Genomic DNA, 72,089 nt, shown 5'->3' on the forward strand with positions numbered 1-72,089 from the left:
TGGCTCTAGGGCCAGAGCTGAGTTGGACAAAAGGCATACACTTTGGCTTCCAGACCCATGGAATCTTCTGGCCCCTTCAGTAATGAGATTCATATCCCCTCCCAGCTGATGAGTGAGTAAAGGCAGGAGGGTGAGTCTTTGTGGCAGATAGGACTTGGGACACTTGGGCCGTGGGGCTCCCATGGATGACCTCACGGCACAGCTCACTCTGACCCCAGAGAGCTGGTGAAGGTCACGGACTCTGCGAGGCCCTGGCTGGCGACGGTGCTTCCTTCTTCCTTCTCTGGGAGACCGTGGGGGCAGTCATGTGGCCCGTCAGCCTGTAGCTTCACTGCTGTGTGATATGGTGCTAGCACATCTCTTCAGCTTCGTGCCTGGGGTTTCTCATCTGTGAGGAGGGGATCATGTGTCCGCTCCACTGATTCCCACAGGGCGCTGTGAAAATCCTTGGGAGATAAGAAACACATGTCGATGAGTGGGAACTGCTTAAATATAAATGAACATAAATGAAGTAGCTGAGGGCTCAGGGGTTATAAATTAGACCCTTCAGTGGTCATTCGGGGGTTCCTATCCAGAGGAAAAGGAAGTTTCATAGAAATATATTAAAAAATTATTATTAGGTTTTTAGTAAACACCAGTAAGACCATGGTGCCGAGTAGTTAAAAACAAATGGCCCGCTCGTGGATCGTATTTGGCCTACAATGTATTCATGTTGCTAGTGTAAAGGGTAAACTCTTGTTTTAGCCTAAGTCAGGTATCATGCCTGGATAAAAGGCAAACTTTTATATGGATTATGTAAAATAAAGAGCTGATGCAGCTCTGGTCCCTGGTGGAGATCCGTATCCATTCTCATTTCCCCATGGATATTAACAACAAGACCTTGGAGTAAATGTACTGTCAACTCAGTCCCTGTGGAGGCATGTGAAGAGAGAATGAATAGACCCTGGGACCACCAGGAGGCTGGACCCTCTATGGGAGCCCCAGGGCCCGAGTGTCCCAAGTCCTGTGGGCAGTGGAGTCCACCCCCCCGGCCCCTGCCAAGATGCCCAGGTGGGGGACATTTTCCTCTTTGGAATCATTAATTTTCTTTTTAATTCAACAACTATTTATTGAGCACTCATTACCTGCTAGACCCTGTTCTTAAAAATAGCTTTACGGGGGGCGCCTGGGTGGCTCAGATGGTTAAGCGTCTGCCTTCGGCTCGGGTTGTGATCTCAGAGTGCTGGGATCGAGCCCCTCATGGGCCTCCCTGCTCGGTGGAGCCTGCTTCTCCCTCTCCCACTCTCCTTGCTTGTGTTCCCCCTCTCGCTGTGTCTCTCTCTGTCAAATAAATAAATAAAAATCTTAAAAAAAAATAGCTTTACGGAAGTATAATGGGCACACCACGGACCACATGTATTCGAGGCATACAACCTGGCAAATTTCAATGTACATATATACCTGTGAAACCCTCACCACAATCAAGTTATGAACATGTCCATAATTCCCCAAAGTTTCTTTGTGGCCCTTTGGAATCCTTTCTTGCTCCTTTCCCACATGAGATCACTGATCTGTTTTATGTCTCCATAGGTTGGTTTGAATTTCCTAGAATTTTCTACAAATGGAAAAATAGGTTTTAGATCACCTTGTCTGTATTCTTTCACCCAGCGTACTTATTTTGGGATTCATCCATGTCCTAGTGCATATCAGCAGTTCATTCCTCATAACTGTGGTGTAGTGGGCCATTGTATAGACATACCACAGTTTATTCATTCTCCTATTGAAGGGCTGTTTCAAGCGTTTGGCTGTTACAAATAAAGCTGCTATGAAAATCCACGTACAGGTCTTTGTGTGAACATATGCTTTTATTTCTCTAGGGTAAATACCCAAGAGTGGGTCATATGGTAGGTGTATATTTAATTTTTTAAGAAATTGCCAAACTGCTTTCCAAAATGCTTGTCCTATTTTAAAATCCTATGGGCAGTTTAGGGAAGTTCCGGTTCCTGTGCATCCTCACCAACACTTGATATGGTCAATCTCTTAAATGTTAGCTATTCTAATAGTTGTTTAGCATGTTAAAAAAATACACCGGGGCATATCGCAAACTTTAAGAGTTTATCTGAGCAAACATTGACTTGAGGTGGGCAGCACCAAGCTGGAAGTGGTTATGAGTGCTCCATGGGCAGGAGCTCAGGGAGAGATCTTATAGAGAAAATGTGGAAGCAAAGTAGGGAAATTATTGATTGGCTATAGCTGAAAGGCTAGTTGGCTGTTGGTGACTGGCTGTCCTTGGGGTTTTGATTTTGTAACCTGGAGGCATTTACACGCCTCCTGTAAGTTTGATTTGCTTACATAGGCACCGGGGTGTTAGAGCTACCTCAGTCCAATGGCCTCCTTGTTTAATTAGCTTCACAAGTGGTGTGTACTTGTGGTTTTAACTTGCACTCCCCTAGTGAGTAATAATGCTGACCTTTTTCATGTGCTTATTTGTTGTCCATCTCTTCTCTAGAGGAAATGTCCGTTGTTCAAATCTTTTGGCTGTTTTATTTATTTTTTGTTTATTTTCTTATTATTGAGTTTTGAGAGTTCTCTGCATAAATCTATATTGAAGTCCTTTTTATCAGATATATGGCTCATAAATATTTAGTGTGTGGCTGAACTTTTCATTTGATTTTGAAGAGCAGATGTTTTTAATTTTGACAAAGACCAGTTTATCAATTTGTTCTTTTATCAACTGTACTTTTGGTATTGTAATTATGAAATCATAAAACTTTTCCTTTGTGTTTTCTTTATAGATGATTTTATAGTTTTACATTTTACATTTAGGTCTCTGATTTGTTTTGAGTTAATTTATTATTTTTATTATTTTTTAAAGATTTTTTTATTTATTTGAGAAGGAGAGAGAAAAAGAGAGAGAGAGAGCAAGCATGAGTTGGGGGAGAGGCAGAGGGAGAGGGAAAGAGAGAATCCACAAGCAGACTCCCTGCTGAGCAGGGAGCCTGATGCAGGGCTCTATCCCAGGACCCCAAGATCATGACCTGAGCCAAAGCAGACATGTAACCGACACAGCCACCCAGGCACCCGAGTTAATTTTTTTTATATATATGCTGCAAGGTACTATTTCTGGCTCTCTTCATTCCTTTGTGAGATTCATTTCCATGTGGTTTCATTTTCCTTCTGCCTGATGGATTTATGTTAACATTTCTTCTTGTGTAAGTCTGCTGGTGATGTATTATTCCAGTTTTTTTTATGCCTGAAAACATCTTTATTTCACCTTTTTAAAAGAAAGATATTCACTAGGTATAGAATTCCAGTTTCTTCTTTCACTCCTTTAAAGATGTGGTCCTACTGCACTTCTCACATGAACTGTTTGGGATGAGACATCTACTCAGATATTGATTCCTTTGTAATCTATCTTTTTGCTCGGACTGCTTTTAAGAGCAACTCTTTATCACTGGTTTTGAGCAATTTAATTATATGGTGTGATTTTTTTCATATTTCTCTTGCCTGGCATTTGTTCATTTGTTGATATATAGTTTTCATTAAATTGGGAGAAATTTTTGTCAGAATTTCTTAAATATTTTTTCTGTCCTCTCTGTCCCACAGTTCAGTGACTCCAATTATACATATATTAGGCTGCTCAAAGTTGTCCCCTAGCTCCCTGATGCTCTGCCCCTCCCCCCAACCTAAAATTATCTTTTCTCTCTCTGTGTCCTTTTGGATAGTTCCTACTGCCTATGCCTTCAAATTTACTAATCTTTCCTTCTGCAATGCTTGATTTCCCATTCATTCTAACTAGTGTATTTTTCATCTCAGACATTTTAGTTTTCATCTTTAGAAGTTTGATTTGGGTCTTTTTAAAGATATCTTGCATATTTTTGCTGAACTTTTTGGGTATGTAGGATACAGCTCTTATAACTGTTTCAATTTCCTTGGCTGTGAATTCTACCATGTGTCAGTTCCAGGTTGGTTTTCACAGACTGGTTGATCTTCTCATTATGGGTACTATTTTCCTGCTTTTTTGAGTGTGTGATGATTTTGGATTGGATACCATCTTAGTTGAATATAGAAGTCACTCCCAATCATTTCTTAACTAGCATCTTTGAACCAGCAGATCACATATTGGCATCTAGTTGCCGGAATGTTGAATACAGTCTGTGTATTTGTTTTGTTTGTGCACAGTGCTTTAAAAATGCTCTCACATGTTTCTCACACTTAAAAATCAAGAGATCTCATGAAAACCATGAATTCCTTTAAAAATTAAAAAAAAATTAGGACATGTTGCTGCATGGCTTCCATTTCCTCTGGAAACAAAGAGCCGGAGAGTGGCCCCTCTTTAGATGGATGGGACGTTTTTACAGCTCCTCATGCTTACACACCTTAACTGAAGACATTTTCGTTGAGTACCTGTTGTCAAAGATCAGTTTTCCAGAAGCAGACCTGAGCTGAGTATTAGTGTATACGTGATTTGTTAATAAAGGACTTCTGGGAGAAGCTTGAGAGGGAGTGGGATGTGCAGGACAGAGGAGGGGAGGGAGTCAGGCAAGCTATTTCAGGCAAAGATGCATGGAGGAGACTTTAGCTTAATCCCACTAAGGGATGAGGGAGTGAGAGTTACATCCCGACTAGAGGTAGGGGACCCAAACTTTCATACTTCCTCGCCAGATGATGGACAGATGGTGTCCCCCATACCTGGCAAGGTGGGCAAAATGGGGAGGGCAATAAGGTTGGCATCAGCATTTCTGGTTCCATGTCCTTCCAGCAGTGCTGAAGAGTCTGTAGGGGCCACCTGGGAGTCTCCAGGGGTCCTGAATGAGATGGGGACCAGAGAGGGTGCTGGGCCCATGGCATCAAAACCATGAAAGAGTCTGCAACTCCTTTCTCCTGATCCTGAAGCTTCTTCATCTCCAAGACTTCACTGAAGGGAAGATCAAATGAGACCCTCATGGGAGGCTCATTTCATAGACAAGGAATCTTGAGTGCACCCAGGGGAGGGGACTGACCCAAGGACTGCTGTCTCCTTTTGTTGGAAAGCCTTGCTGTTGTTGCCTTACGCATCTGCGCTTGGGGGAGAGATCTAGATTTAGCATTATTGTCGTCTCCTGATGTCCCTGGGGAGAGGAAACTAGTAGTCTCTCATTCATTCATTCACTGACCCATAAACATTTATGGAGCCAAGCAGAATGTTCTGAAGAACTGTTTGAATGAGGGCACTTTGAGCCCTTTATAAAACAGAGTCTTCCCCTTCTTCCCCAATCCCCATCTCCCAGGTCTCAGGAGGAAATCAGGTGGTCTGCTGTCATTGCTTCAAATCCTTCAAATCTCTCTTTGAGCTGTGCCTAGGGAGGAGCAGTTTTGTGCTTTAAGTTATGGACCCAGGAGCCCTGTGTTCAGGCACCTGTGGCCCTGCCTCTGTCTTGCTGGGTCTCTCTGTGTCTTCTCCCTGTCTCTGGATCTTCACTTCCCCCCATGTGAGTGAAAGCCAGCGAAGCAGGAATCAAGGGGCTGGGCACGGCTATCTTAGGAGCCTAGGAGGGGGTGAACAGATGGAAATAGGGAATAAGACAGCCCCTTTGCTAGGCCACCCTGACCTCTCCAAAGCCTTGGAACTAAGTATAAAGAACAACTCCCCCCTGGGGACCCAGAGCTCAGAAGGAATGGGCTGGATGAGGACCAGGGGGAGAGACTGGGGGTGGGGGGCAGGCTGGTGGGGGGCTGATTCTCAGGCCACTGTCCAGCTTTAAGTATGCCGGTGTGAGCTAAGGATAGGCAGGGAGGCCAAGAGAGAGGACAGGAATGGAGAAGAGAGAGGGAGGAATTGAGAAAGGGGGTGGGGGAGGGACACAGAGAAGGAAACCAGGAGAAAGAACAAGAGAGAGAAAGAGAAGAGGGAGAGAGAGAGAAAGAGAAAGCGGGAGTCCCAGGGGGCGTGGGAGAGGAGGCAGCCGTGGGGGTGTCCTGGTTTGGAAATTCTAGGGGTGTTGCAGATGGAGAGTGTAGTGAAATTGCCTCAGGGTCCCAAGAAGCTTCCAGTGGACCTGTGCCAGGCCATAATAACAGCCTCTCGGTGGCTCCAAGCCTCTTTGGCCTCTCAGCTCCCAGGGACACTCAATTCACACAGGCGAAAAATGCAGCCTTCTTGAGCTTGCGCTGCCTAGTAGCTACCGTGGTGTTTGCACCGTGCCCGCAAGCATCACGGGCAATTAAGAAAGCCGTCCATTGCAATCGTGGGCTGCCATTTAAGGGCTGGAGCCTGGAGCCCTCTGATGAGACACAAATGAGCAGGGGAGGAGTGTTGTTTCCCGGGAGAGGGACCCCTGCCATTAGCTGGCGGATCCCCAAGGGAGGTGAACAAAGGCTGCTGCGGGCTCACGGGAAGGCAGGAGGAGATGGGGCGGGCAAGGGGCCTCATGTGTGCAAAGGACACGTGCACACACAGGCACACCTCTCAGAGGCTGGCATGTACTGGAGTGTATAGGCACACAGACCCACCTCGAACACAGTCCCGGAGACATATTGGGGTGAAGTATGTGCGGAGCGCACTCACACTTGCACGTGCGCGCACACACACACGCACAACTTCATGCACGTACAGGCCACCCAGGGCACAAAAGCATGGGCTCCCACCAGACATCTGCACTGAGTCTCAGCATTACAGGGATACTTATTTATGTAAACCCACGCTCATTGACAGTGCTCTCACAAGCACAAATGTATGTCCGTATGCACGTGGATAAAAGAGTGGGTAAACTGAGGCACACACACACTCACATATTCTAACCTTTTAATCTAAAATCCATAAGCAAGGCAGCTCCAAGACCTTTAAAAATATGCATACTCTAGACTTCAAACTGTTTTCATGGCCATGAGGAAGAATGGATTTGGGGACTGGTGCATTTGTCTGATGGAAGAGAGAAGAGAGTTGGAAGAGAGCCACCCTTTCTTTGTTCTGCTTTGAGCCACGGTCAGTGTTCTTTAGGTGGTTGAAAAATAATTGCTGGTGGCCGCCATCTTCCCAGGAGCCGGCCACCAGCCACTTGACCCTGTTGTCATCGATGCCACTGATGAGTTTTAGGATCTCAGGGAAGGAGATTTCAAAATATTCTTTTTTTATAAACTTGAAGTGTAATTAATACACGATGTTCTGTTAAGTTCAGGTGTCCAACATAGTGGGCCCACAATTCTAGACATCGCTGCACGCTCACTGTGGTAAGTGTAGTCACCGCACAAGGTTATTACGATAGTATTAACTCTGTTCCCTGTGCGGTACCTCTCTCCGTCCCTGGGATTTATTCATTCCATCTGCCATGAAAGCAGGGCTCACCCGCCTCACTTCCCTGAAGTGTCTCCTTGCCCGTAGCCTGCCTGGAGCAGGGGACTGGATTGAATGAGTAAAGGGTTGTGTACTGTGACTTTCTCATTTTTGAAATAGAATTTAGGAGTTTTTTCATCCTTTGCTGAGGTTTGGGGTTTCTCTCTCTCTCTCTCTTTCTCTGCCTCCCTTACCCCTATTTCCCACACTGTTATTAGGCAAAGAAAATTGGAGACCATGTCCATTTTGAGAACGTCTCCCAGAATAATTGTGCCGTGACACACGGGGAGCGCAAACGGAAAACAGGAAGCCAAGCTGCAAGGGCTCGTTTGGAACTGGCAAACTTTGCCGCGAAGTTTTCAGCCAGAGAATACACAGATGGCCACCGTTTCCCACAACGCCACTTCCCTCTGTGTCTGGTTAAGAATGGGGGCTGCCGTTGGCCGGATCCGTCTCCTGTGGTGAGGATGGTGACCTTCCCCATTAGACCCCAAGACCAAGTTCAGTGCATTTGTTGTTGGCTCCACGTGGCAAATTCTGGAAGCCAGCAGCCTCTGACCACCATCCCACTGTTGTGGCTCCTGGAGCCAGGGCTCCACTGGAAACCTACCAAGGACATTGGTTTGGAGGGTGTTTGGCAGTTTAGATTGGGGTCAGAAGTGGCTTCAAGAAGCCTAATTGACTTAAGTATTTTCATTGAACTTTTAGCACCTTCCTCGTCTCAATCTTTCAATTTCTTTTAACTGATAATAGAATATACCAGAAAGACCAGAATATTTGAGCACTGGGGCTTTTGGGGTTCCTGAGTGGACATGGCACTGCTGACGGATGCAGACACAGACGGCAAAGGAGCTTTTGCTGCAGCTCATGGGGCCGGTGCTGGGTGGGAATGATGCCTGGGCTATGCTTTTCCTCTAAGGCAGGGGCTGGAGCGTGGGACCTCCCCCCAGAGCCATTTTGGTGTGTAGAGTCAATGATAATCAGCTACTTCAATCTTTCAAGGGGTGCTCCTCCCCCACCCCACCCGACAAGGAATCAGAATTATTTGGTATGGCTCCAGAGGGTTATTATGGGGGTACATCAGTTTACATTTTCCGCATAGCAAAACGTCCCAAATTTTAGTGACTTAGAATTCAGCTCATAATTCTGAGGGCATGCAATTTGGGCTGGGCTCAGCAAGGCAGTTCTGCTGATCGGGGCCAGCTGGGCGGACCTCAGCAGGGGCTCACTGGTGCATTTGCGGTCGGCCGGCAGGCCGGCTGTGGCCTGGCTGCTCTCGGGTTGTTCAAGCTGGCATGACTCGGCTCTCGTGCCTGTGTTTGTTCGCCCTCCCCCAGGCTACCCCGCTCTTGTTCTCATGGCAGTGACAGGGTTCCAAGAGAGTGGAAAGATGCAAGACCCTGGAAGCCTAGACTTCAGAATGGCATGATACCACCTCTGCTACATTCTGTCCATCAAAGCAAGTCATAGGATCTGTCCTGCAAAGTCACATGCAAACAATGTGGGAATAAGGAAGAGTGGGGAATGGTGGTCATTTTTCCAGTCTACCATGGGGCAGGGGGGAAGCAGATTTTTTGAGTTGATATTCAAAAACACTTTCTTTCTTTTTTTTTTTTTAAAGAATTTATTTATTTATTTGAGAGAGAGAGAGAGAGACAGCGAGAGAGGGAACACAAGCAGGGGGAGTAGGAGAGGGAGAAGCAGGCTTCCTGCAGAGCAGGGAGCCCGATGTGGGGCTCGATCCCAGGACCCTGGGATCATGACCTGAGCCGAAGGCAGGCACTTAACAACTGAGCCACCCAGGTGCCCCATCAAAAACACGTTCTAATGAGTTGGAGCTGCTTAGAAGTGGGGTGGACCAACTAGCCTGCCATGGGCCCACTCTGGACAAAGCCCTGGTGATCAGAATGGGACCACATGGCCTCCAAAAGCCCTTCCAATTCCAAGTATTTATTTACTAGGAACTTACTTTTAACAACCCAGAATCGAAGATTTTCATAATCTGAGAATCAGAAGGACTGAACTAATTTCCCAAATCCCTGAAAGCCACGATCCACCTGTTGGAGCCCTGTTTGCTTGGAGGCAGGGAGCAGAAGAGAAAAGATAAAGCCTGCCCCCAAAGACAAAAGTTGCTGGGCTCTGAATTTATGTTACGGTCTCTAAAAAAAAGATGTGTGTTGGACAGGATGAAAGAAACAGCACATGCATATTTTTCAAAGAAATGCACACGTGCAGAGAGTGGAAAATAAGAAAGGCCAACAACCCAACCCGACATCAGTTCTAAAGGAGTAGATGTAAACTTGAGCCCCAGAACTGGAGCCAGGACAGGAAGTGGGCTTGGCCTGCACGAGGGCATATGCTGCCTGGGCTCCCTGTCTTCTTAATTCCCTTCAGCCTCTAGCCCCTCCTGACCCTGGGAACAATGCAGCTCTGTCCTGAAGGGTTTCGAGCCCGAACAGCCGAGACTGTGCCTTTTGTGATGGTCTGGAGAGGAAGAATGGGGAAGCTGGTTTGGACGTCTGCGGGTGTGAATCACTCACGTCACATGGCTGGGCCGGCTGCAGCAGCTCCCTGGGTCTGCACGGGGGCACACAGGAGCGTGGCCCGAGCCCACGCCTGGAGGCTGGTCAGCCAGCTGCAGAGGGCCAGGCTCCGAACTACACCAGCAGAGAAAGGACAGCGAATGGGGTGGCGGTGGGGGAAGGTCTGGCCCAGCCAGGACCATTGAGGACACTCTCACAGGGCTACGGGGCAGGCTCTGGGCCCCGGATGTCTCCCTCTAAATTGCAGAGCAGTTGTGGGTTCTGTGCCGGAGGTTCTTTGAGTCACAGAATTTCTGGTTCATTCTCGAAACCTGCAGAGCCCTGGCTTGTCCCTTTATTTAGACAGGTCCCGATTCCCTCAGCTCAGAGGGTTTTCCCCAAGGACTGGAATATGTCCAGAATATGGTAAAACCACCCTATTCTGGGGCAAAGAGGTACAGTGAGCAGAGCAGGAGCCGAGGCTGCTGCTCCATTTCTAGAACCGTCTAAATCCTGACTTCAGAGAGAGAAATGCTAAGGCTGCCTGCAGGCTCTTCAGAAGGCAGGTTGGAGAGTGGTGAGCCTCAGGACAGGAGGAAGATTCGGGCTAGGCAGAACAGACTTGCTGAGGGTGAGGGCGGTCCCCTGACCCTGTTTCAACTTGCGGAGGGCTTGCTCGGCTCTCAGGCAGGGGAATGGATGCGATGACCCTGGGCGTCCTGACTTCAGCCGACCTGGCCCCGCCGAGGTGCCTTCTCCCTGCTGACCTGAAGAGGGCAGTGTGGTACTGCGGGCAGGACTGCGGCCTCATCACATTTTCTTTCCGCTCCACTGGCCTCCTAATCTTTTCAAACCAAAGCTGCTTAGACACACACAACCTGAGCCCTGCTTGAATGACATGGATTGAGCCTTGTGCTCCGGGACCCCTTTTGCTGAGAGAGCCCCTCGCCATGGATCTGCTCAGAGAGCATGCCTCACCCTTCTCTCTGCCTGTTTCCTCGTCCCTAAGCCTGACCCAAATCCTAAAGGTGGCCGTGTAGACAGGCAGAATTCGCTTGTGCACATACAGACCCTTATGGTTTTCAAGACACATTTCTCATCTACTCCTCACAGCAGCTCCGAGAGGTGTAGGGGTCTCCATTTTATAAAAGAGAACTGAGTGCCAAAGAGAGGTGGCTCGACGGGGCAAGGTGGCTTACCTGGTAAGAGGCAGAGACAAGTGGGGGACATGGGTCTTCTAACCCCTGGTCCAGTGCTCATTCTACCCCTCTATGGTGCCCCTGAAATTCAACCCTCCACCCCCCACCTCCCAATGGGCCGTCCCCTTCTTTGTGGGGGTATTTGTCTCCCAAGTGAGAGGTGTGAAATTGCCTTTGTTCCTCTCCTAGAGTCTTGTGTGACTCTGGTCAACTCGACCATCTTAGCAAAGTCACTTCCCATCTCTGGGCTTTGCCTTCTCCACCAGGAAAATGAGGGTGTTGGCTCAGATCATCTCTACAATGGCTTGGAAATTCAGTCTTTTGAGGGCCTAGAGATGAGGGAGCTGAGCCTGTGAGAGGTCAGAGACTTGTTGAAGGCTCCACAGCTTGTTGGTGATTAGCCTGGGATCCGAACCCTGTTCTCCTGACTCTAGATTGTGGAGTCCTGTTGACTCCAACATGGGAAGAGAGTGCTGGCTTGGCCAGTGGGACCAGGAGTGCTGGTTTTCCATCCACAGGGTCTTGGCTCCTGGGAGTCCTGTGAAAATCTGTGTCCAGAGATCCCGTTGTGCCCCTGCTGTGGACAGCCCAGGGGACACAGGCGTAGGATCTCAGTCCCGATGCAGGTTTGCACGGGAGGTTTTGTGGAATTCATCCCGCCCTTCAGGCCTGGTGTGGGGAGGTCTGGGCTTTCTCATCAAAACCACAGCCATGAACTGTATCAGGGCTGGGACTCGAGCGGGAGTGCTGAGCTGGTGCTTCAAACCACGGCTGAGCCCCAAGACATTGCAGCAGCCCGGCTGTCCCGGGGCCACTGAAGACAGGGCGCATCGTGGGAGGGGTTCCTCAGGGGAGGGCCCAGGGGCATTTACTTGGGATTTCATACCACATAGGCTTAGATTCCTGAGAAACGGTTCCACCTGCTCTGCGTGGCATAAGGGAAGTCTTTTCTGGAGGCAGGAGCCTAGACATAATTATTTTTAGAGATTTTTTTTTTCCTACCTGCATTTTTTTCTTCTTCTGCCTACTTTTGCTTTTCCGCTTAAAAACTGCTATGGTCAAATGCTTATAATGTAAGAGTTCCTCTATTTGCCTTGACAACAGGTTACCTTCTTCGCTTATCCCTGCTACTCCCTTCCTCAGGCCTCGATCTTCCTCTTAGGTCTATTTTTCTAACCCCACTGAACAACTGTGTGACCTGGGGGAGGTCCCCTGTATGGCAGACTCTTGTTGTTAGAATGTGGGTTGTACTTTCAATGGATCTGAGTTTGAATGTCAGCAGGCAGGCTCTAGCCAGCCACGTGAACCTGGGCAAATCAGTCCATCTTTCTGAACCCTGGCTCATCCCCCTGTAAAACAGGGATAAAGATATCTAACTCATCTAGTCATTGTGGAGATCTAAGGAGGACCTATAAGTTCTTACAACTAGAAGCTCTCAGCATCTGCTGGAATGATGCAGTTTGGTGAGTGAGGAAGAGAGAATCTACTGAATGCAGGGAAAGCAAGTTTTCTGAGGTTGATTTTAGTCACAAGGTAATTGTGTTCCTGCAATGTGATATGTGAATATGTGGCTTAGCAGATGTGCTTTGGGGCGTTTGGGGTCAACACCTGCCCTGGAATGCAAACCTGAGTGCATGGTAATGATGGCCATTGGTGTGGGTGTGTGGGACAAAAGAAGGTTCCCCAGAGTCAGAGATTTGGTATGATTCAAACACCTTAGGAAATAAGATGCTGGAGGACTCTGCTATGTGGGATGGTCTGAGAAAGGACTGGAAGGCTGGAGAATGGAGTCGTATGGCATTTGTCTTTGGGGCAGTCCAAGGGGGAGCTTTAGGGTCCTTTAAAAGAGATTGAAGAAGGTGGGAGAGGCCAGGAGATGGAGTGCTTTGAAGCTCCATCAGTAGAAAATCTAATTTAGGTCAAAGAAGTTTTGGCTAGTGGCAGAGAATCCAGCAAAGTATGGGGGTTGATAAAAGGGGAGGGATGACAGAATTCTACCAGCTTTTGCTTATGAGAGCTCCCCCACCTCGGAGAACATCTTTAAGTGGCTTATTTGTTTAATTTTTTCATTGCTTTGATGTTCCCAACAGCAACCCTCAAACCAGCCTACCAGACTCAACTCTGTCTTGACAAACACTTAGCACCAGATGGTCTCCCTCTTGCGCCCCCTCTGAGCCCTGGTGCCCAGGCAGATGGGCACTTGGAAGCGCTGGAGAAGCTTCTCTGATGTGAGTCACACGGTGATCGTTGGAGGGAGCCCCATGGTTGTGACAGGATTGGGGGTAGGTTTCTGGCAAAGCTCAGGCACCAGCTTTCATACCCTCAGCAACATCTGGTGGCCATGATCTTCTCATAGCCTCCTGGAGGAAAGCTGCAATGGAGAGGAGGAAGCCAAATGATTGGTGTCTTGCATTCACATCCTGTGTCCCTGCATGATCCCCATAATTTCTAAGCAACTCAGTCTAAGCCACATGGGCCTGGTAGGAGCTTTTCCAGGGAGAAACAGATTGGGTGTCTTTCATTTAGATGTAGCTTGTCTAAAAGGGGTTGATTTCTTAACATCTCTCAGTCCTGGAAGCATTGGAGTCTACTCCTCTGTGAAGAGCGATACCTTGTTCTTGTGCCCAGAACTTGAAAGGGGCTTTAGGTATTGTCACCCCGCTACTGTTTTCTTTCTTATCTGGTGCAACAAACAAGAGGTTTGGCTACTTTTGGGCTCTTGTCTGAGGCTCCCCTCAAACTGAACTGGAAGTGGGGAGCATTCCTGCCAGCCCTGCCAGGCCACGGGAGTGGAAAGGGCCTGAGCTGGAAATTAGAGCACCTGGACTCAAGTTCTGGCTTTGTTGCCATGACTTGTGATTCAACTTGTCCCCTCTCTCCCCACAGAGAGTGGGAAAAACCATGGCATCTACCTCAACTTGAGAGAATTAAAGAGATGATGTGTGTGGAACATAAAAGAAAGGAAGTCATAAGCACAGAGAGGCACTTGGAAAATGTCATCATTTCTCTCACTTGGGTCCCAATCAGTCTTTGGTGTTCTGGGGTTGGGAGTTCTAGTGGTGTTTTTGACAGTGTTGCTAATGAATGGAACAGCTGGCGGGGCCCATACTGGATGAGAATCCAGCCCAGTTCCACCCCTCTGAGAATCCCCCACTTTTTTTCTTGGGCAGACCAAGCAAATGCAACTCTGCTCCAATGTGCACTATTAGCGAGTTGGATGCACACATCATTTGAATCAGAAACATCAACTTAAAAATGGCTGTGATGAAACTAAATGGTGGCACAGGGTCTCCTACCATGTTGAATGGCACCAAGAGAGTTCTCTGTCCCAGGTGCCAACTGGCAAAGGCCCAGGAAATTGTCTGAACCAAGTCATCTTCCACTGCCTCCTTTCTGGGGAGATTTTTGGTCTTTCCATGTTACATCCAGTTCTTTCTCATTTACCTGAATGGACTTTTTCCTTGTCTCCTTCCTACTCTCTTTTTTTATATTAACAGACAATGATGGAGGTTGATCTTATCTCACAAATGCAACCAAAAGAAAAGACAAAATGCTCATGATATGCTAATCAAAGCAAATGAAAGCAATTATCGAGTGAACTTGGACATGGCTGAGAAATAAAGAAAAGAATGACAATACTCATAATAGTGACAGTGTGTGTGGGGGGTGAGCACTCATGACTTGATGGCAATATAATTGGGTCTAACCGTGCTGGAAGACAATTTGGCATATGCATCAAAAATTAACAAAATATTACATGGTAATGTAACATCTAGGAATATATTCTAAATAAATGACCAGGCAAATTCACATAGCTGTATATACAAGATGGGGGGCTTATTATAATGTTTATAATACAAAAAATTGGAAAGACTATAAATATTCAATAATAAGGACTTGTTGAGTAGGTTATGGAATATGAGGATATGATACAGAACCACTTAAAATGGTGACCTGGGGCACCTGTGTGCTCAGTCTGTTAAGTGTCTGCCTTTGGCTCAGGTCATGATCCCAGGGTTCTGGGATCAAGGCCCACATCGGGCTCCCTGCTCAGTGAGGAGTCTGTTTCTCCCTCTGCCTCTCCCTCTGCCTCTCACCCCGGCTTGTGCTCTCTCTCTCACTCACTTTCTCTCTCTCTCAAATAAATAAATTAAAAAAAATAAAATGGTGACCTGGATCAGAGGTTACATATTGATAAAATTGAAAGGATAAAGAATTACAAAATATGTGTGATTCCATTTTTATAAAAACAAAACCTGAAGAAGTGCATAGAAAAAAATCTGGAACTTACATACATCATATGGGAGGGGAAAGAAACGAAGAGGAATTTAAAAAAAGCTTTTCTCGGTAACTGAATTTTGATTTTTTTTGCTCCAACAAACAGAAATTGCTTCTTTAATAAAGAAATCACAATAATTTAAATGGAATTGAGACAATGAACACTGGCACAAACAGTGGCGAGCTAACGTTTCCATCAGAATCTCGAAGTCTCTATCTTTCCTTCTCTTTAGATTAGCTCCCCAGGATTCTAGAGATGCAAAACACAAACAATTAGTTCTTAAGCAATTTTACCCATTAATCTTGTGCTAAAGTACTAATTCGCCCAGGATGTTATTTTCTCCTATTTTTCGTTGACCGCATTTTTAATTCATTTGGGCTGAAGGAGAGCTGAAGAGGGATTCATAGTCCTATTTTCGTTTTTGCACAACTGTCCTTTCCAGCTGCAGTTTTGGAGAGGAAACACACATTGAAACCCCACCAGGGAGGCAGCTGTGTAGGTCCCAATCAGTGTGGCTGGAAGGAACTGCTCTTGGAAACTGACCGAAGGGCAGAAGCTCATTTCCCGTCCTCTGGCGCCTTCCCAACCCTGCCACCCGCCTCCTCTTCTCCTGGCTCTGTCTGAGCCCCCCTCCTGGAGGGCTTTTGGAACTGGGTTTGGGGCACCTGTAGCTTAGTTCTGTCTCCCAAAAGGGGTTTAACTTGTCCACGAGAAATGAGTCAGCACGCAGAGCCTGGAGCTGTGAGATACTTCTGTTCTGAGATCTGGAATTTTCTGGATAGTTTAGAAAGACATATTTTTGGCAGGTGAAGTCTCAAGGCCTAGGATGGGGCATTTTTGGTTTCTGGCTTGGTTAGGCATGTTCTCTGGAGCATGCAGAGCTAGCATGCTGAAAACAGGAGTTTGCACCGGTGTGGGGTTTCCAGGTTGGTGAGAACAGACCTTGCCCCCAAGCAGTCCTGGCCCCACACCATTGTGTAGTGACTGGACATAAAGATGGAGTGGAGGGATAGGGAAGAGAGAGGGGGCTGATTTGGGAGAAGCAGTCCATTTTGCCGAGCTAGCCTGCATGGCTGGGGTGGTATTTGGGGCCAGGATCCGGTCACAATTCTGTCTCCCCCGCAGATTCCTGCAGCAGGAACAAAGTGACCTGGGTCTTGTCTCTCCAAGCTGCCATGCAAGTGGTTTCTGTCAAGTTTTGTAATGTGAGAGCTTCCCTGGGGGCCGAGGCCTTCATGCTTAGCTGTAAACTGCTGAGATGCCGTTTTCAATCTTTTTAGCAAGTGGATTGGCTTCCAGATAGACAGCCTTGGAAACCAGACCCCTCTGTCCCCAAAACAGGTATCACCTGCGAGCTGCTCATGGAGGCAGAACACGCTGTCCAAGGCCAGCTCCGGATTTTCCATGGTTTGGCGTGGGCGTGGGAGGGTGAGGGAGCATTTGGAGAGCCCAGAGAAATGATGTCTAGAACCCCAAATTGATAATGATTATGAGAAGTCAGCCCCCTGCATTAACTCCCCCCTTAAGGAGATGTTTCTAAAGTTAAGTACCTGAAAAGTGACATTTGAACGATTTCAGTTCCAGCTCCTCTGTCACTCTGAAATTTCCCTCCAAGGCTGGGGTTGGTGAAAAACAAAGAACCTGCTTATGCCCCTATTCAGGCCACAGGTAATGGAGACAGGAAAGCCCATGCTCCGGAACCCACTCCTTCCTCTCCTTCCCAGTCATATATCGGAGGATCTGCTGAGAATCAGTGCTAGAATTTCAAAAGGATTGTTTTATCTAATCCTTACAGCAAGAAGAAAGGCACGATAACAAGAGTAGCTATGGTTTACTAAGTGCCTACTATGTGCCATGTGCTGTATATGTGTAATCTCGAATCCCCAAAAGTAATCTTGCAAGAGTAGTATGGTCACCCTCATTTTACAGGCTCAGAGTCTGAACACGGAGTCTAGGAGAAGTTGTCACTTGCCCAAATTTGCATGACTCAGAAATGCTGGGATCCACGTGGTGTACTGTCCCTCTGAGTCAAGGGTTCTCTCCCCTGTGGTGCTCTGCGCAGACTCCCGCTCTCCCGTCCTCCCCCAGATCCAGGACAGGTCAGGACTGGGGAGGAGAGACGGCCACTGCTCACCCAGCTCTTGGTTCCTTCACTGCACAGTTCTTGTCTGGAACCCATTGTCCTGGTTTACTAAATGGCTGGGAGAGGGAAGGAATTAATTTGTCTTCCCAACCTAGGAGAGGTGGGGTGGTCAGGATGAGGGATGACATACACGGGAGGAACCTGGATGGAGACAGGAGGTTGGAAATCAGTTGTGTTGGTCTCAAGAAGTGTTTACAGACATTTCTCAAGGTTAAGGGCATATTCCCTTTGTTATTCCCATGTTCTTGGAGATGAAAATGGCCCGGTCTAGGGAAATCTCTTTAAAAATGAAGTTCACAGGTATTACAAGTTTCTGATTTCTCTGGCAAAAACTGATTGACAGGGCCCAGTCAGATCCACCCACTACTTTGGTTGTAGAAGAAAAGCATTTCAGAACTGCTTGGCCACCCTTCTGCTCAACACCTGTGGTCCTGGGGTCCTCCCAAATAATTTTGGGGTAATTCTGCTCCTGTAGGTCCAATATGGCTGGGAGGAGTCAAAGAGCCTCGGGAGACACAGAAATGTAAAGCCATTAAATACCAGAAAGATGTCTTGAGCCAGGAACTCAGAGACAGTGATAGAAATTGGTTCCAAATCCAGAAACTGGGGGCCAGCTTTCCACAGCTTTCCATTGAGGCAGCTCCTCAATGCTTCCTGATGGGTCACTTCTCCTGAGTCCCTTCGGTCACCACCCATCCAGCCCTTCCTGCATCCCCGTATTCTGCTCTGTGTCTAGTGCTACTTTCCAGCCCCAGGTTTCCCATTGCACTAACTTGAGATGACCTCAGTCCCCTCCAGCAGTGGTGATCAAGAGAGTAGATTCAGTGACAGTAAAAACAAGAATCATGTTCCCCAGAGGGTGACCCTACCACACTGTGCAAGGTGCTTTACCTACATTAACTAATCATCTGCAGAGTATGTCCATTTTACCAAGATTCAGAGAGGTAAGTGACTGGCTCAGGATTACACAGCTAGTCACCGAGTCAGAATCCAGATTCAGGCCTGTCGGACTCCAGAACTCACAGCAAAGAGGACAGAGTAAAAGCAGTCTTTCTAGTCATAAATACCAGCATCATTTCTCAGCCATTCCTATTCTCGGCGTGCTCTACAGAATTCTCAGTGGTGGGTGCGGTCAGCCACAGATGGGGAAGCTAAAGCATACAGAGGCGGAGTGAAATATCTACAGTCTCAAACAGGTCAGCAGATGAACCTGAAACAGAATGTGGGTGGCCCATTAATTTATTACCTCTTTTGCAAAAACTGCCAAGACATCCAATTGATTGCATGAAAGATATCAGCTCAGGGAAACACATCAGTCAAACTGATAAAGATGTCAAACATCAAGATGCATGTTTGTCTGTGAGCCAAGTGGTAAGAAATGTGGGTGGGTGGTGTCTCAGAAGGCTGGCAGGGGCAATGTTCATTTCACGGTCTCATAGAATGCAAAGTAGGGAAGGACCTGGAAGGTGAGTTCATCTAGCCTTCTGCTGCATCCCTGACAAGTGGTTTCCTAGCCCCTGTCAGGATACCCACAGGGTCACGAAAACTCCCTTTTCCAGGAGCTGCAAATTCTGCTCCTTGCACTTCTTCTGGACACGTCTGACTTCCTGGATTTTGAATCAGTAGAAGTAGAATGTCGGTATTCTCAGCCTGAGATCTAATGAGTGCAAACGAAATCCCCTAATAAGAGTCAGAGACAGTGGGGATGCCAAAGGGTCCAGCCACTTTGGAAAACAGTTTGGCCATTTCTTAGGAGGTTAAATATACAGTTATTGTAGGGTCCAGTGATCCCACTCTTGGCTCTTTACCCAATGACAATGTATGTCCACACAGAGCTGGATGCAAGGGCTTCATTCATAATCATCAAAAACTGGAAAAAACCCAAACATCAACAGTAGTCCATCAACTGGCGGATGATAAACAGTGGTGTACCCATACCTGGAGTACTACTAGTAGGAAAACAGGACCCATGGCTGAAATGTGCAACATCGTGGATCATGGATCAATTTCAATGCCTTATCTACAGAAACCAGACTCAAAGGCTGCATAAGGTAACGATTTCTCTTCTATGACATTCTGGAAGAGGCAACAAATAGTATATTTGTGTAGGTCCACTTAAATGAGGATTTTTTTCACTATATACAGTACAGTAGTGTCAATGTATTTTTTCTTATGATTTTCTTTTTCTTTTTTAAAAAAAGATTTTTATTATTTATTTGACAGAGAGAGAACGAGAGAGCACAAGCAGAGGGAGCAGCAGAGGAAAAAGGAGAAGCAGGCTCCCCGGTGAGCAGGGAGCCCAATGTGGGGCTCCATCCCAGGACCCTGAGATCATGACCTGAGCCAAAATCAAGAGTTGGTTGCTTAACTGACTGAGCCACCTAGGCGCCCCCTAATGATTTTCTTAATACCATTTTCTTTTTAAAAAATTACTGTATTGTAAGAATGCAGTGTGTAATACATACAACATACAAAATGTGTGTTAGTCAACAGTTTATGTTATTGGTAAGGCTCCCAGTCAACAGCAGGCTACTAGTAACAAAGTTTTGGGCAAAGTTATACATGGATTTTTGACTGGGGGGGGTCAGTGGCCTTAACCCCCTCAAGGGTCAGTTGTATGTATTAAGAACAAAACAAAACAAAACAAAAGAACAAAACAGGTTGGTGGTTGCTAGAGGCTGGGATATGACTATAAAAAGGTATTGACTACAAGTAGGCATGAGGGCACATTGTGGAGGTGATGCAAATGTTCTGTTTTGATTGTGGGAGCGATTTTACAATGCATGTACTTGTGAAAATGTGTTAAATTGTGCACTTAAAAGAGTAAATTTTACTGTAAGCAAATTATATATATATCTATATATCTCTGACCTTAGAAAAATATAAAAAAAGATGCAAAAAGCCAAGATGTCCATCAACAGATGAATGGATAAAGAAAATGTGGTATATAGATACAATGGAATATTACCCAGCCATCAAATAGAGTGAAATCTTGCCATTTGCAACGATGTGGATGGAGGTAGAATGTATTATGCTAAGCAAAATAAGTCAATCAGAGAAAGACAAATACCATATAATTTCACTCATATATGGAATTTAAGAAACAAAACAGAAGAACATAGGGGAAGGGAAGGAAAAATAAAATAAGATGAAAACAGACAGGGAGGCAAACCATGAGACTCTTAACTCTAGGGAACAGACTGCGGGTTGCTGGAGAGGAGGTGGGTAGGGGGCTGGGTTAAGTGGGTGATGGACATTAAGGAGGGCACGTGATGTAATGAGCACTGGGTGTTATATGCACTGATGAATCACTAAATTCTACCCCTGAAATTAATAATACACTATATGTTAACTAAACTGAATTAAAAAAAAAAAGCGACACCAAATTCGATAGTTGGATGGTCTCCATCTGTGCGAAGTTTTGGTCTTCATGTAATGACAGTCATGGGAGGACCCCTCCTGCCTCTGGAAGTCTCCAAGGGCTGCCTCACGTGGCGTCCGAATCCTTCCAGCTGCCTCAGGGACCTGGGTCATTATTCTCTCTGGGCCAATAATTCTGATGTTCCTGCAGCTCTGTCCCAGCCTCTGTCCCAGTTTCCGTCTCTGAAGCTGCACTTGGTCTGTAGCCTGTGTCAAGGCCTTTCTAGACTTTTCCCCAGGGTACTGATTGCTTCCTTACTGTTCCAAGCTACCTGAGAGTTTTTTCTCTGCCAAGACAGTAATGGTTTCCTTGTCTTGGTGGTCTACTTCTTTGCGGTTCCCTCTGAAAAATTGCTTGGGTCCTTAGATAGCATGGCTCTTTTTATGCTTATAAAAGTCCTTTCCTCTAGATGCACATGTCACCATGGTGCCTGGGACTGGGGACGATTAAAGCAGGGCCGCTGCCTTACTGTTCCCGGAGCCCCCACTCTCAGCCTTGAAGTCCAGACCCCACAATGTCCAGCATGCTGATGTTTTTCTGCCCTCCACCCTGCAGATCCTGCTTTGCTTCTCCCCTTGAAATTTGGCTTCTCTTGTCATGTTCTCCTCACACACCCCAAAATCACCATGTCCATTTCTATGTCTGAACCCCCAGTCTGGCCATGGTTCAAGTTCAAGTTCTTTCTCCAGGACATCCTTACACCCCATGCAAGTCAGTGCTGTAAATAAATTGGGGGTTGGGGAATCTGGGGGAGTACCTAACTTCAGATGTTTGAAATAGCTCAATTCTAGTGTTGGTCTAAAGCCCTCTTTTCCATAATGAAGATGTGTTTGCATTCTAGCAGCTTCTGTCTATCATCCGCATTCCTCTCTGTCACTGAGCTGGGTAAATCTAATGCCTCTTCTATGTGACAGGCCTTCAGCTATTTGAGGACAGTGATCTCGTCTTTCTGAAATCTTCTCTCCAGGCTGCCTTAGCAAGAATGCCAGGTCTGCTGGGAAATTGCTTCTGGAATCCTGATGTGAGATGTGGCCCCTGCACGTAAGAAGGTCCTAGAAAAAAGAGGGAGAGATGACTGAGAGGTGAACAAGCAGAGACTCCTACACCAGGCTGCAGGGAGAATAGGGACTTCCCGGCCCTACCTCATGCTCTGGACTTGCCTTTCCTTCCATCACAGAAATGTCTGGAGAACAACCTGTCATTGCCATGCCATGGGTGAGCAAAATAACTCCTTCCTGTCCAGAAATCTGGAGTGAAATGATACTGCCTGTAAAAGTTCTCTGTAGAGTTATTGGCATGTTTTTGAATAAATTATTCCTATTTTTTGGCTCTAAAAGTGGATTTAGCATCCCTTGGGAGTATTGGCTTGGGCCGAAATATGTGTGGAAGCCCAGAGGGAGGAAAAGTCCTGGTTTTAATGGAAGAAACACCACAGACACATGGGAAAAGGACCCAAAAACAAAACCAGAGAAGCATAATGTACCCAGCCCTCCTCAAAGCACATGGGAGTTGGCACTGTGTGCATTTCTGGTGTTCAAGCAAGGTTGAAACATAACCCAAACATTGGTGAGACCATGGGCCAACTCCCTACATTTCTGGAACGGTCTTCCTGAGAATTAGAAATAACATTTTATCAACCAGAATTCCCTTTAGTCTTTCCCACACAGGCTGCCTCTTCTGCCTTGTATTGGACAAGACCCACCCACCCTATTCTGAGCATGGCTATGTTTTCTGAGTGTAGATGGAGACCCGCCCCCCCTTCCCTCCTTCTCCAGAACTCTTCTTTGAGGAGGGCCTGTATTTAGTTGGAAGAAATATTTTGAGTCACTATGGGTGGAGGGTGACACCCAAGGCTATGCTCAAGTAGCAAAAGATGCCTTTGGAACTGCATGCACAGGGCAAGGAGGGACATTTGTGTTGTTGCTGAGAAGTGAGTGAGGACAGAATAAAGGAGAAAGAGGTAAGGGGACAGCCAGGGGATGGGAGAGACCATGGGAGTGAAAGGAAGGAAGCGATCCTGACTCCCTTTGAAGGCTTATTGTAAGTTATTAACATCGTCAAAATGGCTGGTAGGAATGAACTGGGAGTGGGGGTGGGGGGGAGGTTTGGGTATTGTGCCTACATTTGAGTGAAAGAGGCCAGAGACTGTGAGGGATGCAGGGACGGAAGTCCTGAGCCTGAGTTACATTTGTTGCCTTTCTAGTCTCCTATTTGACTTGAACTCCTTCTTCTGGGGGCTGTATCTTTGTATTTCCAGTGCCTGGCACACAGCGCAAAACACAGAAGTCCCCCAAGAAATGTTGCTTAAAGGAAATAAATAGGGAAAGAGAGGCAGTGGTATCTAATCATTTTGCAAGTAATAAAACCCAAGAGATAATTGAGAATGTACCGGAAAGGTCAAAGTCCCAATATTGATTTTTTTGTAAAGTCTGATCCATTCAAAGGAAAATGGAATCAGTTAAATTTTTCTCTAAACATTGGCTCCCTTATCTTGACACTGTCTCTTCTTTAGGTCTGGCCCAGATGCACCTGCCCCTTGAAACCTTTTCTATTCCCCTAACTAGGCATCATGCTACATGACCTAGAATCATCGAAAATTGGAATTAAGAAGGGATGTCAGAGGTCAGTTACTGATAGTCTGATCCCTAGACCTTTCTAATGTCACTTAATACTTTCTATCTTTATTTGTTTTAGAAAATGTCTTTTACTTTAAAATGAGTTCTCTCTGGGCCTGTCAACATAGATGTGCGCTCTACACATGAATAAACCTAAGTCAAAAGTGTGAAACAGGATTGGCAAAATGTCAGTGCTGGAAAGTGCTTTGCGAATGTTTTATAAGAAATAGATATTACTCTTTCAAACCATAATGGCTTCCTGGTAAATGAAAGACTGTTTTGTTCAGTTGAGCCCCTTGAGTTAGGATATGCAAAATGCACTTGGAGCTCAGTTTTATTTTTTTATTTTATTTTTTAAATTTTATTTATTTATTTATTTATTTGAGAGAGTGAGAACGGAGAGAGAGCAAATGAGAGGGGGGAGGGTCAGAGGGAGAAGCAGACTCCCCGCTGAGCAGGGAGCCCGATGCGGGACTCGATCCCGGGACTCCAGGATCATGACCTGAGCCGAAGGCAGTCGCTTAACCAACTGAGCCACCCAGGCGCCCTGGAGCTCAGTTTTAGAATATGAGTTGGAAGAAGCCAAATTTGTGTTCTAGTAGTAGGGGTCAAGGGCAATCTGGGGGACAGGAAAGGAGGTGAGATGGAAGTAGCTAATACAAAAATGGCCTAGTGGGATGGCGGGTGGAGGTGAGGGGTGACGTTCAGGAAAAGAGTGCTGGCAATGTCTGTGAGTAATGAAGGTGGATGCCCATGTTCTTATGATGTGACCCTGCCTCCACCTCCATTTCCTGCAAACCTGGAGCTGAATTTTTGAACAGTTTCCCCAGAAATTCACAGAAATATTGGGGAGGGCATTGGATCTTCAACAGGATGTAGAATAGACATTTGGGGAATTTTATCTAGAGCTTAAGAGCAGGGAGAGCCCAGTCCATATCTGGGTTATACGAGACTATTTAATATCATGGAAACCTGGGTCAGTACAAACATGCTTTTCTTCCCTACAGCATCACCTTGAAATTCTCCTATCTGAAGACAAGAGATAGAGATGGAAATGAAAGTCATGCATGAACAGTCAGATCTCAGCTATTAAGTACAAACCATCAATTGAATGCCTTTCATGTAGTTTTTGTTATTCTCTAGTGTGAATTTTGATGATGTGATCATTGCACAAGAGATCTGAAGGTATCATCAATGTGGAGTTGGGAGACAGGGGGAAAAGGATGGTTTAGGGATATATTATCCTAACAGCTTCCACAGTAAAGTCTGATGAAAAGTTTTCACACATGATTATACATCCAAAGAAGAATGGCAAGTGGCATATCCACAGACCAGTCCTGTGCCAGGAACACAGTGAAATTCAAGGCTGTGGTACTTTTAAGGCCATAGGAAAGGATTAATGCTATGATAAAGCATAAGGCAATTCCTGCCTTGATGGCTTTATTTCTGGAAAGATCTTGCTAGAAGATGAAATTGCTCTGGATCTTCCTCACAATCAGATATACTATGTGCTGGACCTTAATAATGCCAGTGAGAGCAGCTATGTAGCCTGTCCATTCTAGGTATTTCCTTTGATACCTCTCACATTCTTGTCCATAGCTGTCTTCCCAGTCATTCATGCTGTCCTTTCCCATTGTCCCAGAGTTAATGAGAATACTAGGTCTAAATCTCCCCCTGCATACAGAATGACATGAACAACAAAAGCTCCTGAGGTTTGTATGAGACCAATGTGTGGGCAGCAGTATATGGCAGGTGGCTTGTTCACCAGCCTGCCCATCTTCCTATGGCGAGGCTTCTGGTTCATAATATCATTTTCAGCTTTCTCATAAGATAAAGCGATGAGGGAATTCTGTCTGTGTCCAAATTGATGGACAAGATGGTAATGATGCCAATGGGCAGGGCAAGCTCAACAGTAATGTAAATCAAAAAGGGGCAGATGAAATCAGAGAGGGAGACAAACCATAAGAGACTCTTAACTATAGGAAACAAACTGTGGGTTGCTGGAGGGGAGGTGGGTGGGGGGATGAGGTAACTGGGTGATGGGCATTAAGGAGGGCACTTGATGTAATAAGCACTGGGTGTTATATGCAACTGATGAATCACTGAACTCTACCTTTGAAACTAATGATACACGATAGGTTAATTAACTAAATTTAAATTAAAAAAAAAAAGGGGGCAAAGCTCAGCAGTGTTCTAGGCCAGATCTTTAGGTTATCAAAGATTAGGTGGCCTTCCTCCACTCTGTGACTATAGGTGCAGGGATATCATTGTCATTCAGTAAGACTGTGTGGCCTGCCTTTTTGGCTGCCTTAGAACCTGCTACTTCTATGACAATCCCAATATCTGCCTTCTTTAGACTGGAAAATCATTACTGCCTCCTTGGTCACGGCCAACAGCTGCATCCTCTCTCTCACAGCCTACCACAATGATCAGCATTTAAAAAGATGATCCCTGAGTGACTGGTTAAGAGCTCATACAGGTGCTCATGACTTAAGTCCTTCTGTTCCATACTGGCCAATACAGTGGCTTTAGCAGCCTGTTCAATAACTTGCTCCCCATCAGTGGTGAAGCATTTGTCAGTGTCTTCTACCATTCTACTGTTGACTGAAATGGTATCTACACACTCTCAGCAGTGCTTTGGCTATGAATGACAGTTACCTGTAGTCATAATGACCTTGATCCCAGCACTTTGGCATTCAGTGAGTGCATCAGGCACAGTGGACTGAAGGGGATGGATTTTTTGTTGATAAGAGCTCACAAAGCAGAAGTTGGAGGTGGGAAAGGTCATGGTATCTGTCAACTGAGTAGGTTTCTGAGAACTTGTTTGCTGGCAGGTAGAGGGGGTAGAAGCCAAGAATGTGTCTCCCCTAAGCCATCTAGCTCCATGCACACTGTGAAGGCCTCAGCTGTGCCTTTGTCTGGAGGCTAATCTAGGACATTGATAATGGTGGTGTGTGCTCTCTAAGACCTTAGCAGGGAGAAGGTCTCATCATCATGAGGGGGCATTTATAACTGGAGCCATCCATCTCATCTATGAGGAGCTGAAATTTGTTGGTAGCATCAAAAGAGATTTCAGGCATTTTGCAATTTTATTTCCTACTTCCATCATAGCACCCACGGTGACCTCTGAGAATTTCCAAGGGCAGTTTCTGAGGCATCTCCAAGCACAACTTTCTTGATGAGGGGAACATTTTCCTGTCCTTGTTTGAACCCAACTCGCTTATCCAGTGTTATTATCCTGAATAAGGAGGCCCAGATTCCAGAGCTTCAGGTAGAGAGTTGGTTTGTCAGTTCTTCACGTGTGTCAGCAATGTAGGTCTGATTGTCAAACTGCACGTGGGTCCCGTGGTGAGTCTCAGTGTCAGTTTTGTCAGAGCAAACGATAGAAGTGGAATGAGGGTCTCCACTGCATCAAGGTTCTTCACCAGGAAGTTCTTGGCCATCCATTTTTCTGTCATTAACAAGATGACAGTGAAAATGACCAGAGCCTCTTGGGTTCATGGGCCACAATGATATCAATGAAGAAAATGGTGGAGTCTGGGCCGTAGTTCATGGACATTTCATAATGAAGAGAAGGATGCTGGTCAAGTGGCTTCTCCTGCCACAATACAAGTGAAGTGCTCAATCTCAGTAGCTATGGGTGTCTTCTCATTTCCAATTCCTGAAGCCAGTGAGGCAGTCTATCCAATGACCCTCTTTGGGTGTTTTCTCTTTGTCTTTAGTTCTACTAAGAGGCACAAAGTAAATTTTTGACATTGTCTTGCCCATGATGCTGATGACATGGGTGCTGGTGGAGTGAGGCTGGCCATAGGGTTCTGGGCCATAGGAGGGCATGGTTCCAATGTGTGAGCCATACTAAGGGCCTGGAGCCCAAAGGTCCAGTTGTGGGAGCTTGAGGTGAGGGGAACTGAAGGGTCAGGCTCAGACTGGATCTTAGGCTGGTGCCAGGCAATCCAGTAGGTTCAGGCTTGCTCCTGGTTTTCTATCTTATTTCTCTTCATCTTTTATCTACTTTTCCAGATTGAAAGCCTCCTGAGGGCAGAGCCTGTGTTTGTTTTATCTCTGTATTCTCATCACATGGGAATTTAGAATAGGTGTTCCTTGAATGACTAAATAACCTCACAATTTGGGGCCTGTGGGTTTGTGGCCACCACTTGGAAAAGTACTGTAGCCACTGCCTGGCAGTGAGAAAGCCTGAATGAATGGGCTTCATAATGCAAACAGCTTGAACCAGGTCAGCAGTTCTCAACTGGAGCCCCTGGAAATCCTTTCAGGGAATAAAGTACAAAAGTCAATCTCAGCCTCCATTGCTGCCTCTGCACAGTCAAGTTGAAAATAGGGGAATGATAGCATTTACCTCTTGGAGTTGTTAGGATTCAATGATATAATTCACAGAGAGCACTTAGGACTTTCCTGGGACTAGGTAAGCACTCAAATGTAGTTATTCATATTAATGTTCCAGTTAGTAATCACAATAAAAAAGTAATGTCCTTTTTACTGTAGAGACTGCAGCTTTATTTCATTCTCTTTGTCAACTATTAACTGCTTATGACACATGAGGCCTTGTGGTAGAGAAAAAATATTAGCCTGATTTAGCATGATTCAGCAATCCAAAGGTGGGTGACTGGCAGCAGCATCACTGTCCCTGTAGGTGGGAGTACTCATTATAGTTCACGACTGACATTTTTGGTAGTTTTTGACTTTGTAAGTTTCATGTAGAGGTATTTCAGCTACCTTCTTAAGAGAAATCAATATATTTATCTTTACATAAAAATAAGGTAAATCAATCAATCAATCAATCAATCAATGACCCTTTATGGAGATCTCTGAAGGACGGGAACATGTCTTATTTATCTCATTGACTCACATATCTAGCACAGCTCATGACATGCACTCAGGAACTGCTAAATACAATTTCTGAATGAATGAATGAAACCTGTTCATGGAAGGCATTGACACTGGACATTGCTTCAAAATAATCCAGAATCAGTGGTGATGGATTTGGATTAAGAGCTTTCACAGACACCTTTGCATACCCAGAAGTTCCCATTATGTTATGGTACATCCTGTAACCAAAAACCCTGTCCCTACTGAAACCCACCCCAGATTTGGATCTAGTAGCTGCCTCTACAGTGAGGGGAGAGTTAACTGCCAGACTTGTCCTAATTAAAAATCATTCAATCTGGGCTTTGGAGGGATACAGTCTGATGTAACCCTCATCAACTCCACCAGCAATGCCATGAACAATTTTTTTAAAAAGGGTTTATTTATTTATTTGACAGAGAGAGACACAGTGAGAGAGGGAACACAAGCATGGGGAGTGGGAAAGGGAGAAGGCTTCCGGCAGAGCGGGGAGCCCGATGTGGGGCTTGATCCCAGGACCCCGGGATCATGACCTGAGTTGAAAGCAGACGCCCAGTGACTGAGCCACACAGGTGCCCCACCATGAAAAATTTTAAGAGTTGAGTTGATGTGGCTTATCAGGGGACCTTAGCTGCTATGATACTATGGCCTGGCTTGATGCCCTTGACCAAAGCCAAGTGTTGGGTGGGTAGCTTGGCTCTCTCAACGGCCTGCCTGGCCTACTCTGGTGGTATGTGTCAGGGCAGCAAGAATGTATTGCCTTAGCTAGGAATGTGGACCATCTCTGAGGGCTGAAGGAGCAGACGAATGCAGGGAGGGAGCTCTGATTCTGATGATGGGATAAGAGGACAGATTGTCCAGAAGGACATGTAAATAGTCCTTGGCTCCAGCGTCCTTGCTGTTATCTACAGTTACTCACAGTCGATCATGGGTATTGCTCTGGGGCAGGGAAAGGGTGGAACCAGCCCAGGAGCAGATGACAGGGCACATTCCAGATCTAGTGTGCATAGATAGCCTTAGAATAAAGTGGGTGTGGCTGGGAATGCTATGACCATAACGGAGGCCACTACTCTTAATCCTTAGAAAGAGGTCTACTCATCCCAGGGATACCAGAGCCCATCTTCTCAAAGAGACACATCCTGATGTGATGGTTGGATGGACACCAGAAGTCCTGTCTTTTCCCCATCCTCACCTTTCCCATCCAGGAAAAAAAGGACCACTAACAATTTCATTCCTGTTCCTTTGCTGGTTGCTAATAAATTTTAGCATATGGAACATTTTAAATAAGACCAGGTTCACCTCACTGCATTGGAATTTGAGCTTGCAAAGCAGGGCCTTAGGGCTTTGAAATGTTTTGCAGAAAAGGCAATGCTGTATAGGGCTCCTCTGTTACTAAGGGCCTTTCCCACTGGAGGGAACTAAACCACCTCTTTGAGTGACTCATCCCACAGGCGATAAAGTGGCTTCGGTCTAAGCCTCTGGTGCAGTGGGCTTAATAGCATGAATAATATGTTCTTTTTCCTCTCTGCTGCCATCCTAACCTTCTGACATTCCTAGAATATATTGGGCTTTCTCCTGCATTGAGATCTCACTTCCCTGGTCTTTGCATGACTGGCTGTTTTTCATTCTTCAGATCCCTGCTCAAGGTCAGCTTCTCAGAGTGACCTTTCCTACCACTCGGTGTCTAAAGTAGGTGTTCCAGCTCTAGCTCCTCCAATATGGTCTAGGACAACCTTCTAGTTCTTTCCTTTATGGCCTTATTTGCAACTCTAACTGCATTTATGCATTATTCACTTGTTTGTTATCTTCAGCATGTGAGCTCTGTGAGGGCAGGCTTGTCTTGTTATTGCTGTATTGGGGGCACAGCACAGACCTAGCATACTTAAAACATTTGAGTTTCTATCATGTGTACTTTAGTATTTGGGGGGAATTTCTGGAGTTGGACACAGTCTCACAAGCTTAAGGTCCAGTTGGGAAGATGGAAAATTTATCAGTTGGCACTCATGTAAGTGCTTGGAGAGAGGCAGGAGAGGGCATAGCTGGGGAAACACCCAAAGAAATCTGCAGAAGTTGGGGGGGGGTTCTCCTGGAAAATAGAAGAATTGAGACCCAAAGAAAGTGGCAAGTAGCTGAAGAAAGAGGAAAAGAATTTTGGGTAGAGTGTGTAGCACGTGCAAAGACCTGGAGGTGGGAAAGATGGCATTTTTGAGGACCTGAGAGCCTGTAGTAGGTAAAAGAGGGCAAGCAGCAAGCAATGGGGATGGAGACATAGCAAGAGTTAGAGCACAGCATGATGGAGCCATACTAAATTTGCATTTTATTCTGTAGGAAATGAAGAGCTACTGAAGAGTTTTATTTTTTTAATTTAATTTTGTTATATTAGTCATCATACATTACATCATTAGTTTTCGATGTAGTGTTCCATGATTCATTGTTTGCGTATAACATTCAATACGTGCTCTCCTTAATACCTGTCACCGGGCTAACCCATCCGCCTACCCCCTCCCCTCTAGAACCCTCAGTTTGTGTCTCAGAGTTCATAGTCTCTCATGGTTCGTCTCCCCCTCTGATTTCCCCCCCTTCATTTTTCCCTTCCTACTATCTTCTTCTTCTTCTTCTTTTTTTTTAAACATATAATGTATTATTTGTTTCAGAGGTACAGGTCTGTGATTTATCAGTCTTACACAATTCACAGTGCTCACCATAGCACATGTCCTCTCCATTGTCCATCACCCAGCCACCCCATCCCTCCCACCCCCACCACTCTAGCAACCCTCAGTTTGTTTCCTGAGATTAAGAATTCCTCATGTCAGTGAGATCATATGATACTTGTCTTTCTCTGATTGAGTTATTTTGCTTAGCATAATACCCTCTAGTTCCATCTATGTTGTTGCAGATGGCAAGATTTTGTTTTTTTTGATGGTTACATAATATTCCATTGTGTATATATATATACACCACATCTTTTTTTTAAAATTTTTTTATTGTTATGTTAATCACCATACATTACATCATTAGTTTTGGATGTAGTGTTCCATGATTCATTGTTTGTGCATAACACCCAGTGCTCCAAGCAGAACGTGCCCTCTTTAATACCCATCACCAGGCTAACCCATCCCCTCACCCCCCTCCCCTCTAGAAACCTCAGTTTGTTTTTCAGAGTCCATTGTCTCTCATGGTTGGTCTCCCCCTCCGATTTCCCCCCTTCATTCTTCCCCTCCTGCTACCTTCTTCTTCTATTTTTTTCTTAACATATATTGCATTATTTGTTTCAGAGGTACAGAACTGTGATTCAACAGTCTTGCACAATTCATAGCACTCGCCATAGCACATACCCTCCCCAATGTCTATCACCCAGCCACCTCATCCCTCCCAACTCCCACCACTCCAGCAACCCTCAGTTTGTTTCCTGAGATTAAGAATTCCTCATATCAGTGAGGTCATATGATACATGTCTTTCTCTGATTGACTTATTTCACTCAGCATAACACCCTCCAGTTCCATCCACGTCGTTGCAAATGGCAAAATCTCATTCCTTTTGATGGCTGCATAATATTCCATTGTGTATATATACCACATCTTCTTTATCCGTTCATCTGTCGATGGACATCTTGGCTCTTTCCACAGTTTGGCTATTGTGGACATTGCTGCTATAAACATTGGGGTGCACGTACCCCTTCAGATCCCTACATTTGTATCTTTTACACCACATCTTCTTTATCCATTCTCTGTTGATGGACATCTTGTCTCTTTCCATAGTCTGACTATTGTGGACATTGCTGCTATATACATACCCATTTGGATCACTACATTTGTATCTTTGGGGTAAATACCCAGTAGTGCAATTGCTGGATCGTATGGTAGCTCTATTTTCAACTTTTTGAGGAACTTCCATACTGTTTTCTAGAGTGGCTGCACCAGCTTACATTCCCACCAACAGTGTAGGAGGGTTTCCCTTTCTCTGCATCCTTGCCAACATCTGTCGTTTCCTGGCTTGTTAATTTTAGCCATTCTGACTGGTGTGAGGTGGTGTCTCATTGAGGTTTTGACTTGGATTTCCCTGATGCCAAGTGATGTTGAGCACTTTTTCATATGTCTGTTGGCTATTTGGATGTCTTCTTTGGAGAAATGTCTGTTCATGTCTTCTGCCCATTTCTTGATTGGATTATGTGTTCTTTGGGTGTTGAGTTTGATAAGTTCCTTGTAGATTTTGGATACTAGCCCTTTATCTGATATGTCATTTGCAAATATCTTCTCCCATTCTGTGGGTTGTCTTTTGGTTTTGTTGACTGTTTCTTTTGCTGTGCAAAAGCTTTTTATTTTGGTGAAGTCCCAATCGTTCATTTTTGCCCTTGCTTCCCTTGCCATTGGTGATGTTTCTAGGAAGAACTTGCGTGGCTGAGGTCGAACAGGTTGCTGCCTGTGTTCTCCTCTAGGATTTTGATGGATTCCTGTCTCACATTTAGGTCTTTCATCCATTTTGAGTCTATTTTTGTGTGTGGTGTAAGGAAATGGTCCAGTTTCATTTTTCTGTATTTGGCCGTCCAATTTTCTCAATACCATTTGTTGAAGAGACTGTCTTTTTTCCATTGGATATTCTTTCCCGCTTTGTCGAAGATTAGTTGGCCATAGATTTGAGGGTCCTCTTCTGGGCTCTCTATTCTGTTCTATTGATCTATGTGTCTGTTTTTGTGACAGTATCATACTGTCTTGATGATGACAGCTTTGTAATAGAGCTTGAAGTCCAGAATTGTGATGCCGCCAGCTTTGCTTTTCTTTTTCAACATTCCTCTGGCTATTCAGGGTCTTTTCTAGTTCCATACAAATTTTAGGATTATTTGTTCAATTTCTTTGAAAAAAGTTGATGGTATTTTGATAGGGGTTGCATTAAATGTGTAGATTGCTCTAGGTATCATTGACATTTTCACAACATTTTTTCTTCCAATCCATAAGCATGGAACGTTTTTCCATTTCTTTGTGTCTTCCTCAATTTCTTTCATGAGTATTTTATAGTTTTCTGAGTACAGATTCTTTGCCTCTTTGGTTAGATTTATTCCTAGGTATCTTATGGTTTTAGGTGCAATTGTAAATGGGATCGACTCCTTAATTTCTCTTTCTTTTGTCTTGTTGTTGGTGTATAGAAATGCAACTGATTTCTGTGCATTGATTTTATATCCTGCCACTTTACTGAATTCCTGTATGAGTTCTAGCAGTTTTGGGGTGGAGTCTTTTGGGTTTCCCACATAAAGTATCATATCATCTGCAAAGAGTGAGAGTTCGACTTCTTTTTTTGCTGATTTGAAATCCTTTTATTTCTTTTTGTTGTCTGATTGCTGTGGCTAAGACTTCTGCTACTGAAGAGTTTTAAGTAAAGAGAGGCATGATCCAATGTTCACTTTTGAGGGATCACTCTGCTTTGTGGGGAGCAAAGATTTGGAGGGGCAAGACTAAAGAAAGGGTGAACATATAAGAGGTATACTGGTGGTCCAAGTGAGCAAAAATGGCAGCCTGGACTAAAAAGGCAGCTGTGGGCCTGGACAGAATGGAATGTTCCTTAGTGTTTAGTGTCTAAAGATTGATGATTGACTTTGGGGGCGGGGGAAGGAGTGGAGGCTGGAGTGCTTCGGTGCAGACAAGGACAAGGCCCATGTGACCTGGGCACCTGTGGAGATGGTGATGGCATTCACGGGGGCAGGAGAGCCAGCGGGAGGAGAGGAACCACACACATCACCACCTTTGGGCCATCCCTCCTTTTCTCTTCCCCTTGGGAAATTCCAGCTGCCCTAGAGGCCCAGCACAAGTGCCATCTCTTCCTCAAAGTTTCTTCTGAATCCTCTTCTGAGCTACAGCACCACCAACTGGCCCACACCCTCTGCCACTTGTGTATGTTGTTCTGCATTATTTCCTCCAAGTTTGTCTTGTCTTTCCAACTAGGTTGTGTACTTCTTGGTAGCAGAACCCTATGTCCCAGTGATGGCCATGGGGCTGAGTACGTGGCAGGTGCTCAGTCCTTGGGGGCTGTGTCAGTAAGGATTCTCCAGAGAAACAGAACGGATAGGATGTGCCTGTATATAGAAAGAGATTTGTTATAAGGAATTGGCTCATGCAATTATGGAGGCTGGCAAGTTCAAAGTCTGCAGTATGGGCTGGCTAGAGACCCAGAAAGAGCTGATGGTGCAGATGAAGTCTGAAGGCAGTCTGCTGGAGATTTCCCTATCACTCAGAGAGACTGCTCTTTTTGTTCTATTCAGGTTCAACTGTTCAGCTGAGGCCCATTCATGTTATAGAGGGGGAGCTTCTTACTCAAAGTCTACTGATTTAAATGTGAATTTCATTCAAAAATGCCCTTTATTTTTATTTATTTATTTAAATTTAATTTAATTGTATTATATTATGTTAGTCACCATACAATACATCATTAGTTTTTGATGTGGTGATCCATGATTAATTGTTTTCGTATAACACTCAGTGCTCCATGCAGTACATGCCCTCTTTAATACCCATCACCAGGCTAACCCATCCCTGGCCCACCCCCCTCCCCTCGGAAACCCTCAGTTTGTTTCCTGGAGTCTATAGTCTCTCATGGTTCATCTCCCCCTCTGATACTCCCCCTTCATTTTTCCCTTCCTTCTCCTAATGTCCTCCATGCTATTTCTTATGTTCCACAGACAAATGGATAAAGAAGATGTGGTTCATATATACAATGGAATATTACTCAGCCATCAGAAAGGATGAATACCCACCATTTGCATCAACATGGATGGAACTGGAGGGAATTATGCTAAGTGAAATAAGTCAAGCAGAGAAAGACAATTATCATATGGTTTCACTTCTATGTGGAACAAAACACCCTTTAAATTGACACCTAAATTCATCATCACAGGGGTTACCTGAGTGACTTTACACAAGTTATAATCATGCTTTTAAGCCAGGTGGGTGGTTAGGTTGGCAAGGCTTTGACTTCTTGGATCTCACAGGCACATATAGGTGCTGAAGAGAATACCTGAGCCCGGAGAGGTGAAATGATTTTCCTAAGGTTACCAAGAAATTGTAGTGCCAGGGCCAGGAGTGAAACCCAGATTTCTGGACATCCAGACTTGTGTCTTTTCTACTATATCTCATAATGGACAACTTGTGTGTGTGTGTGCATGTGCCTGTGCACGCACGTGCATGCGTGTGTGTGTGTGTGTGTGTGTGTGTGTGTCCCTGTCAAGAGGCCAGGATACCTTATTGGAGCTGTGACTTCTAGTTTTTAATTTGGAGATTAAAAAACACAGAGAAAGGCAATAACTTTCTCCAGCTGTGTATTCTGTTTTAGTGAGAATCTAAAAACAACAAATTGGACAGGAATTCACGAAAGGTATGACACAACTTAGCCCTTCATCAAAAATAGCTAGTTCCAGGTCACTGAACTGAAGCCAGCTCATGCCTGGGAGCCCCGGGTGGTTTGGGTTTTTATAGTGAGTCCTGAGGGCAAGGTAGAAACCTGTTAAGTTGGAAGAGACATGCAAGATTTAGGATCCAAACTAGAAGGTGGGGGTCACCAGGCCTCACACAGGCCCAGAATCCAGAGTTCCAGCTTGGGCTGAGTTTGGGAATTCTGGATAAGCAGAGGGAAATTAGGTAGACCATGGAATTTAGACCAGAACACTTGGGACATATTCTGGATCAGGGAATGGCCTGTTAAACTCTGTTCCAGAGTAACTAGGGTGTGACCATTGAGCCCGGGGTCTGAGTGGCTTGGGCTCAATCTCTGTGTCTCTTTTTCTCTATCTCTCTGTCTGTCTTTCTCTTCTGGCTGGAAGGTGCCAGCTAGCATGTGCTGCTCCATGGCAGGCATTGGAGGTCTGCATGTGAGGGCTGGCTTCTCAGGGGACCCTTACTGCTCTCTTCAAATTCTCCAGGCAGCAACAAGAATTCTAAGCAGGTGGCCTCTTCTTTTGCAAAGTCTTTGATGCAGCAAAATTCAGCATGATATAAGTGGACAGCCCTTTGAGGCTCTTGTAATAAAATTTGGTCTGCATAGTTTCAGTATTTGTCAAGGCAGTAGAATCAGATACCAGTTATGTCCACATTATGCCAACTACCCAGATGGAAAAGAACAATCCATTTGTCACTTTGGCCCACTGACATTCCAGAAAGCAGAAATTCCCCAACTTTCAGAATCTGTGACATGGTAGTGACTGAATTCATTGTGCTTTCTTTCTCCTAAAACTGCTGTATGGCTGGATTTCATTTTCTTAGCTCAAAGGATTCAGATTTAGCTTAGTACAAAAGAACTGGGAGCCCCCTGGGTGTCACATGAGGGAGCTGGGTAGTTAGTGAAGTTGAGCCACATTTTCACAGATCTCCAGACCCAGAGACCTTGCCTTGAGTGCCATATTTCAGAGAACACCTAATGGATAAATACATTCAGCACCAAAACCCTGGAAGGCGGGGAGTATGGCACCTGAGAGACATCATTAATTTTCAAGAGTATGGGGAATACTTGGAGCTGTAATCAAACTTGGTCACTTCTATATGCACCAGAGCACTTGTGGAAAACCAAACTGGGATCACAATGGACAAAGTGCAAAGACCTGGCTGGTAGGAAAAAAAGAGCAAAACATGGAAACCTTAATGGATGGATGGAGGATAGGTTGGCCTTCTTTTCCACTGGTTTTTTTTTTCCATCCACAGAATTAATATTTGATAAAAGGAGTTCTGTAGATGTTATGGATTTGGAATTTTGGGGAAAAATGTGGTAAGACTCCTTGTAAATTTCAGTTTAAGCTGTGTGCCGATTATTTTGGGAGGCACTGCAGCCAGTTCTCTGCTCAAGTGAAGGTCAGAGGGAGGGGTGGTAGCAGCCATGATGTCGGTTGCCAATATTGGTGTGTGTTGTGGGATGCACTGGCTGGATATTTGCAGCCTGAACCATTGAAGAGTTTCACCTCTGCCCAACCTCTTCTCCAAGCCATGTGTGGATTCTGGAATAGGAGCTGCTGGTGGACAATAGCAAAGATTCCAGGATGGAACTTCCTAGATTTAGAGATCCTTTCTTTGTGGGAAGAGACAGGAACTTAAAGTCCAACCTGGAACCATACAAACTAATACATCTGGAGACAGGAATCCCAGATCCAAATATCTGAGCATTAAGGAAAAAGCTGGAAAAAATTAGCACTAAGAGAGATCTGGGGCAGGAAGGAGAACTGAAAATTTGTTTTGTACCCGCCCTTGACTTACCACTGGCTGACCCAGGGCTGAAGGATGAGGAGTGGTGGGGTGGGAGGTGGGGCAGGGAGGCAGTTGTTTAGAAGAAGCCAGAACTATTTAAGGCTGCAAACAGATACAGCTGTAGGTCATGGGGAAGGGCAGTAAGTGACCTTGTGGATGGTGATGAACCATAGCTATAAAGAACTTAGAGACAAGAGTTTGTGTCCCTGGATTGACAGATTTTGAAGGAGGTTCTAAGAGGAGAGGGTCTGAAAACCCAGCATGAGGTCAGGTTAGCATCACTACTGAGCTGTTTCTGCTTTGCTAAGGGATAGCATTTTAGCATTTGCTGGTGGTCTGCACAGCGTATAAAGGGAAAACTACAGAAAAAAGCAAAGCAGAGAACAAGAGATGAATGTTGCCAGAGTAGAGGATAAAGAAGTGAGAACTGGAAGGATTCCCAGAATCCCTTGCATCTATTCTTTGAAGGTCCAGAAATAGGGGGATACGAAGGGTGTGGGGAGGAGGGATTTTGGCCTCTGGGCTTTTCTTGGGTTTTCTGATGCAGAATGAAGTGAGAAGAGGTTTATATTAGGTTCATGATTGTCTTCACTGCTTATGGCACTAGCTTGAACAACACCTCTTTTGGGGGTGGAGAAAAGGTGAAAAACTACAGCCTTGGTAAATGTTGAATTGGAGCAAACAGCAGAAAAGGTCATTTCATAACACGTTTGGGGTGGGCTGGGGTCTCTGGAGCAATCCTGAATGACCTTTCAGGATTTCATTTTTCCACTCACGTCCACAGGAAGTGTGCAGGTGGAAGGACAATTTGAGAAGGGAGAAGTAGGGGAAGAGGTTGACTGTTGAAAGAAGCAGCGTGAGCTGATCTCCACCATGATCTTTCAGGATCTTCACTCAGGAAATGCCTTCTCTGAGGTCTCTCTCATGCCCCAGGAATGCAGGGCTTCCCTCACCTTGTTCTCACAGGTCCTGGGGAGTACTGACTTCAGGGAGATCTAGGGACTGGCAGAGGTTGTTCCATCTAGAAGACCCTGCTAATCATCACAGCTACATTTGCTAGACTGTTGAGTCCTGACTCTGCTGAGCCGGCTGCTAAAGATCACCAAGGAATGTGGTTAAAAGCAAAGAGATATTAGGAGAAGGAAGGAAAAAATGAAGGGGGAGAAATCGGAGGGGGAGACGAACCATGAGAGACTATGGACTCTGAGAAACAAACAGGGTTTTAGAGGGGAGGGGGGTGGGGGGATGGGTTAGCCTGGTGATGGGTATTAAGGAGGGCACGTATTGCATGGAGCACTGGGTGATATACGCAAACAATGAATCATGGAACACTACATCAAAAACTAATGATGTACTGTATGGTGACTAACACAAAATAACAAAATTAAAAAAATTAAAAAAAAAAAAAAGCAAAGAGTCTAAGACTCCCTCCTGGAGATCCAGATTCAGAAATTCAGGGGTGGGACCTGCAATCAATATTTAAAAATTTTTTTTTCCTGATGATTCTAATGTGTAGTTGGGTTTGGAAACCTCTGTGTCTGGAGTCATTGCTCAGAGTTGGGTTTTTACCTTCTAGACTAAGTTTTTGATGTAAAACAGATAGCATCGACCTAACATCTGCAGTCCTCTCAGACCATTATAAATAATGGCAGTAAATGTTGAACAAATATGTAAGATTTATATATACATTACATAGAACTCAAGGATAAATATATTTGTGTTACTGGAATGTCACAATCAATCTAGAAAATGACAAAATATATAGGCATTTAACTGGAACACTCCTTCTTTTAATCTACACAAGGTGACCTTCCTCCCTACCACCATCTTTTTGGCTTGCTCAATTTTCAAAACAGTTTCTTTCAAAAAGGTTTCTAGGGCATGGAAGCATAAGCCTTGTGCAGTGTGTAAGGGCTTCTTCGGGAGAAGCAGGACTTCAGAATCCCATGAGAAATGGGATTTTTTGGGTTGTGTTTGTGTGTGTGTATGTGTTTGTGTGTGTGTGTGCAACATTCAGTGGGTTTCTAAGTGTTTTAAAAAAATACCTTATACTCAGCATGTAATCTAAGAAGTGCAAGTCAAATGGGCAGGTTTGCTGGTGGTCTGCACAGGCTGCCATCAACATGTGGCTAAAACTTTCATGATCTAGCAATGGAATTAAATTGACAATGTGGCCATGACAGACAGGAGGTCAGTACAAGAACTGGGAAGGGGGTCTTGTCAGTCTCAACCTTCACCTGGGGAGGGGATGGATTGATCATCCAAGAAGGCAAGGAGTGAGGAGCCTGGAGGAATCTGTATGGCTTCTGAGGATTCCAACAGAGAAAATTGATTTTGTCAGCTCCTCAAACAGGTTAGCAAGCGAACAGAGCAGCTTCCCTGAAGCTGGAGATAGTCTTTGCTGCAAACCAGTTGTTTGCTTGATAAACAGAGCAAACCCCTGGAAAGTGTTGAAAGAGAGGGGTGCAGCCAATGCCTTTGGCTGACAGCACATTCAAAAGAGCTAAGAAAACAAGGGTATAAACTTGAAAAATCTTTTAGGTTTCGTTTACTCAGGCAAAAAGGAGTCCAGACTACAGCAATTAAGTGAGTTTGATGAATAGGGATGGCTGACCTGGCAGAACTGGGCCTGCAACCCTTTTTTCTTTGGCAGTAGACTATGTGTCTTTACCTTCCTTCCCCTCCCCTCCCTTCCACCCCCCCCCCACACATGCACACACACATTCTTTTTCTGCCTGTGAAAACTCAGTTTCACTCTTTCATCTGATTTATTTGTCTTCCAGTGGAGGGAACTATATACATTGAATTTCCTTGTTCCCCAATTATTTTATGCGGGAAAATCTTATCTTTCTGGAGAACCAGTGCTGTACATTATGTTGCTACTTCTTTCCTTTTTTTCCATTTTTCCCCTTCTTTCTTTCCCTTACTCCTTTCCTCTCTCCCTTCCTTGCTTCTACCCAAAGTATACCTAGCTAATGCTGGGTCTATGTTGAGGCTTCATTCATTGTTTTATTCATTCACTTAACCATCTGTATTAAGCACCTGCTATTCGCCAGTCACTAAGCTAAGATCTGAAGATACAGACATAAAAGGCCACACTCTCATTCTTCAGACTGTTCATACTCTAGCAGGAAAGATCTTAGATGCTTGGCAATCAAACTGCATATACATGTTTTGTTGAATGTAATGAAATCCTTATTGTTGACATTTACAACTTTAGAAATGGGTAAGTTGGAAAGATATTTGAAAACAGATTTTAAAACCACCCAAAGGACCAAGATGATGGAGCCAATCAAACATGGCAGAGGGAGCAACCCACGTCCCTATTCTACTCTACAGCACCTATAAGTGGTCAGCCTCTGAGAAGGACTGGTTTCTAAAGAGGGTGGGAGAGGGCTCCTTCCCTCCCATGGTAGCTCAGGGAACAGAAACGCAGGTGCAGGTAGGTGAAACCCACTGACCACACAGTTCTAGCCACGTGTGAGTTACTCTGTGAAACTTCTCTCCAACTCTCCTAGGGCTTGGCATACTCTCCAAAGTCCAAAGAACTTTCTTTAGGCTACCTAGTTTCTCCGGCCCTTGAGAATCATTTTCTCCTTCATGGCTTGCAGAGAGGTAGAGCGTGGGTGCAGTGAGGGGAGGAAACAGGAGAAATAAAAGAAAACACCCGTTTGACAATCCCTCAATTGTAAGAATGAACAAAATCTTCAGGGGAAATGAACACTATTCAGAGGATGGGCTAGGTGTTGTGAAAGGGAGCTTTTCCCACTGAACAAAATCTGTGCTTATTGCAGGGAAACTCAGATGAGCCTTGGTGTGTGTGAAAGATCACTTTGGAATAAACTGTTTAATTTGATCTGGGGATGGAATGTACCTAGCTCACCTCCTTTTTCAAGGAACTGAGATAGTTCCAGCTTATAATTCAGTTCACTTAAGATGAGGACAAAACAGATTTTGGCATTTCCAGGAAGTCTAGGATGGAAAAATTTCCCATGTGCCTACCTAATCTTCACCCACGTGGTGAAGCACCAAGCTCCAGCAATTTAGATTCCCATATGGCCATTTGGTTGTTAACTGCATGAAGGATATTGGCTGTGGAATGAAGTTAGCTGGTTGAATTCTTATCTGAAAAATGGCAAATATTTCAAATACACAGTGCTCATACTTGGTGTACAGTGAGTCCTGTCCTTCCTGGATAAGAATGTGTGCCTAATAGAACTGACTTGTGTAGACCCTTCTGTTGGTAGAGAAGCCTCTGGGTTCGTTACCAACAACAGTGGTTTTGAGGTTTTGAGACCACAGGAATACGTCGACCTCAGGAATACATCAAATGTGGCTATGACTATAAAAAGGGATTTGGGAGCCTTCTCTCAAAATATGGGAAAACAAGTAAGTTTAGAAGATGGGGCCTGCAGACCTTTTACAAGTTACAGGCAATATAATCTGAGGAATTCTGTATGTCTTTCCAGGCTTTGAATTGTTTTGATGTTAATAATTTGTGGAGCCCCTGGTGGCTCAGTCAGTTAAGCATCCAACTCTTGATTTCAGCTCTGGTCATGATCTTAAGGTGGTGAGATTGAGCCCCGAGTTGGGCTCTGTGCTGGGTGTGGAACCTACTTGGGATTCTCTCTCTCTCTCCCCCGCTCTGTCCCTCACTACCGCTTCCTCTCTAAAAAAAAATAAAAATAAAAAAATAATAAAATAAAATAAAAAAGAATTTGGGTACTACCTCTCTGTACTAGGGAACCCTCTTTCCTCCTCCCTCAAAAGGAGAAATTGGCATCATAAAATAGCCGGAAGATTCAAATTAGAAACAAGGGAAAATACCCAACTCTGTTCTTAAGAAAGGTACAAAAGCACTAGGTGACTGTTAGAAATCTATTCTTGGCCTGGTTGTCTTTGTGTCTGTTCATGCAGGTTAAATTTGATTATGTCTTAATGTCTTCTGAAATTCTGTTGCATTGATGTGTACAAACAATTGTGCCAGGCACTGGAAATAGGGATAGAAAAGACTTCAGGTCTCCTTAGGTGAGTCAGAAGGGTGACCTGCCAATAGAGGGTCTTGAGTCTCCAAGGGTGGAGCTTCCCTGCTCTTTGTCCCAATCAACATGGCAGTGAGCTTGACCCAAGGAAAGACAGGAAACTTTCTAAGGATGAAAGGGCGTCTCAAGGGTGGTTCTTCTGAAATGCTGGTTTCAACTGATCATCCACATCATTATGATCACAGTCACAATGACTAGGTTTCATTTGAACTTCTACTGCAGCCCTTAAGATGTGGCATGCTTTCTATGAGGAGAGGAGTTCAGGAGGTCGTACCATTTCCAGCGATTCAACTGAACAAGTCAATCTTGGATTTTTCATCAGGGTGATATGAGTTACGAAGTTACCTGGGCAGCCTAGTTGGTAATAAGACTCTTTAAGATATATGTCACCCCACTGTGAAACAATTAAGCTAAGGCAGGGAAAACACTCAAAGGAACAAAATGAACTTCTTCCCCAACCTCTGTTGTGGGTTCTCCTTGGGCTTTGTTGCTGTGGGAGGGTGTGCACGCGCGTGCATGTGTGTAAGAAAGAGAGAGAGTAGTAGTGCCATATTTGCCTCTCAAAGATAGTTCTCCTTAATGTGAAATCCACAGGATCGAATTGGAGCTTACCCAATATGCCAAATATTCTGGTTTCCTTTAACTGTGGACTTGCAATTCCAGAGTCTGCTTACGACAGTAAGAGGAAATATGCTTTATGCTATTGGCTTTCTGGACATGCGGGGCAGTGCTCCCTTTGGCTTTTCTTTTTTTTTTTTTTTTTAAGATTTTACTTATTTGACAGAGAAAGCACAAGCAGGGGGAGTGGGAGGGGGAGAAGCAGGCTTCCCGCTGAGCAGGGAACCCGACGTGGGGCTCCATCCCAGGACTCTGGGATCATGACCTGAGCTGAAGGCAGACGCTTAATGACTGAGCCACACAGGCGCCCCTCCCTTTGGCTTTTCTAAACTTTCTCTTTTTCCATAGCACCAGTGCCCTTGGTGGACAAGTCCCCATTTCCCCAGCCCAGATGAGGAGGTGATGATGGGAACTAAGGGTGAGGATAGGTGGAGAAGTGTTAGCAGAGACCCCAGCAGTGCTTCTGAGGCCATCTCCTACTCAGGTTTGGCAGGGTTTGCTGATGGGCGGGAGACCCATGGAACCCCCTCTTCCCCAGGTCCACGCCACCGAGTGGGCTTAGCCACCCATCCTGAGAAGTGGGCTCAGCCACCCATCCTGAGAAGCACAAGTGGATATGAGGACAAGTGGGAGAAGCTTCGTGGGCAAGCAATTTTTGGTGACCCCAGTGGGCTCCCTAATCTCTCAGTAAGGCTTAGTGAACCAGAAATAGCCATCCAGTATTCCAAGGACCTTAGGGGTCATGGCTGCAGGATCTAGTGACTCGTGACCAGTGACAATATGTAGACTGAGGCCAAGGGAATGGAATTGCTTTACCCAAGGTCATTCTGGTTATTATTGGCTGAAGGAAGACCTCCTGCATCCCAGCCCAGAGCTCCTCCTCCTGTACCATGAGGCTGTATGCTTGTGAGTGTCCTCTCTGGAGATTTGGGGGTGGGATCATTCAACTTCCCGGTCTCAGTCATGACCTACAGGATTGCCACTTTGTTCTTCTCAGCCAGATCCTTTATTCCTCTCTTCCTGTGTTCTAGCCATCTGCTCACCCACCCTGAAATTCAGAAAAGAAGAAGAAATCTGAGTGACCCATGGAAAATTTTATTGCTGACCAAATCAGTCCCAGCCCCTCCCGGCTTTGTTCCATCCTGAAATCAATTTTCTTTGGCCTGTCATCTGTCGGATTTGCATGACTCTGGAGGTGCCCTGACTCTCAGCAGTCCTGCTGGGTCACCATGCCTCAGTCAGAATGTAGAGACCTGGAATTGGAATTGGAAATTTGTTACTGTGCCTTAAAATCATTTTTCAAGGAGTTTGCAATATCAACTTGTCTTATCTTGCACTCAATTAGTTTTTGGCTCTGATTTATTTATTTATTTTTTTCATATTAGAATTTGAATTGGCTACCAGACCTGTTGGTTTTATCCAACACCAAGTTGATACAAATTGGTTTTGGGTCTTAAGCAGGGCCTGGCCCCAGGTAAAATTGTGAACTAGTTGAAATGTGTCTCTGGCGCCCAACCGTCTTCCTTTCCAGCCCCCTCCTATCTCCTGCCCTTTCTTTCCCTGGGTTTCCCTGGTGCTAGCTATTTCTCTGGAAAGTATTTGACAACTATAGCCATTCTGTCTGATTAACCAATTACATTTGTATAATAACAGCATTTCTAAGACATTGTAAGCACCTTTCCATCCCCACCTCTCTTTGGTTGTGCCAGAGGTCAGTGGTCTCCACATTTGGTTGATCATAGAATATCTGGAGATTTTTGTTCCAAATACAGGTTCCCAGGACTCACCCAGTGGAAAAAGAATGGAATCTTGTGCTGGTCCCTGGGAATTAGTATTTTTTAATAAGATTCCAGGCCATTCTGATAATTAACCACTGATCTCCAGTGGGAAGTTTCCTTCCAACTCTGAGATTTTGCGTCCCTACAACTTTATTTTTATCACAGCACTGGGAGGAATTAGCATCATATCATCATCATCATCATCATCATCATCACCATCATCATCATCACCATCATCACCATCATCACCATCATCACAACAACAGCTAATTTATTAAGCAATCACTAGATGTCAAGTTCAGAGCTAAGCACCTTTTATGAATTATCTCAGGGATGAGACCATTTTTATTTTTCTTCAACAGTGGGGAAATTTGAGGTTCATGAGACCCAGTAGGGAACTGACTAGGATGTCTTAAAATTTCTGAAACTACCAGTGGAGTGAAAAATCCTCCAAATTCTCCAGTCTGGGTTCTAGGGTTCTTTGTAGGGCTTGGGGTCAGTGTGGAGGTGGTCTCAGGCCACTTGAGCTGCAGCCCAGCTGTGAAGGCCTTCAGGACAGGGAATGTGTTTCTCAGTCTTTCCCATTCCCCCACCCCAACACACCCAAGCGCCCTGTATGGCAAAGAGATGGCCCTCAGTGGAAGCTTGCTGGATTGGAACTGTCTGTAACCCAGCTCTTCTGACATCTGGCCCAGGGCATTTCTACTATCTGGGACTTAATGAAAGCCAGAACCCCAAGGTATAAATTGAGAACAGAGCTTAATTTGGTGTTTCACAGACAGGTATTTGGGATTTTAAAGACTCAGATCATGCAAATTACAAAGATAATTATCTCTAATGATGAAGTTTCAGGTGCCTTGACAGGCAGACCACCTTTGGAAAGGTGTAGATTCTAGACCCATGTGTACACGGTCACTTGTTTTTCAACAAAGGCACCAATGCAGCTCAATGGGGAAAGGAAGTCTTTTCAGTGAGTAGTACTGGAGCAACTGGATATAAACATATGGGATAAAAAAAGAGACTCTTGGCCCCTACTTCATACCAAAAATAAAAGTTAATTTGAAATGGGTATATATATTTAAATGTGGAAGCTAAAACAATAAGCTTCTAGTAGGCATCATGGGAGAATACCTTTGTAACCGTGGGGTAAACTAAGATTTCTTAGGTAGAACACAAAGTTAATAACATTTTTGTAACAAAAAAATTTGATAAATTGGACCTCATCAAAACTAAAAAACAAATTTCTGTTCATCATGAGATACTATTAAGAAAGTGAGAAAGCAAATTATATTATAGGAGAAAATATTTCCCAAGAGACTAGTATCCAGAGTACCCAAAGAGCTCAGTTTTATCAAGACAAACAACTTATTTTTAAAAAGTGGGTCCAGGGGCACCTGGGTGGCTCAGTCGGTGAAGCGTCTGACACTCGATTTTGGCTCAGGTCAGGATCTCAGGGTGGTGAGACTGAGCCCCTAGTTGGGCTATGTGCTGGGCGTGGAGCCTGCATAGGATTCTCTCTTTCCTTCTTCCTCCGCCCCTCCCCCACAAATGTTCACACCATGGAAACCCGCAAATGCTGCAAAGCAGGGTTTCATTGGTGGGGGTGGTGGGATGATGAGAAAGACGGACTTTTCCAGAACACCACTGCTTTATTGCCCCAGAACTAGACCCTGAATGTCTACACTTAGTTACATCTGTAACTGTTTGACTTTGTATTTCAGACATGCCCTTTATCCAGTGAAATTCTTCTATGTAAATTTAATTTGCTTACATTTTAATTATCTTCTAAACTTTTTTTTTAATGTGGGGTTTGATTCGATTTTACCCTTTACTTTCTTATTCCTTCTGCTTTTTTTCATTTTAATTGTAGTTGGAATTGATTTGGTCTAGCTTTGAGTTGCTACACTTTCCTCTTGACCTTGTTCCTGGACCCCCTCGGGGACTGCTGCCCTCTCCCCACACACCAGACTTGTGACCACACAGGGCCATCTGCTCTGAGACCTCAGTCTCTGTAACTACCATCCAGGGATCCATCTTTCATGTCTTTTTCTTTCTTGGCATTCCCGGGCTGCTGGAGTTAGTTAGTTTTGACTAACAGGTGTTGATGTGTTGATCTCTTGAAAACAGTCTTTTTGGTTTGTCAGCTCCTGATGTGTCTCAGCATTGTCACCAGCCACCCTGAAATATGATGGCCTGAGCTGGAGATGATAGAGTGTCAGCTCTCTGGAAAGTGTCTGGGGCTCTATCAGTCAGCAGTGGGCTGGGAGGGCTGCAGAATCGCGCTGGCCTGAGTTTACAGAACGAGGCTGCTGAACGGACTGCTGGGGCTGGGAGGCATCCGGGTTGATTTCTTTCAGGAGTGAGTGGGGCGCGTCTGTCTTCTGCTTAGACTCTCCCTGTACTTAAAGATAACTGTGAGACAGCTATTGAGGTGTGAGCAAACCAGCCCGTGATCCTGGCAGCCTGATCTTACTGTCCATCACATTTATGGAGTGCTTGCTGAATACCAGGGGCTCTGCCAAGTGCTTCAACAGCATTGCCTCATTTAATTCTGACAACAACTCAGAGGAGGAAGCTAAGCCTCAGAGAGATTAAGTAACTTTTTCACGGTCACATAGCAATTAAGTGTGTGAGTCAGATTTGAACTCCGAATTGCGTGATTCCAGGCAACATAATCTCCTGACCTCTCTGCTATGCTCTCTAGAGGATGTAGCAATGTAACCATCCATTAATAACGCCCATCTATGTGCCAGATTTGGGGCTGGGAGTGTGGGGGGAGAGGTGCATGAGACACAATCCTTGCCTCGGAGAAATTCTCAATCTAGTGGATGAGACACAGGTCGAACACAAAGAATTATAATCAGGGAATCGTTAGGAGTTCAGGGAGGTGACATGGAATCGAGAAGGGAATGCATCCCTGTGTCTAGCGAAGGAGTGAATCTGGGGATGCCTCCTGAAAGGGGGTAGGGGGTAGGGTGTCTGATTAGGATCTGAATGTATAGGACCTACCTCCTTACAGTGAGTGCAGACACTGTCTTCATGGAGACAGAGGAAGCTGGTAAGACATGCTTAACCTCAAAGTTCTCTTCCCATGCCCCTTCTCAGGCAGTGATGCCAAGGATGGGCCTCCCTGGAGCCTGTGGTTCACACCTGCTTCTAGACCATGTTTTTTGGTACCTGAGACTCTGAAATTTCCTGCTCAAAAGGTCCTGAGCCTTCCCTGGGTCTGCCCTCCAGGGGGTGGATGGCACAGCCAGCATGCACATTCCTAGACCCTGTGGGTGGCAAAGGAGAGTCTATTTGCAGGATCAGGGGGCCAGGACCTGAGCTTGGGCAAGCAACCTACAGCATCCACATGTGTCTCCTCGTATGGGAAGGAGCTGGAGGAGGGAAGAGAAGAGAGGTGAGCCATTGGCCAGAGTCCAGAGGCTGGGACCCAGGAACTTAACACCACTTCTAAATTAAAACCTGGTCTTTGAAATCGTGATGAAGGATTTTTTTTTTTTAAAGAATTTTACTGGAGTTACAAAAAATAATACAGAAAGGCCTTGTAGATCTCTGACTCAGCTTCCTCCAATATTAATGTCTTACACAACCACAGAGCCATTATCAAAATAAATCAACATTGGAATAATACTGTTAACTAAATGAGAGGATTGAAAACTAGTTAACCAAGGCCTAAGCCAGAAAGACCCTCATCTCTGAGGGGTTGCCTGGAGCTTCCAAAGCTGGAATTGCCACCTTGGAGTTTGGGACATCCAGGCACACAAGGGGTGGGTCTTGTCAGGGTACCTACCACCCCGGGAGGACTTGGAGGCCTTGGATTCTACCATTTATGACTTGATGAGGGAACACGTCGTGTCCTCAAGGTCTTGGGCACATTGCATGAGAAGCTCCCAGGATTTAACCATCAGGACACTATGAACATGAGATCACGTTAGATTTTGGAATATTAGATTATATTAGACAATGCAAGTGTTTGAAGAAGCCCAATGCTGCAGGCAGACATAAGCACACATACAAGCTCTCATCTTTCTCTTCTTAATTCCCCTTTCTTTGCCTTGCTCTCTGCCTGCTGCTGAGTGGACAGAATTGGAGGAATCAGGAGCCCCCAGTTCTCCCTCCGAGCTCCATGGCCTTGGGCAAACACTTTGCCCCGGAGAGGAAACCGGGCTATGCTGTCTCTGAGGTCTTTCCCGTCTGATTTTGGCATTCTCAGTTCTCTGGCTGTGATTTGTCCTCTCCTCACCTTCCCTTGCCCACATTCTTCTCCTTCTCCTCTGTCCTTCCCTAACTCACTTTTCTGCTTTCCTTGTATTTTCTCCTTCTCCTCATTCGGTTGCCCCCGTTTCCCCCCTTATTCCCGCTCCCCCCACTTCCCCTTTGCTCCCCTCATTCCTTTCTTCTCTCACCTCCCTCTGACACCACCCTTCCTCTCTTCCTGCTCTCCCCGGGCACGTCCCTTTCCTTCCATGTAGGTACGAGGTGGGTTATGCCCAGAGACTTCATGGCCCACCCAATGCTTGTGGCAGTTGTTGCAAATGAGAGGGGAAAAAAGAGGGAATTAAATCATAGTACTGGCAGCTAGCAATTTGCTTCAATCGCAGAAAAATGTCCCCGGCTTCCTCAAATATTGAAGCACTGATGAAGAACAGATTTTCTCTGGCCGTATGAACTCCCCTCTGTCCACATTTGGCAGAGGGACTGCCTTGCATGATATTATTACAGGCATTTCAATGTGTTCCCCGTTTAGCGAAGTTGGGAGGCGTTTCAATGAACCCTTGTATGGATGTAACACTGTTTTTATTGGTAATGAGGGTGTATTAAAATATATATACATTTCCACTGATTTCTGGCTCGGGGGAGGCCAGCATCTGATGATGTCCAGGCATGAAGGCCTGGGGTTTTCCACCCTCTCTCCGTGGGGAGAGAGCTGGAATGCAGGCGCTCCTCCTGTCTCCACCCCCTTGTTAGGTCTCACTGATTTTAATAAACATTTTCCTTTCTTCGGTTTCCTCAGTGATATAGAATCAGATATGTCAGCTGGAGGGGTCTTCCAGAGGTCATTTTCCCCATCCCCTGCTCACCCCGACAGTGCCTGCATCGGCCAGGGTCCGAGTGAGGGACAGGGACGAGATGGAGACAATGGGCATTGACGTTGGGAGAAAATGTACCCCCACAGATAGGCAACTATTTCGCTGTGATTCTGTCATGTGCGAGGGGACCCCGGGGTGGATGGATGATGAGGGGAAGGGGCATGGAGGCCAGGCTTCAAGGCTAGCACAAGAGCCTGGGAGGGAGGGCAGGCCAGTTTGGTAGTGAGGACCTCTGGGACCCCAGGAAGGCCAGAAGTAATGGCTACTGACAGGGAGCTTCTCTTGTTTTTGGCAGAACTTTTAGTGCCTTCTGTCAGAGTAGGTCCAGCCTTTATTGGCAGGTAGCCTCCCCACCCAGGCACACCTGGATGTGAGCTCTTGGGTTTGGGCCATGGCAGTCACGGTCATAGAATTCCAGCGTTGGCTGGGCTCTTAGAAAGGACAATACAGTCCAGGCATCTTAACCTGGAGCTTCTGAAAGTTCTGGTTCAGTTTTTATACCTTTGTCCCTTCTCACCAGGGACTCTCAGCTCCAGCTCCTCCTAACAGTTCTCTTCAGGGAATACAACACACAATTCCATGCCTTGGGAGCAAGCTTATTTCTTTTGCCCGAAATACCCTTCCTCTGGAAAGGCCTTCTTATTTTTTAAGACTTGCCCACAAAGTCGCCCCACTGTGAAGCCTTTTCTGCCTCTCTGAGACAGGGTTGGACCTCCGTCTTTCCTGTGATAGAGCTTATCATGGGGTTTGGTGAGCAATGGTGGAGATGCCGATGTCCCATCTGGACAGTGGACTCCTAGAGGATAGGACTGTCTAGAACATTCTCTCTTGGGACCACTTTGTCCTTCCACCAAGGGGTTGGGGAAGAGTGCTGGTGGCCTCTAGTGAGCAGAGTTCAGAGATACTGCCAAACAGCCTGCAGTGGCCAGGACAGCCCCCTACAACAAAGAATTATAGGGTCCACAATATCGGTAGTGCCACTGTTGAGAAACCTGCTACAGGGAATCAGTAACCTGTGACTGAATCCCTGGAACAGAACACAAATGTGTGAAGGGTTAACATGGTCTGAGAAAAGCATTCACTCTTTCCATCTCTTGGTGGACAAGACAAAGGTGTGGCCTCTGACAACAAAATTATAAGGAAAGTTTTAAGCTCTTGGTATGTAGTCTAAGAACTTTGGGTGACTCTCTGAGCACCTGAATAAGATGGCAGTGAAGGTTGCTTCCAGCCCTGCTATTCTAGATTTCAGGCACATCAAATGTCACAAAGAGGCAGGGATAAAGGCCACCGGCTCTTTGAATGGGAACTCTCATTTAGGAAGCTTACATCTTTTTGAAACCCCACTCATGCTCTCAAAGGCACTAAATTTCTTTAAATGAGGATTTCTTTCCCCCCATTTGAGAACCTATTGTGAGATAAGAGATAGAGCACAAATAGATTTTTAGGTACATTCTAGCCAATCAGTCATATTCTTGAGTGTTTATTTTGGAGCAAACACATGGGCGAACTCCCCTGAAATAGTCAGCATATAAACTAAGACATTTTCTGTAGCTCCCTGCAGGTCATTGTTGGCAAAGCATGCTGGTTAGGAAGGCCAAGCCCGAGATAGTGCCGATGGGAGGGTCCATTCAGGAGGGAGCTGGAGCTGGGATGCTCAAGTTCATGGCATGGAAGGGAAGGAGAAGGTGGGAGTGACAGAAGAAGTGTGCTTAGAGGACTGGGCAGACGGGGGAAAGGCAAGGGACAGGAGACTGGAGCGTGGGTGCCATAGGGCAATGGGGGATGGTTTTACCAACATGGTCTTGGATGAGTTGAGTCATCTGGGGAAGAGTCCAAGGCCACAGGAAAAGCTTTCTATATCTCCAAGAGCAGTGGTCCCCAAACCCCGCCACTTATCACAATCACCTGAACCCTTTAAAAATATTCAGATTACAAGGCCCCATTTCTGGAGGTTCCAATTCTGTAGGTCTTGGTGGGGCCCAGGTGATTCTGATACTCCTCCAGGTTAGAGGAAACTGAGGGGGTGCTGGTGGCTGAGGAGCTGCAAGGGTACTAGTCATTTGGTTGAAGTAATTGAACAGATTTGGGAGCACCCTAGGTGCTAGGATGCAAGACGCAAGGGTCTCTGTCCTTGAGGAGCATGTAAAGGGCATCAGAAAGGCAGTGGGCACAAACTGAAAGAGAATAGACTATGTAAAGGATGCACGAAGGTCTTTTAAGTGGCAACAAGGGATCACAGTGACTGGGGTGGGTGGTCAGACAACGTCAGGTGGGAGTGAGGGAGATGTGAACCCTTCTGGAATGATGGGTTTGATTTCAATGGGGAGGGTGGACTCAGCTAAAGGTTTCAGGCCTAGAAAGGCAGGGAGATGAAAAGAGGACGAGGTTATGGGGGGAAGGTAGGACATATCTAGCATTTGGACAAAGGCTTTGGTTTTGGAATCAGGAGGATGAACGTAGTTGGAGTCTTTGGGGAGATGCAGCGGATGGATGGCAGGCATTGCTCATCTCCTCCTCGTCTCAGGGCTGCCTTGTTATCTTTCTCAAAGAGGAGCTTGCTCCAGACTACTGGGTGTGGCTGCAACTCTGCCAAGAATCGGTGGGTACCTCCGCCATCGAGGAAAGTCCTTGGACAGGAGCGTTTAGGAGCTCTTGAGGACACTGCTGGTGTTCAAGCTGTAGCCATTCCCCACCGAAGGGTGTGGTCCCATCTGTCCCCAATCTTTCTGGCCCTGTCTATAAGTTTTTCTCTTCTCCCCAAAGCAAAACTGATTAGTTGATATTGCTCCTCAAGAATGGCCTTATTAAGAAAAAGCTTGCATTTACTGAGCAGTTATTCTATACCAGATATATAGCAAAAGTCAGGTACATTATCTTATTTAATCTTAATGAACTTCTTGAGATAGGTACTGTATTAGCCAGCTTTCTCCAAAGAAAGAGAACCAGTAGGATTACACACACACACACACACACTCTCTCTCTCTCATCTATCTATTATCTATCTATCTATCTATCTATCTATCTATCTATCTATCCATCTATCATCTATCTATCATCATCTATCTATCATCCATGTATCTATGTATCTATCTATCTAACATCTATCATCTATTGAGATTCATTATAAGGAATGGGGTCATGAGATTGTAGAGTCTAATCTGCAGAGCCAATGTCCCAGTTCAAGTTCCCAGGTCAGCAGGCTGCTATAGAATCAGGAAGAATTGATGTCCAAGTTCAAAGACCTTCAAGCAAGAGAATTCTCTTCCTCGGGGGAGGGTCAGACTTTTGCTCTATTTAGGCCTTCAACTGATTGGATGAGGCTCACCCACATGACGCAGAGCAATTTGTTTTACTCAGTCAACTGATTTAAATGTTAATCTCCTCCAAAAACACCTCCACACAAACACCCAGAATAATATTTGACCAAATATCTGGGCACCCTGTGGCTCAGCTCAGTTGACACAAAGTTAACCATCACAAGTATCATGAGGATCAAGATTCTTATTTTGTACATGAGGCATGGTGGCATGTGCATAAGGTTACACAGTGGTAAGTGACAGAGCTGGACTTTCAGTTTTCATAGGCTTTGTCTGACCTTCTCTTTGGCCTTACTATCTGCCTTGGGAAAGGGGAACAGGCAGCTACTCTTGATGTGATACAGTAGACCAAAGTGGACACCCCAAGCCTCTGAATGTCTCTACCACTACCTTATTGGATGTCTGGGCTTCCTCCAGGGAGTGAAATAATTTCAGAACACCGTTAAGCATTTTGCCTTGACTGTGGTTCTTTGTTTCCTGGGGGCAGAGGGGTGTGTGTCTTCCAGCGAGCCGGTCCGTCAACAAGCCTAATTCTGTCTGATTTACCTACAACACTGCATCCTCACTGGGCCAATGCTGGATGTTAGTTCTGCTGGAGCAAGTTTGCCTTTCTGTCCCCATGTGCCCCCGTGGGGGGATCCCAGACAGTCCTAGGGCAACAAGAAGATACTGAACTCCTACAGAAAGTAACAAGCTTCTACAAGGAGCCATATTTCCTTAATATCTCCAGTGGTAGGGGTCTCACCACCTCACAAAGGAGTCCATTATACTTTTAAGAGCACTAAAGGAACTTCTCATGTTGAGATCTGCTTCCCCTTATTCTGGAGTAATAGAATATATAGTCTCTTTCTGACATGAATACTTTTTAAATATTTGAAAATAGGGATCATATCCCCAGGAGATTTTTTTTTCCCCCTCCAGGCTGAATGCTTTCAGTTCCTTCCAGCATTCTTTTTGTGATTTGGTTTATAGATGCTTTTTTTTGACCTTGTCTTCCCCAGCTATGGTCTATGCCCTCCCTACAAAAAAAAAAAATCCCAGATGTTCTAGTTCCGGTCTGACTAAGACATTTAGTAGAGTAGAAATATCACCACCAATGTTTTAAACATCAAGTATTTATTGATGTATCCAGGTTGCTTTAGTTTTATTCAAAAGATTTATTATTTTGTATTGAGGCTACAGTCAACTCTCACCGTGCTGTGCTTCTGCACTTAATTTTTTTAATTTTAAATTTAGAATTATCTATTAATTCCTATTAATATATATTTTGGATCCATATTTCAACCTTTGATCCATATTTCAACTCTGCCATCTCATATGGAGGGGCACCAAGGAAAAAAGTCCTTTTGGTTGACACCTCTGTCCACTGCTGTTCTGTTGGTGGAGGAAGGAGAGCTGCAGAGCACTGGAGTTATCCTGGGGAGTGGAAATCGTGGGCTTTGTGAGGTGGGATTAAGATCCAGGCCAATACAAGGACAGTGAGTCACCAAGATGGAGAAAGAACATTATGCCATTTTTCTTTTTCCATTTTCATTTGTCCCAGGGCTCTGAGAACAAGGAAGCATGCAGGGGTGAGGGACATTGAAGTCTGGATAGAAGGACTTGGTGCAAAGGGTCTTCTTGCTGTTCAAAGTTTTCAACATACCCTTTAGGCTTCCTTTGGGTCTAATTTCTTTCAGAGCCTTGGGCCCAGGAGCAGTGGAAGATGTGGTCCTTGCCCTCAGGGAGAAGCCTATGATTGGCTTGGGGAAAAAGACTTGCATGTGAGAAACCACAACAAACTGTCTAGGAATGCAGACAAATTTGTGCTAAGTGGCATGGAGCTGACCACAGCCCACACGGGGGTCTCCGGCAGTGGAGGAGGTAGGAGAGGGACGGATCCACCAGGGAGTGGCCCAGAGGAAGTGGGAATGGAGCGGAGTCCTGCAGGATTTGGAAGGAGAAGAAAGAAGGAACAGCTTTACAGGGTAGGGAAGGGCGTGAACAAAGTGGGTAGTGGTGGAGGATTCTGCAGAGACGCGGGGATGGAAAACAGACGGATTCTTCTCCAGGCAATGGAAAAACTTGTCCATGAGAAGTACTCTGTGGCAAGGACCTTTCAAAGACCCAGTCCTTGGATCTGGCTCAGCTTCGTTATTTCTCTTACCACCAGCCCCATTGGGCCCTTTTCCTCCTACTCCCAGACTCTTCACTCCTTCTCTGATGATCTCCTTGCTTCTGTCTTCCTAAGCTCTTACTGGAGATGCATATTAAACACCCCCCTGCCCCCCGCCACCCCGACACTAGGGATGAGCAAGATGCAAAAAGGCACATGAATGTGGTCTTAATTTCAAATATTCTCTCCCATTGTCCATGTTTGTTGATCTCTCCCTAATAGCTTTCCTTCTCAGTTTTTCACTTGGAATGTATAATAGTAATTTTATTAATAATGAATAAGACCACCTGGCATCTGGAATGAACAGAGGTGCTAGGTTTTATGTATGCTCTGAGTTAAATCATCCAGTGAGGTAGGTACTATTACCATCCCCATTTGGTGGATGAGAAAACTGAGCTACATAGAGGTTATATAAATTGCCCAAAGACACACAAAGTAAGTGGAGGTGCTGGGACAAACACAGGTCATCCGACTCTGTGTTCTGCCCTGCTCACTGCAGAGAACACAGGCTCATAGCCTCCCAGGAGAAGGAGTGGAAAAGCTAAGTTTTTTCCACCCGAGTATGTGCCACCTCTTGTGTTAAAGCATTGCACGCGTGTCGTCTCAGTGAGTCTGTCCCGCACCCTGAGAAACAGAGACAGAGATTATCACTCCCATTTGGTTGGAGGAGACGGATGCCAAATGAAGGAGCTGGTTGTGGGCACAGAGCTGGCACAATGGGTAGTCAGATTTCAGGCGAGGTCTGTCTGTCCCCCGGAGTCCAGGTGTTTCCATTGCCAGTGTGAATGAGTTTCTGAGCAGCTGGTATAAGGAGGGTTAAAATGGACCACGTGTGAGCAGAGAGATTCGAGGAAAAGTTTCCTGACGATAAAAAAGCACAGCGTTTCAGTCCATGTGACATAGCTGGGCACAGCTGGAAGAAAGCAGTTAGGTAGTATCTGTGGCCAGTGTGCTGGGGATTCATGCATTTGAGAACAAAGAGTCTGGACTGCGTCTACGCGCAAAGAATCCGAGAGAGTAGCAGGCATGTCGAGCACCAGCTACTGATGGCATCAGAAAGCATCTGTCCCCTTTGCACAGTACAGCAGAGGGCTGTCCTCTCACCTCTTTAACCCAAGCCACCACCCAGGTGGTAAATGCCACCTACAGGGTCATCTTTGGATGACCAAGTGGGGCAGGAACCCAATTTCCGTGATTGTGGATAATCTGGATGCTCTGTCTCCATATCTGCTTCCCCTCACGATGGGATAGGAGATTGGGAAAGCAGAGAGAGAGAGAGAGAAGAGGGAGATGCCTGTCACTGCCTCCGGGGGGCAGAGCAGTGTGCCTCCATCTTTCCTGTCTGTCAGAGTTTCCCAGAGGTGACTGCCAGGACTGAGGTATTAAACTAGGTTGCTGAGATGAACTTCTGTTACAACGAAGATTGCAGGACCTGCTTCTAGAGTTTCTGAGTCACTAGGTCTGCAGCAGGGCCCGGAAATTTACATTAGTAACAAGTCCCCAGCTGGCCCTGGGGACCACATGTGACCTCTTTAGGTTTGACAGCTCCCTTCTTTTCTTTTCACCCCCATACTTGCCTTGAACATACTGGATGCAGGAGTCGGGGTCCTGGCAAGAAACAGTATTCATCTTGGATGGTTCAAACAAGATCTCAGTGAGGGGGCAGCTTACAAAGTGTGGGGGAAGTCAAAGGGGCACACAAGGGAAACCGAGGCACTCAGAAACCAGCAACAGCAGGAAGTGGTGACCATCCTAAGGCAGGAATGGAAGGAAGCAGTGTTTCCAAGCTTGGAGAGGGTCGGGCTCATAGAGGTTGGGCTATCTGGGGGGTGCGGGAGAGTGATTGGAACAGTGGAAGAACAAGCCAGAAATGTAGATCCAAAAGGGACCTCTGCACTTCCACTCTCCAGTTGCCTCCTAGAGTGCCCCTTGGCTGAATCCAGCTGGGGGCTGGAAGGCAATGGATGCAGTTGTTTCCAGGGGGCCCAGGGCCCAGGACAGAGCAGAGAGTGGACCTGGGGTGGGGTGGGGTGAGAGGGTGCAAATGGAGAATGACCAGCATATAGTGGGCAAGACCCTGCTCCTCTTCCCCTTCTGCCCCATCTCTTGATGTCTACCTATGCTTCTTCCAAGGGCTTACTAGAAGCCACTGACCCGAGAGAGTAGAGGGACTGCATAAGGCCTGTAGTCATCCTTAGCCTGGGCCCCTGCCCCTGTCTCAGTGGTGTGTGGAGACATCAGGACTTCCAGAAAGACTGTTAGCAGAGCTGTCTCTCCCTCCTGGAGCTCCTCCTTCTTACCAGCCTGCACCCCTGTCTCAGATAGGGTGGCGGTGTTTCCACTGGCCTTCTCTGGATTCCACATGGTTGGGGAAGGTTGGAGAAAGGCTTGCTGCTTCTGGAGCAGCTTCATGAGATTCTGATAGGAGAGCTCTAAGGGACTGGGGATACGGTGTGGGATGGTTGGCGGGTAAGGGACAGAGAGTTTCAAGTTATTTCCAAACCAAACCATAAGGAACACACAGTGCTTGGCGTTGGCTCAGAAAGACCTCCCATTCCATCTATGAAACAATGAAAATGAAATCTCTTAATCCTTAGGAAAGAAAACAAAGAGAGAGGGGGAGGAAACAAGAGGAAGAGGAGAGGTGTTTACGTTTGAGAACTGTCCTAGAACCGCCAGGCAAAGGGCCATGTTGCTACTGGCCCCCGCTGGCATGAGTTTGGCGTCTCGATTTACCTTTTTGTGGCTGTTAGGATATTTTCCCGAGTCACGCAGCAAGATCTCTGTGTCAGATAACCCCTTTCGTGGTAAGGTAATCTTTGAGCATGTTTAGGGAAACTGTGGGCTGGCCAGCGGTTTTATAACTTGACATGGAAGCCAATGGGCAGCAGACAAACTTGGAGGCTCTGACACCCTCAGAACGAGGAGGAGCAGCTTTCTCCCTGGACTGGGAGGTGCCTCTTGTCTGTCAGGCTTCAGGAACATTCCTAGGCAAAGGGTTGTCTGGTGAAGTGGTCTAGGCCTTCCCTAGGTGGATTCAGAGAGTCTCTTCCCAACTAAACTTCTGGTTCCTTTTCTTCTTGAGATAAAAACAAACAAACAAACAAAAAAAGAAACTGAAACCAGAGTCAGTCTAGAGTCAAGGAACTCATGAATTAGTGTCATATGGCTCTGGCTAGAGACAGAGAAATGGACACCTTACAGTTTGGTGGCTTCCCTTCCCTGGTTGTGCATTTTCCTAGAGCCTTGGATAGAGACATTGGTCTTACCCATCTTACTACAGGAGTCCACCTCTATCCTTGAATTCACCCCTCTGCCATTTTGAGCCCTATGTCCCCAGCATATAGCATCTTCTTTGTCTCCTTTGGCTGAGATGACACAGAAGCAATTGGGCAGAATATGAGCTTAGGCTGTGCATTTATGATGTTGGTGATCTGGAATGGGACAGAAATCATTTCTGCCTGGGTCCCAAGGAAGAGGAGATACCGGAGTGGGAGAAAGGCTGGCAGCATTAGGAAGATGCAGGCACAGACTTCCTTCCTAGATAGGGATGAGTGCCTCTCCTTTCTTGTGGTTTCCTGTAACAGCCACTTCTACTGCCCACATGGCTCCCTTGAGCTGGAAGGACACCTAGATACATCACTTTATCTGGGATACCTGGTGGAGTGGAAAGAGTGCTGGATGGCAGTTTGGGGGTCTGAGGGTGGAGTTAATCTTCTGTCGTTGGCCAACTGGGGAAAGATTTGGTACAGCTGGTTTCCCAGAACTATAATAAGGGTGTCTGGTTAGATGAACTCTGAGGTTTTGTCCAGCCTTGATATTCTGTGATTCTATAGCTTGGTGGTTGCCTCTGTTGTGTTTCTTGTATTCAGAGAACTTTCTAGGATTCATAGTCATGCTTAAAGAGGAAAATGGAGGGTCTCCTGGGTGACTCAGTCGTTTAAGAGTCTCACTCTTGGTTTCAGCTCAGTCATGATCTCAGGGTCCTAGGATTGAGCTCTATATTGGGCTCTGTGCTCAGTGCAGTCTGCCTGTCTCTCTCCCTCCTTCTCTACTCCTCCCCCATAACCTTGCTTGTGTGTGCTCACTCTCTCTTTCTCAAATAAATAAAATATAAAATAATAAATAAATATAAAATAAAAAATAAAAAAATAAAGAGGAAAACAGAGATTTGAGAATTCACCACATTTGAGAAATGCATCTTCCTGACACCACTTTGGTAATTATAGAAGCTGGGCCTTGAACGCTGCACACTGTGATTTCCAGAGAAGCTCAACTACTAGTGAGTCAAGGCCCTTTCCAGCCTTGTGTGCCATGGATAATAATTGTATTCAGATACCTCATCTTCTCCTAGAAGCTTCCACTTCCATTGGCTCATGCATGAGTCTGACCCAGAACTAGGGGTTACCTCCTGCCTTCCAACTTGGCTACATGATGCTGTTTTCTCTTCATGTTCAGATCTAGGTCAGGCGCTCGAAGCAGTAGCAGGGCTAATGGGATACGGGGGATATGCGAGTGGGTCAGGGTTCATAGCAGAGACTCAGAGCTGATGGAAGGACCATGAAGTCCCCATCCTTGGAGTCTGACAGATCCAGGGCTCACTCACAAGCTTAGTGATCCAGGGCTACTCAGTTCATTTCTCCAGCCTTAGTTTCCATATCTGAGAAAGGTTTCTCCCCCTTTCGTGATAAAATCACACTCATCTTTGGGGGTAGTAGGAGAGTGAAATGAAAACATGGGTGGAAAGCATTTCCCTCATTTCCTACTTCGAGTTATATATTCAATTCATGAGTTTCCTTTCCTCTCCCTCCTTTCAAATTTCTGAGGGAAGTGGAAGGGGAGAGAGCCTTCTGGAGAAAAGAAGGTCAAAGAATGATTTGGAAATGACCTTGACATATACAGGAAGGTGACTCACATGCACGCACACTGTAGCTTGCAGAAAGGAGAGCAACTAAGTCCATCAGAGGAAGCACATAATTTTAGGTAGACTCAAACACACAGAGTGAGGGAATCAAGGTGGGTGGCAAAGGTGACCTGTTCTATGGAGTTGTCTTTCAGCCCATTGATTCTCAGTGTCAGATGGGCACTTAGGAGTTCCTTCTCATGCTGTCTCCTCACCTCTCCTCTTCCCCAATTCTGGGGCCTCTCTCCACACCCATCTTGGCCACTGGGAGCCAGAGGAGTCCTTTGGTCTTCTGTAGAGGCAGGCTGTGCTAGGTCGGGTTTCTCAGAGTGGAGAACTGATCACACGCAGACCTTTCCTTTGTTAGTACTGGTGCAGAGAATTGCTCGGAGGATTATTATGCCAAGGGAATCTTTCTCCAGATGTCAGGAGGGAGAGCCAGGGGGTGAAGAACCATCGATCCCATTCTATACATTAAAGGATGCCCCAGTAGCCTTTTTGAGTCTCTGTAGACTCATAGCATCGAGTAGCTGGAAGAATTTAGACTAGATATCACGAAGAATATTCTAACAGTGATACTTCAGGTCCTCGATCAGGGGCACAACACAAATTTCAGACTCCCTCTGACCCAGTGCATTCTCCCCAAACAGAAAGAGACCCTGTTTTAAGAGAATGGCCTTCCAGGATCAAGGTAACAGGATAGAGACACCCTCAAGGCATTTTTTTTCCTTTCGGGTTCCATGAATTAGTTCAGATATGGCTGAGTCTAGTGGGAGCCCAGTGACAGGGCTGCCTGAGCACTCAGGTGGGGATTTAGTTCCCTCTGAGGCCCATCTTCATGCTTCCCAAGTCCCCATGTCCCCAGCCACCTCCATGCATGGGCCCAGAACCAGATTCACAACATGGGCTCTCCCTCACTTGTGTTCTGCAAAGACTTGCCTTTGTTCTGTTGCCCACTCCCGGGTTTCTCTGCAACAAAGAGGAGGTCCAGTTACAAATGTCCTCTTGCAAAGCAATTAAGCTCATGGCACGGGGGCCAGTGCTCCTCAGGGCTGGTCAACAGGGGCGGGTTAGAGTCCACAGTAGGTCTGCCAGGAGAGACCTGCTAGTTCTCATGTCCTTCCATCCTCTGCTGGAGGTGGTGCTCCCACACGTGGCTATCCAAGTGGGGACATGGTGGACATAGGGGCCTTGGGATGTGTCTTGGGAGGTGCTGGCATTGGGCACGGAGCCTCTGCTTCCTGGATGCATTGGCCCCTGGGAGGCTGCGGGCTCACCCACATGTGGCAGTAAGGGTGCTTAAGGAAGGCCTTTGTTCACTCAGAGCCTCTGAATAAGCTCATAAAAGAGAAGACTGGGTTGCCAGGGGCATGTGGTAGGGGAGGAGGAAAAAAGAGGAATTGGTTACTCTTTGTGTAGAGTAGGGACCAAAAGTACTCTTTCTTCACTGAGGGAAGTGACAGAGATTACAATGAAAAGAATTTGAGTTAGAGCTGAGCACCAGGACAAGCACAGAGAAAGGGGCTGGATTGCTTTCCTGTGGATGTTCTCCAGAAAGGAATAGGGATATATTTGAGAATCCTAGCTGGAGGCAAGGAAATGAACTCCTTGGCTGTGTACCATACTTATCGGAAGTGACAGATTGGAGATGGCCCAGGGCACTGGACCTTGGCATCTTCTAGAATCTCTGCTAGGAGTTAGGAATATTTCAGAGGTGTCTTTTCCAGTGAGTACAACTAGAGCCCACAGAGAGGTTTTTCAGGAGGAAGACTTTGGCAAACCAGAAGGAAGACCATTCTAAGGACCAAAGCTGTAGAACAGTGGAAGGGACTGTTTGGTTAGGGCAGTGAACTTGAACTTAGCATTCTTTTTGGTGGAAAGTTTGTTTCCTTAGGCCAGTGTTTGTTCACTCATTTATTTACTCGTCTTTGGAATACCTACTGGTTACCAGGCCTGAAGACACAGAAATGAAAAAGGCATAGATACTCTGTATTTGGGGAGTTCATAGTATATTGGGAAGGCAGACACAGCCACAGAGCAAATGCAATTTTGCTTGGCAAGGGCTACATAGAAGCACCAAGTAAGAGCTGTGGAAATGCAGAGGGGGGCAATAAAAAGCAGATCTTCCTTGGACAGTAGGAAAAAGTTTCTCAGAAGAGGCAACCTTTCAGCTGGTAGCTGGCTCCCAATCCAATTCCATTTCGATCCAGTCCACCTAGGCTCACTGAATGTCTGCCATGCGTAAGGCAAAGAGAATGGATGCAGGTATAAATTCTCTGAAGAGCTAATCAGATGCAAGTTCATATTTGTGCCCTCTGAGCTATGTGCCTTGGGATGGAGGATACACAGAGAGCAAAGCCTGGTCTTTAAGGAGCTTCCCTTCTTCTAGCAGCCCCTCTCTCCAGGATGTGTGTGTCCCTGGTTCTGGTGTAAAAGCTGGATCAGAGAGAGCAGGTGAATAGAGTGGCCACTTGGAAGGGGTGTGAAAGGGCAGCAGTAGAGAATTCATTTCTGTGGCTTACCCGACCTTTCTTGGGGTGGAGATGGTGTCTAATATGTGGCTGGCCAAACAATGACATCATGACACAGGGGACAAAACATGGGGTCCTCTTATCTCCAGTTCATAGCCCTGGGTAGGAGATCTACTGAATGTCAGCAGGAGGCGGGGACATGTTTTGATGTTTGCTTCTTGTCTGGGTGTGGCAAGAGGTAGGGAGAGCAAGGGTCTGGGTGGAGGAAGACAAAAGTCATCTCTTTTGTTCTTTCTGTGTTATTGGTACCACTGAGATAACTGAGGAACCCAAGCATCTCCAAGAGAGTATTGGGGCATTATTCAGGCCCAGTCATGAATCAAAACAACTGGTCTGATTTCTCTCAGAGGTAATTTAACCCAAAAAATTGTTAGGCTCAGTTGAGCCATTGAGGAAATGCCAGACCAAGGTATTTGCCCAAAGAAGTCAGGTTGGCTTCTGAGTTAGTTAATGCAACACCAGCTACTGAAACAAACACAAACTCAAAAATGTTTTTTAGCTCAAATACAATATAAATTTTGTATTTTAGCTCAAATACAATATAATTTTTGTATTTGCCCAATACAGGTTTTTCTGATCACTGGGTGATTATCTTCTTTGGTCCCTGAGTGATTCAGGGACCAAAGTTTCTTCCTTTACATGGCATCAAGTTTGCATACTCATCTGTATCAAGCCAGCAAAAGAAGAAAGACCATGGAGTATGTGAGGTTCTTATGTACCCGGCCTGGAAGTGACACCTGGGCCCCCCAGTCCACTGGCTAGAACCCAGGGGGACACTTCTAGCTGCCAGGGAGCAGTTAGGGGAATATAGTCTAGTTGTGTACCCAGGAAGAAGGGAGAAAGAAGAACTAAACAGCCAGTTCCAGCCATAGATCCTAGATAGGTTAGTCTTTCAGCAATCTTTCCGAGGAACGCTGGCTGAGCTTAGCTCATACCACCGGTATGTGAAAGGAAGAGGAGTCAGAGGAGGTACGGAAGATGTAGTGGTGGGGGAAGGGGGCGGAATGCCCTAAGAAATCATAATTTATTTTTTACTTCAGTGAAACAGAGCCCTGTGTTCCCATGGTGAATGTGCTTTCAGGGAGGCTCTTCATTTATTTCAATCCCGTTACTAGGAAGAAGGGGATGGTAGAGAAGATTCTTTCCACCTCTTTTTCCTTTTTTGTTTTCAATTAGTGAAGTAATCCATGCTCACTGACAAGAAGAAAAAACAACAACAAAATTCAAAGCGTATGTATGTTGGAAATATGTTCCTCTCATTTTTCTGCTTGTCTTTTGATTTTGTTTATGGCATCTTTTGCAACAAATGTTTTATATTTTAATATTGTAAACTTTATTAATTTTTGTTATTTCTCCTTCCCTACTCCCAAGTCATAAACACGTCCTCCCATATTTTCTTCCAATATTTTCACGTGCATATTGTTAAGGTTTTTAATCCATCTGGATTTTATTTTTGTGAATGACATGGCAGAGAAATCATATTTTATTTATTTTTTGACCAGATGATGAGCTAATTGTCTCTCCTTTTCCAGCTATTTGAAATGATACTTTTATCATATCTTACTTTCTTCATATACATGATGTATTAGTCTTGCTGTTGTAACAAATTACACGGTCTTAGTGGCTTAACACAACACATATTTAGTGTCTCACAGTTCTAGAGATCAGCATCTGCTATGGTTTCTTGGGGCTAAAGTCAAGGTGTTGGCAGGGCAGCATTCCATCTGGAGGCTCTAGGGAGAAGCCGTTTCTTTGCCTTTTCCAGTTGCCCACATTCCTTGGTCCACGGCCCCTACCATTATCAAGTCAGCAATGGCCAGTAAGGTCTTTCTCTTATTGGTTACTCTGAAACTCACTCTCATGATACTCCCTTTCACTTTTAGGCACTATTGTAATTATAGTGAGCCTACCCAGATAATCCAGGATAATCTCCTCACTTCATTCAGAATCAGCTGATTAATCCTATTTGCAACCTAAATATCCCCCTGCCATGTGTTATGGGCTGAATCTTGTCTCCCCATAATTTATATGTTGACCTCCACCACTAAGTACTTTAGTACCTTAGTACCTCAGAATGTGACTATATCTGGAGATGGAGTCTTTTTTTTTTTTTTTTTAAAGATTTTATTTATTTATTTGACAGAGAGAGACACGGCGAGAGAGGGAACACAAGCAGGGGGAGTGGGAGAGGGAGAAGCAGGATCTCCGCTGAGCAGGGAGCCTGATGTGGGGCTTGATCCCAGGACCCTGGGATCATGACCTGAGCCGAAGGCAGATGCCCAATGACTGAGCCAGCCAGGCGCCCCTGCAGATGGAGTCTTTAGAGAGGTAATTAAGGTTAAATGAGGTCATTTGGATGGGCCCTAATATAATCTGCCTGGTGTCTATAGGGGGACAATTGGACATACAAAGAGACATGAGGGATGCATGAATATGGGAGAAAAGACAATGTAAAAAGGCAGTAATGGGGTTGCCATTTGTAGGCCAAAGAGAAAGGCCTCAGGGAAGACCAACTTTGCTGGCATCTTGATCTTGAACTTTCAGCCTCCAGAGCTGTGAGGAAATAAGTTTCTGTTCTTTAAGTCACCTAATCTGTGGGGCTTTGCTATGGAGCACTAGCAAATGAATATACCTTTTAATACAAGATATTCACACACTCAGGGGATAAAGACATGGTAGGGGAGGGGGAGGCATCTTTGGAAGGCCATTCTTCTTTCTACCATACAGTTGATTTGTAGGTTTTCTCTTCTGTTGCACTGATCTATTCATTTATTCCTGAGCCAATACTGCATTTTAAAAATGACTAGGACTATACTTACTTTATCTGGTGGGGAGAATTTCCTCTTGTGTACTTTGCTTTCATTTACTCAATATTTTCTCAGTTGTTCTTTTGTACATGTTCTTCCACATCAACTTTAGAATAATCTTGCCAAGTTTCCTGAAAATTGTGATTGCATTAAATTTGCAGGTTAAGCTGAGACAATGGATATCTTCCCACAAATACAGTATTTTCCATTTAATTAGATCTTCTGTATGCCTTTCTTCATAATTTTCTTTCACACTTCCTGGTAGTAGGTTTTTCAGAGGTGCTTCAAAATTTTCATTGACATTGGGAATAAGTCAGTTCTTCCTCCTTTACTGAAGGAAAGCAGGCCTATAGAGGGAAAGGACTTATCTGAGACCACACAGAATCATGAAACAGGCCCTAATGGAATACAGGCCTAAGCTTCCTATCCTCCCCCACCATGCCCTATCCTTGGCCCCATGGAGCCTCTAAGCCAGCTTCCGTTAGATCCGGGGTACAGTATTCTGTTTTTGGTCAATGTTCATGTGTTCATTAGAAAAGGCTGGGCTGTGCCTGGGAACAGGCTGCCTTTGACCTCGGGATGGTTGAGAGGTCATGTAAAAGTCCTTCCTATTTCACGGATGGAAGTGTTATAGGGTAGAAGTTGAGCAAGGAGAAGTTTGAGGAGCAAGCAAGGGAGCATCTGTAGAATCACTTACTTCTTAACACTGGCCTATTAAGCAACTATCATCTGGGAAAGAGTGTGTGCTCATAAAAAATAATAACAAATAGAGCTCTTATCCACAATTCACAAGAAAAAAAATCCAGTTCCTGCTCACTAGGGAGCAGAAATAGACCCCAGAACTCTTCATTAGAATGACTAAAGAGATTAAAAATGATGAAAGAGAAATGTTAGGTTAATTTGACCTTGGATGAGAATGTGTACTATGTCCCAGAGATATCAAGGGTCAAGGAAGGCAGAGGGAAGTGATGAAAGACTGTGTCTCTCTCAGGTTGCTGAGATCACCTCTGTTCATGGCCCCAGCTGCAGGAGCAGCAGCAGGTAGCAGAGGTGAGCTTGATCTTGACCATCTACCTGGATGCTCTTGGGGCCCCTTTCAGTAGTTGCCTGGTTTAGATTCATTCAGCCTCTCACATAACCTTAAGCAGGGTTATAATCGATTGGCTACACTCAAAGATACTGCATTTACAAATACTTTGGGGGATTTTCCAAGTATCTTTCAGCAGCTGCATGCTCTAAATGGCTGATGTCTGAGAAATTGGGGAATATGGCATATTCCCAAATGAAGAGGGGCTTTTGAATTCCCAACTCTGATCTGTATCTGACGGCCTCAACTTCACAAACCAGGAAATGGAAGTGTGAGAAGGAAGTTACTTGAGTCAACATTGTCCATTAATGCTAGAGGTCTTAGAGCCTGGGGCTTCAGAATAGTCCACATATTGGGATGTGGCCCATCCTCTGACCCCTCTACGCTGGTGGGTTAGATTATAAACCATAGAAACAATAAACATTTATATGTCAGTGGTAAGTGTGTATTGCTTCGGAGAAAGGATGTCTAGGAAAAAGGGATAAAGTTCTTTTGTTTGTCCCAGAGGCAGAAGACTGTTGCTCCCCCACTGACAGAGAGGAAATGTTCTAACTGGAAGCTGAATATTAGATCCATTTGTCCATCCATCCATCCATTTATCTAGTATATGTATGCATGCCCTGCACGAGTAGTGTTTGAATGGTATGGAGTCGTGAAGTAATCTTGGAGTTAATTCTAGAGTCAGTGAGGAACCATTGAAGATTCTGGGATGAGGGAGTGGCTGGATTCAGGAACTGACTCAGAAACAGTGGGGCAGCATGAAGAGAGATCTAAGGGGCAAAGGCCAGATGTTGTCCTCTCTCAGATCTCCCAGGTGAATTTGAATGCATCTCTTTTCTGGGTGGGATACTGAGCCATATTCGGGTCCTGACTGAGGAGAGATCAGACAAAAATTAGAAGGATATAAAAATTGGCCAGAAGCCTGAGAGGACAAGTTATCTGATGTGATATGTTCAGCGGACTTGTCTGGGGACTATGCAGCTCAATAGATATTTGCTGAGTATACTCTCCTTGATCCTTCCAGTAATTTTTCTTCCACCTTTCAGTCCAAGGAGCCCTGTGTTTTCTGGCAGGAGTGCTAGAGAGGACAGGGCTGAGTATTTGTTGCACATTTCAAGTCACTCCAACACATTCAGCAATCTGGTCTATAGAGTGGGTTTGGGAGTTGAGGTTACATTATGTGTGCAGAGAAGAGGGGATGGGGCAAATAGGGGTCTGTTGGGCTATAGGCACCAAGAACCAACATGAGGAGCAGTGGGAAAAGAGACCTGCCTCCTGCATCTTCAATGAAACAGTCGCCTGCCCACACCTCTGTGTTGAGATCCCTGCCTTCCCGAGGATTATGGCAAGGGGTGGAGGAAGGAGCAAGAGATTTAGAGTCACACAGATCTGCTTACTGGCTGTGTGACTTGAGCCAGGCTTGCCTCGAGCTCTCTGAGCCTCAGTTCCTTAACTGGAAAACAAGCATCAGAATATCACCTGACTCATGGGATTATTTTAAGAACTAAATACAATAATGTATATGAGACTGAATTTGTAGAATGTCAGTCACTGTTTAAAGATTGAATACGAATAAGAACAAGAATTTTCCAATGTAATTGCCATTGTCCTTGAATGCAATCACATTAACCCTCTTCTGAAAGTCTTCCATGGTGATACAACCAGAGGGTCTAATGTCCTGTAGCTAAAGGATGGCCCAGGCCCCTCCGTACTTACAAGTGAGAGCTGTGTTCTCAGCCACAGCGCAAATCTGTGAGTGTGGGGATGAGGTGCCCTGCCTTTTTGGGAATGAACACAGGTTTGTTTTTGTTTTTGTTGTTGACATTTCGTGACCTTGCATTGTTTTTTAAAATATAATTTATAGTGCTATTACATCTAGTTGAACTTCTCGTTTTTGTTTGTGTGGTTTGGTTTTGTTTTGTTTCGAGAATCAAATCTCAAGAAGTAAAACACCACTTCAAACGGCTGGAGTAAGAGGAAGTGGGGGAGGGAACATGGCCCCAAGTTGAACCTAATGCCATTAGGGGCAGAAGCCCACAGCTTTCTGGAAATGCAGTGGCCAGCCTCCACTTTACCCTTGTCTGGAAGGGAAGCCTTGCTGCTTGTCTGTGGTTGGTACTGCCCTTCTTCTCTGCACCCCTGGGGACAAACTGCCACTTGCTAGGCATCAATCCAGAGCTGCAGGGCCAGTGCTGGGGGAGAGTGTCCTGTTGTCCAGGGATGGGAACACTGGAGGGTGGAGGGTAAGCAGGGAGAAGTATTTTTCCTGGCACCAGGTCCTGCTCCTGGGGGAATGAAGGATGTGAAAATTGTCTGTTTAGTTATAGCTTTTCCTGTTCAGCCACTGATAATCTCCCTTTCTGTCGAAGGCTCGGATTCAGTTAATGCTGAGGCTTTTTGCCTGTTAAATTGTTAAAATGCAAAACGACAACCCCTTCACTGGTTAAGGATATTTATTTCAAGTCCTAAATCAATTTCAGTCTCCCTCTCTCTTTCTTTCACCACTTTTCTCCTCCTAGTGCACTCCTCCCCTGTGGAACTTGGGAAAATCCAATTTCCTTCCTGCCTTAATCTCTCTCCAGCATTTGCACTGGCTCAGCTCGGCCCGCACCTGCTCCTTCCAGCTGTGAGATTCCTTTTGGTAAAATACTTTGTGTCCTGCCAAGTTGTCGATAGACAAGACCCCCACGGCTGCTTCCTGGCTCTCTTAATGAACACAGTTGTTCTGTCCCCCCCCAAGTCCCCAGGAGCTCCCTGCTTCAATCTATTAGCCTGTGGTGGTTTCCATATTTAGAGTGAGACCCCTGTCTTGGGCCCCCAAGAGCCTGCTCTTGATGGAGGCAAGTATTTGAAATCTAGCACTCCCTGTGCTGGTACTAAGTAAGTGCTTTGAGCTTTACAGCCCTAACTCCTGTATCACAGGAATGTCAGGTTAAGCAGAGAGACTCCAGAGCTGCCGTCTCCCCAGCCATGGGGCTACCCTATCATTATTAATGACAGCAATCACCACCCAGAACTCAGGTCATAAATAATAAGTGTCTTTCAGCAGTCACAAGAATGGCTGCAAACATTCATCATCTACACACCTCTCAAAATAGCCATGGGAACGAACAGCAGAACTATTATGGCCAATTTCTATCTCCATGTCAATGCTAACAACTTAGTTTTATTTAAAAAGAAAAGTCCAAAGCAGCATGAACTTTGGATGACAGTAATAGATACTCTCCAAAAAAGGAGTCTGTAGCTTAATAAGTTTGGAAAACTCTTTGTTATAAAAAAAAGTTAAGAGATTTCTTTATAGAAAGACTTTAATATTCTAATATGCACGGGGACTCTCCAAGAGAGGTAAGTCGTGTTTCCCCCAAAGTCTTTGACCTGAACTTTTTTTCTCTCTCGGCATACCATGTTACATCTTGCAGAACAGTATTGGCCAGTGTGCTGGAAATATTTAACAACTGGCTCTCTGGAGATGTTGGGGAAAGCCCTAAATAGTAATGTTTGCAGATTTCCATGGGGTAAATACTCCCACCATAGCTGATTTCAAGCTATCAACATGAAACATGAGTTGGGATGAGGTGCCCACAATCAGCATTCTGAGCTGGTGTGAGTTGGTGCCACATGGCTTGAGCAATTCCCCTCTTGCCACTGAGAATGGGGGACATGTGCAAAAGCCAGTGGACATGACTGGTGTTAGTCTCCTCGGGCAGCAGGAAGATAATGTAAAAGGAAAGTGCTCGGCCACTGAATTTTTGCTCACTTTTCTAATCAATGATCTGAGTGGGTCTTCTCTGCTTGAGATCAACTAATGATGGATATCGGGTTCTTTGATGGTGTTTCCTGGCCCTCTGAACTGACACTGAGAGCCACTCTAGGGCAGATCTAACTTTACTTCAACTTGACTGGTCTCTGGTCTACCCGAGGATAGATGTATCAGTGCTGTCCACTTTCTGGACAGCTCCGTGACTTCCTATTCAGTTGGAGTCAGAAAAACCTTCCTGACCAACTTCCCTGCCAGAACTGGGAGAATTTCCTTTGACACTGACCGGGAGGTCAGACAGTATTGTTGGTGAGTATTCACATAGGTCATCTGATAACAGAAGACAGTAAATTAGATTTATATCTCAGTAGCATTTGGCATAGTGGAGTACTTTCTTCTTTTTTAATAATTTTCTTCTCCTAGATTCCAAGATGACACGCTCTCTCCTGGTTCTTCTCCTGTCTCCCCAGTCGCTTCTGCTTTGTTGGTTTCATGACTTGACATCTAAGATTTATTTATTTATTTGACAGAGAGAGAGCGAGAGAGAGCGCACATAAGCAGGGGGAGGAGCAGAGGGGGAGGGAGAAGCAGGCTCCCCACTGAGCAGGGAGCCTGACTCGGGGCTCGATCCCAGGACCCTGGGATCATGACCTGAGGGGAAGGCAGATGCTTAACTGAGCCACCCAGGTGCCCATCACTTGACATCTAAATGCTTGGGTTCTTTCATCCTAGTTTCTACTCCTCTCCCTCCCCTCCTTTGTCTTCTCGCAGATGATCTAATCTGTTCTCATGGATTTAATTGCCATCATTATTCTGATAATTCCCAAATTTATAATCTGAAACTAGACTTTTTCTCTGAGCTCTGGATTTATATAACTGAGAGCCTCCTTGGCATCTCTATCTGAATGTCTTATAAATTTCTTAACTTTAACTTGTACAGAAAGGAACTTGGTGTCCTCTCCACCATGTTTCTCCCTCAGCTATTTTGATCTCAATAAATAGCATTTCCTTCAATCTAGTTGCCTGAGCCTAAAATCTAAGAATCATTCTTTTTTTAAATTTTTTCATTGTAAGAATCATTCTTGATTCAACTTTTATTCTTATTTCCTATATCCAATCTAATGGTTTTGAAGGAACGAATTTCCCTCTACTTTTTCCTTTTATCCTGAGGGTCATTGTCTTATATTACACTTGAGCCCTGAAACCGTTTACTGGGCCCCTGTTCTATTGCTTTGACATCTTGGAGAGGTGTGTTTCAGCTTAATTACTCTTAATTAGATTTTCTTTGGATGCTTCTCCAGACCAGTGGGTCACCAACTTCCCCCAAGTGTCTTCCCTGTCATAGATCCCAGATGGGTGTATCTTTGTTCAATGGATCCAAGTAAGCCTGGGCTTCCTTCACATTTTCCTTATATTCAGTTATTCTCCTGTGGCCTTTGCCATCCCATG

At 45.4% G+C, this 72,089-nt stretch overlaps 1 pseudogene; it reads right to left on the bottom strand.

Moving 5' to 3' along the window:
• Positions 1–24,714: 24,714 nt before the first annotated feature.
• LOC148164668 (potassium-transporting ATPase alpha chain 2 pseudogene) lies at positions 24,715–27,279 on the bottom strand (annotated as a pseudogene).
• Positions 27,280–72,089: the final 44,810 nt, after the last annotated feature.

The sequence above is a fragment of the Eumetopias jubatus genome, unplaced genomic scaffold (genome assembly GCF_037043125.1).
Source record: "Eumetopias jubatus isolate StellerSeaLion01/CBP00866 unplaced genomic scaffold, mEumJub1_p1.0 scaffold_3, whole genome shotgun sequence".
Classification (NCBI taxonomy): Eukaryota; Metazoa; Chordata; class Mammalia; order Carnivora; family Otariidae; genus Eumetopias; species Eumetopias jubatus.